At 41.8% G+C, this 65,927-nt stretch overlaps 4 protein-coding genes across 4 annotated transcripts; all 4 read right to left on the bottom strand.

Annotated features, from left to right (window-relative positions):
• Positions 1–6,518: 6,518 nt before the first annotated feature.
• Positions 6,519–12,963, bottom strand: LOC111217603 (protein Wnt-9b-like). Its single transcript, XM_022739550.1, has 4 exons — positions 12,796–12,963; positions 11,911–12,164; positions 9,936–10,201; positions 6,519–8,493 (listed from the first exon to the last, which is right to left on the bottom strand). Exons 1-4 carry the CDS (start codon positions 12,879–12,881, stop codon positions 8,032–8,034), a joined length of 1,068 nt encoding a protein of 355 aa, XP_022595271.1. The 5' UTR covers positions 12,882–12,963; the 3' UTR covers positions 6,519–8,031.
• A 2,271-nt stretch (positions 12,964–15,234) lies between these two features.
• LOC111217682 (myosin light chain kinase, smooth muscle-like) lies at positions 15,235–26,176 on the bottom strand. The gene is made up of 17 exons (XM_022739660.1): positions 25,879–26,176; positions 23,855–24,004; positions 23,264–23,416; positions 22,909–23,091; positions 22,398–22,433; positions 21,101–21,228; positions 20,860–21,013; positions 20,466–20,777; positions 20,269–20,377; positions 19,691–19,894; positions 19,357–19,574; positions 19,136–19,259; positions 17,386–17,538; positions 17,173–17,302; positions 16,989–17,076; positions 16,734–16,874; positions 15,235–16,555 (listed from the first exon to the last, which is right to left on the bottom strand). The coding sequence occupies exons 1-17, from the start codon at positions 26,006–26,008 to the stop codon at positions 16,350–16,352; spliced, it is 2,619 nt and encodes an 872-aa protein (XP_022595381.1). The 5' UTR covers positions 26,009–26,176; the 3' UTR covers positions 15,235–16,349.
• An 8,572-nt stretch (positions 26,177–34,748) lies between these two features.
• Positions 34,749–38,268, bottom strand: fzd2 (frizzled class receptor 2). The gene has a single exon (XM_022739732.1). The coding sequence runs from the start codon at positions 38,095–38,097 to the stop codon at positions 36,460–36,462; it is 1,638 nt and encodes a 545-aa protein (XP_022595453.1). The 5' UTR covers positions 38,098–38,268; the 3' UTR covers positions 34,749–36,459.
• An 8,141-nt stretch (positions 38,269–46,409) lies between these two features.
• On the bottom strand, positions 46,410–50,325 carry ccdc43 (coiled-coil domain containing 43). The gene is made up of 5 exons (XM_022739574.1): positions 50,146–50,325; positions 49,458–49,551; positions 48,561–48,696; positions 48,301–48,356; positions 46,410–47,319 (listed from the first exon to the last, which is right to left on the bottom strand). The coding sequence occupies exons 1-5, from the start codon at positions 50,317–50,319 to the stop codon at positions 47,132–47,134; spliced, it is 648 nt and encodes a 215-aa protein (XP_022595295.1). The 5' UTR covers positions 50,320–50,325; the 3' UTR covers positions 46,410–47,131.
• Between the last annotated feature and the right edge of the window lie 15,602 nt (positions 50,326–65,927).

Raw genomic sequence — 65,927 nt, 5'->3', positions numbered from 1 at the left:
CTCCATTACAGATAAAAGATCTTATCTTAAATAAAAATACAAAAGTATCACTTACTTATCAATAGATAAAAAAAGTACTTAGTACTTATTTAGCAAAACAGCCCTATTGAAATTGTTTTAATTATCTTATATGCTTATTATGAATATAATATGAGAATATTATTACTGATTCATTGACATGTATGCAATATTTTAATTTCAAGGGAGAACAAGGTTTAATGACTTTATATAGTGTTGTATATTTTACAAACTGACCACAAGTAACTAAAGCTTTCAAATAAATGTAGTGGAGTAAAAATTTCCCCCTGGGATGTACTGGAGTTGAAGTATAAAGTATCATGAAATTGAAATACTCAAATATAGTTTTATATGAATTCAAAAAAGACACATGTGACACACGTTTCCCATAATTGTCTATCTTTATTTTAACACACACCTGGATTCAGATGCAGAAATTTATAGGTATTTTCTAAAGCTAAGGTTTTAAAAAATATAGCGTATTGTATTGTATAGTGTGTGTGTGTGTGTGTGTGTGTGTGTGTGTGTGTGTGTGGCCGCCTCACTGGATCGTCAAAGGAAGGTTATTTCCTGATGCCAGGCTTTGCTGCTTTGGGTGCTCCAGCTGGAACCAAACAAAATTTAGCGCTGGATCAGCCTCCCTGTCCTGCTTAGACAACATGGCAGCAGAGTTATTGTTCAGTAGAGGAAGAAAGCACTCTGTGTACTCTGTGATTACCCCCCCCCCCCCCCCCCCCCGCCCCCCATAACACTGTTTTGTTCATCAAGGGAAAATGATATGTTATTGAATCACTTTTACACAACATACTTAATGATGTTTTCCAGGCAATATAATACATCATAACTCTACAGTGATTGCCCAAGACAGACAGAGTGGAGAAGCCAATTATGAGGAGCAAAATTGCCTTAGGTCAACAATTTTTGGATACCAGTCATTTTTTTGAAGGCACACTGATGTTCTCACTCCCCCCCGAGGCAGATGATCCACTCGTCTTTGAAGCCATAATGAGACGCTGAATGAAAGCAAATGAGGGCCTGTCAGAGATGACAGGAGAAACTCATAAGCTCCCAGTGTCTCGGTTGGTTCTGGTGGGAAAAGTGGGACCAGAGGGGTGGCCCCCTGGAGGCTTCATATCAAAACCTCTGTGTGAGGTTACTGTTGACGTTTCTTGTTGGACAGCCAATCAAAAGACCCGAAAGAGACACTTGAAATGCCCACAGAATGATTCAAAACAATCGCAAATAGACTGCAAAATGTTAGAAGTCCGGTGGCCTAATGGTTAAGGCGCATACCACAAAATTGCAATGTCCACAGTCGATTCCCGTCATTCTTTTGTTTCCCTTGTTTCCTGTCTCTCTCCAGACCGTCAAATAAAGACAAAAATGCCTAAAATATAATCTAAAGAAAATTGTCACAAATTATGCAAAACAGACAGAGACAGAAAAATGAGGTGGTGGTGATGGGTAATCTACCCATGGCTGTAGCCTATTTGAAGCTATTTGTATTTACTGATATTATTTGATATTATTATGATCTTATTATTGCCCCAGGCTTTTGCCTTTGTCTCTCTCTGGAGTTCAGAGAGGAGTGCGTTCCCCAGTGACAGAAAGTGATCGGTCTCATTGCTGCGCCCTCTTGCTCTTCATCCCAGCTTCACTTCGTCTGACCTCAAAGAGCCCACACAGCTGTCAGAGACTCACACAGACAGACACACACACACACACACACACACACACACAGCCCTGTGGCCATACCACCTGTGACACCCAGACCTCTGAGGATGAGAGATGCTGTCCACCCCTGTGGTGGGTGGATGACGGCTTAGCCAGGATGGAAACACAAACAGCAACATGGCACGGAGTACTGCACCGGGTTTCCCCTGCCTGACAGCCTCCTTCCCACAGTCATGCACCAGCTCTCAACCACTCTCTCATGATTAAGTCGTATGTGTCGGTTAGCCCGAGTGTGTGGTTCACGGGGCTCAAAAGATAATAAATTCTGACGGCACATTATTGTGTGTTTGAATCCTTTAATGACAGTGATGATTTAATAAGTGTGAGCACTCAGGGAAATAAGGCCATAATTGTGTAGCTGTAGAAATTACAAATAATCATAGACGACATTCCAGACTTATTTTTCAGATTTGTTGCTGGTTGACAGAACACATAGCTCTGGCCTTTATCTGTGTTTTTCTCTCTTGGACGATGTTGACCTGGGAAAGTTTTGTTTCGCTTAATGGAGGTCAGTGTGTGTGTGTGTGTGCGCGTGCTTGTGTGTGTGTGCGCTTGTGTGTTTGTGAGAGAAAAGCAGAGGAGTACCATACATTGAGCAGGGGGGAGTCAGTTATGAAGGTGCGTGAGGTCTTATCGCGTCCTATCACAGCGGCTGCAATGTAAACCCTGCTGTTAGCACTGCAGGTGTTTCTGAGGAGCAGCATGGGAACAAACTCCCCCAGAAGTTTCCCATTTGGAGGGGGAGGGAGGTAGGGGGTGGGGGGGGGTTCACAGTCAACTGGTCAAGGGGAGGGGTACCAGTAAACATTTGCAGGGCATCTTTGCAGCTTGAAATCAGTTCTCAAGCGCTATACTGCCCTAGCTGCTGCTGCTTTTGTTTTTGCCTCACCTGGCAAGTTTGTCACTTGAATATGTCCTTCAAATACATTAATTTAACACACTATTGTTTAACAAAGCGTGCAAGCACAGGTCATTGGTGTGGATAGTAAATCAGAAGAAGGTTCAGCACCAGTTTTTTGTCTCTTTGTGAACACATAGGGCTGCAACTATGGGAAGGTCATTCGTTTTGCAGGTATTTGGTGAAAACCAAACCGGACAAACTTTCCCTTTGATCTGATGATTGCCCTGGATTAAATGGGGTCATCGAAGCCATTATGATTCACCCTCTGGGCACCATGAATGTCTATGCAATGTGTTAATCCATGCGATAGTTGTTAACATATTTCAATCTTGCTGGAAGTGTTGGAATGACCGACCGACACACAGACTGAACGATAATGCTGTCCCCAGAGCCAAACCACTTGCATGGCTATAAACGGCCATCACAACAACAGTACTAGAAGCACTAGTTGACATATTCAGATTGCTTGTTTTGTCCAAACCTCAAAGATAATCTCATGGATATCATAGAAGACAAAGAAAACAGGCAAACATTCATATTTTCTGTGAAGGTGGAAAGTTTTTGGCTTTTTCCTCATATCCTCTGTTATCCTGTTAGAGGCTAAACTTTGGTTGTTTGGTTTGGTTGTTTATCATGCAGGCAGTTGGCTTACTCAATTTCTAGAGAGATGATTTTTAATCCATCTTTCTATGTCTGCTCTAATATTCGTGGATTTAATCTTATTACGTTGAGAGTTCGTACTGTAACACAGTTTGTTTGTTTTTCTCCGTCCTCAGGTGAAAATCCATCATTTCAACCCTGTTGCCTGCTCAATTGACCATCACGCATGTTTACACCGCCGCTACACCCGTGCGTCTCATCACCCACTGCGAGGAGCTCAGTCACCATCCCCTGTCCACCCCAGCCTCTGAGCTAGGCCCCCCCATAGAGGTATGCACTCAGCCTTGTCATAGCTCTAGGCAGTGCGTGTTCTTGTTGTGGGTTGAGCAATTGCATTAGTCATTTCACATTCCAAATTCCTACCCCATGCCGTATTTACAACTCTGTCTGTCTCTCTCTCTCTCTCTCTCTCTCTCTCTCTCTCTCTTTTCCTCTATTTTTTCTGCACCAAACCCATCTTTCCAGATTCTCTTCATCATTTCATTTTCTCTCTGTGCGATGTCAGGGTGTGGGGATTCGGCCCAGCGCTGCTGCTATCTAAGTGCCTTCTCTCCAGAGGCGGAAGTCGTGTAGGGTTTAGGCGTTTGACTTGGGGCTCAGAGGTTCTGATTACAGGACGCGACTGCGCTTTGTGTCCTTGAGCAAAGTATCTACCAAGCCTTCTACGCTTCAGTTAACATCTACTGTTCTTACACAAATGAGTGATGTATAAACCTGAGAGCTATGTAAGTCGCTATGGATAATATCTTTTTTGCTAAGCAACACAAATATAATACATATCTCAAAAAATGCCCCAGCCTCAGTTTGTCCATTCATCTTCATCTATCAGAGCACAGTGGTGCTGCAGCCCAGCCCGGCATAGTAACCTTTACCTGAACCAGACCAGTGCAGACACACCAGATAGTGTTACCGCCAGCATCGTCCTACATTATATATGTCATTCAGTGTCCCAGGGTTACAGAGAAACTCCAGCATACAGCAGGCTGACTGTGCCCCCTACCCCAACCCCCCACCCGCACTGAAAACCTCACTACAAACACACACTCGCATATCACTCCCATTGAAGTGACCACAGGTGTGTGCACACGGCAAGTATGCGCACACACATATGCAAAAACCTTTCTGCCCTCACCTGTCTCCTGTCAGGACTGTTTCAAACACATACACAGACAACACAGGAGCTTGCATATTGCACCCCTGCTCCGTCCAACCCCCCCACCCTGCTCAAAGCAGCCACCCTCGGGGCTTGTGCGTGCGAATCCGGCTGTGGACTCAGCAGCCCCCATCGCCGCACCCCCTCCACTCAGGGTAGTGAGGGAAATGAAGGCTTTAGGAGTTCATTATAAAACAACAACAGCAGCAGCAGGGGATAGGCCTCCTGGGGCCACAAGCTATCCCATCTCATCCCTCCATCCTCATCTTTTTCCTTTATGTACTTCAATATCTCAACCCCGGTCCACCCTGCTGCCCGCGACACACTCCTCCGTCTCACTCTTTATCCCACTGCTCTGCTGAGAAGAAGGTGGCTTTTTTAATACATAGCATTCATGTTGAATAAAGTTAAATATTGATCCGCAATATGATAATATGGGAAGTTAATATGAGTGAGTCAGTAGTCTCACCACATGAACTCGTTTGACCTCAGTCATCAGCTGACGCGTGTATGGATCGCTGGACTGAAGTTTTCAACTTTATTGTCTGAGAGGGGAAATTAATATTGGAGCAAAGGATACATGCAGAGATTTATACTGGTAATACAATGCTGTTATTAGATGGACAAAAGCATATCGTTGCTGTCCAGTGAAAACCATGTATCTCCAAAATCTGAGCCGCGAAAATCAGCCCTGTTTTCGGCTTTGTGACAATACGTTTTCCAGCCGGTCCAGTGGGCTTTAAATGTTTTTATTTAACTTTAGAAATAGAACAATTTTCTCAATCCATAACGAAACTCTTGAAGCCACACTATGAAAGTTTTGATGAACAGTATCCACTGAAGAGTCATTAAGTCAACAAACTCAAACTGATTTAGTAATCTCCATTACAGAACAATATTATCCAAAGTTTGCTATCACTACCTAGCATTTAGCAACTGTAAGCTCTCGGTCATACCAGATCAAGTAAGGCTGCAGCAGCAGAACCCCTGAGTGTGTTGCATTGAGAAGTAAAGCATTAAAGAGGTTTCAAGAAGCACGTGTTTTCTGCAATTACAGTGATTCATTCTCTCTTTTACATGAGGAAACATTTTACCCTTTATTTCCCCCTCTTTTTATATGGTTAATCTCAAAGTGCTGTCATGAATGTCCTCCCTAAAAGGTACATTACAAAATGGCTGAGAATTCCCCCCCCCCAAGACAGTCAGTATACTCATCATTTGCACTAACAATACAGATTTCTAACGTAATCAGACTTGTGAGAAAAACCTAGTAATTTTAAAATTATTTGACAATTCTCTGCAAGAATCTGGGTCTCAAGTTGATGTTCTAATAAGGAATAATAATGTGTAATCATAGTAATTAGAGAGCAACATCAAAAGCACCCAGGCGCACACTAAACATAAATGCCTCATACAATAGCCCAGTGTGTGCTGTAGCTTCACTGATGCCTTGCAAATGAGTGGAAAATTATGATTCACGGATAATAGCACGTAAAGTGCTCTCATCATCATCACACTGGGGCGGCCGATTGTAACTTTCTAATGGTGAGTCGGGGGTCAAATGCTCTGTAAAAAGACAGCATTCCTCTGAGTCATCATCGCCATTATGATTGTCGTCGCGGTTGGTGCGATGGCCAGAGGCACAACACCTGTAAGCGTGCCCGCCACCCACCCACTCCGCGCCTGTTACCGGGCGGTTGAGGGTGATGCAGCGAGACCACAGTGGTTTGAGATGAAAAGGAGGGCAGGGCAGTGTCAGCAGGAAGTGGTTTTTTACTCGCTGGACGCAGGGTGCAGGGTTTCAGGCAGGTGTATTGCACTCGTTTCCCTGTTGTGTGTGGGGTGTGTGTGCATGTGTGCGTGAGAGAGCACAGTTGAGGGTGACCGCCGCCAGCAACTGAACAAGACACAACAAACACATAGCTCTTACAAATGTATGTCCATTTATTAATCTTATTTGTTTTAAATAAGAATGTAAAGCAACAAGATTAAAGAAAAACATTTACTTTTGAATATATATATATATATATATATATATATATAAGACCAAATTCAAAAGAACTGTACAAAAATCTAAAATATGATCAAAGGAACAGGACAGGTATCTACAGAGAGAATAACTCTGCATAACTCATAAATCTTACTGATATTTGCCAAAAGATGAAGTGAGGTAGTAAATTACGATTCCACATTGTCATGCGCCTGGAGCCCTGGCATGAGTTATATTCATATCATATATACAGTTCAGAATCGCTCACACATAACAACATAAACTGGCCAGTAAAAATAAACCTTTCCGGGTCTAACGTGCACTATTGACCTGCGCACATGGACACTTTGTTTTGGATGTGAGTATCAGGGAGTAAACATGGTGATTTCCTTTGATTAGCAATTTACAAAAATAAGGAGCATAATTGGCCCAGTTCAAAGGCATCGAGAACAAAGATGTGGCTAAATTAGACTTTGAAGACTGAATGGTTCAATCAGGCAATTTTGAACTTGAAAGTATTGTAAAGTGTGCACCTCTATAAATAGAATTTTAAAAAAAAAAGAAAAGAGCTGGTATGTTTACAATTTAAGTGTTTTTCATTCTTGTTTGCAGGAGTGTTTGGTGTTTCCCCTCACTATTACTCAGAGTATTTTCCCTTTGTTCTGCTGAGCACACATTAGGCTGCATGTAGAGATTTCCATAGACATTTCCATAAGAGCAACTGAAACCCAGCATGTTTCTTTACACAATAACCCAGTTAATGCATGTAGCTACAATGTATATCAGTGGTATCAACCACACCTCAAAGCTTCCAGTGGTTCTATTTATACATATATTCTGTGATTAACTACACACTTTGTATCATCATAGCACGAGCAACTTAAGTGCTTTTTACTCAGAAAAGAACCCTCAAAAGTTCTCCACAGCAGAGAATAGAACACAGCAGACAGAATAGGACAGACAGGTAGATTCCTTTTCAGGCTGTTTTAGCCTTAGTGGCAACTCTCGATTATAAGAAGGTTAAAGTATAAAGCAGCAGTACAACAGACACGATGAGTGATACAATAAATAGTCAAATGAAATGGGATAATTACAATACAGCAAAGTCAGTGTCGGAGCTCCCCTGCAGGCAGGGTTTGACGTCGTACTGCTGGTGGCAATCCAATCCAGTCCAGTACCTGCTTTTTAAGAGCTTGATTCCCTCCATCTCAGAAGAGCGGGATTTTCAGTGCATCCAGTGAGAGGAAAGAAGAGTGGTTTGAAAACATCCTCACCTACTGTAAGCGGCTGCATATCAAATCGCTGATGATTAGCAAATAACCGGCAATTTTATAATGCTTTATAAGTGTATATTCCTCCCAAAAAATAACATGCAACTCAGAATGGAGATCTGCAAAGACATGATCTGATGTGATGTGATCAGAGCAGCGGACTGTCTATAGGAGATTATAGTTCAGTCATGTCAATGTGTGAGATCAGTGAAGAACTCTTTGTCTCTCTCACATTTTTCCACTGACTCTTTTTGTTTTGCAAGTCTTCACATACTCCCTACATTTCTTCTATCTCATTATTTGTTTATGCAGTTTTGCAGGTGTACACCTCCTCCTCTCTCACACATGTCTGACACTCCACGTGGCAGCACCAGCGTACCTGGCAGTGGCAGGACAGGCTGGTGAGGCGCATGGCTGTGTTGTAACCCCGTCCACAGCACAGACTCTGACAGCTGGTGTCTTTGGCACACGACCGGCCGCCTGTGCCCGGGGAGTAGCGGGAGGGCCTGCAGAAGCTGGGGGAGTCTTCCAGGTAGACCAGGTCAGTAGTGCGGAGGCTCTGGCCGTGGCGACGGGGCCCTGCCAGCTCGGTCTCCCCTGTGGCTACGTTGGTGACACTCAGCACTCGCACTGCAGTGTCATATCTATACTTCAGCAGCCGCCCGGTGTCGTGGAAAGGCGACAGCTGCTTCCAGCAAGTCCGTACGGCGCAAGAGCCGGAGACACCGTGACACTTGCAGGTTGTTTTCAGCCCGCTCTTCACTGCCTGAGATGGGAGGGAGAAAAAAAAAAGCATGGGAGGGGGAGAGATGTCAGTCCCTTCAGTTTGATTCATTACCTGGCCTCTTATCTGGGAAGTCTATCTGGACAGAGTGAGACAGTTTCCTGCAGGTTGGGTAGAGGGTTAGGGGTGGTGGTCTGCAGCAAGTGTGCCTTTAGCTCACCTCAGTCAAAAATTTTGATATAATGGATTGAGGGGGACTGTTCAGGATGCTGTATTTCATTTACCTCCCATTTCTCACTTGGACAGCTCTTGCACTTCTTTTTTTTTTTCCTCAATGTGTCGAAACTAGCTCTGTCTGCCTCTCTCCTGTCTCTCTTTGCTAAAGCCCGAGGCAGAGGTGACAAACAGCGCAGACGGTGGAATCTCTCCACCCTGTTTTTAGTACATGCCTGCTCATGGAAAACATTGATAAGAATTTCTGTGCAAGAAGTGCCAAAAAATGTTTGTAATGGTGCCCCCTCGATATAGGTTAATAGTTCACTGAGTTTGATGGTCAGTGATGAGAGCGCGATCACTCAGCCTGCTGTCTTGGCAGGGGCCAGAGACAGGTCATACAGAGAGAGCCAGAGGGTACTTCTGGGTTGAAAAGTTCTGCTCAGTTCCTCCCTTTGCAGGTATGATCGCCTCAGGGGCTTCAGAGCACCATTACTGAGGCATGGGAGAGGTGTGGGGAGGGGGGTGCCACTTCATGTTTTTGTTATCACAGCTCCTCTAAGCCACATTGGTGAAAAGTGAGGAAAACTTTTAACTCAGTAAAGATGAGATAAGATAGTCGCCCTCAGTTCTTCCTGTTGTGTTGTTTTTTCCTTTTTGTCTCCACCGGCTCTAACTTAGGTGTGAGCTGCAGGGAGTAGGACCCTGGGGCCTGCTATTTCAGAGCTGGTGGTTATGAACATTAGGTGGATTTATGAAGAGCACAGTGATCCAGTAAGTGGAAAAAAATGCTCGCTCGTATATTAAAAAGAGGCCACGGATATAATCGTTCTCTCCGACATGAGACCTTTAATTTTCTGTAGGTCTGTACAGCAAGCTTTATCATGCCTGAAAACACCTGGCTCTGACGATCACCCAGCCGTCTTGTCTCCCTGCTGCACCGCCTCACCCTCTGCCTCCTGTACTATCCACCAAGGCCGACGACGGCAGCAAATAAAGGGGGGCGTTTGTCTTGGCTGGCACGGAGAAAAATTATGCAGGTGAGGATTACAATTCTGTATCCTCTGATGATGCGGGAGTGTGCCAGAGCTATAATTGTTATGTAAAATTGCAGCCCAGCTAATTGAGCAAAGTGTGGCTCCGGTATAGGCGACGTTTTTGATGCCTTGGGCTTGGGTGGCAACATCATAAAAGATAGAGAGGAGAGCAGGTGGGTTATTTTGCTGTGTTATTCTCTACTCTACTCTTTGCGTTTATTTGTTCACACTCACCCGAATTCCGACGTTGATGTTGTGGGCGTCGACCTGAGCCCTCAGGTCCTTGCTGACCCTCTTCTGTCCGAGGAACTTCTTTAGAAACTTGGTGCTGTATTTCAGGTTGTCGCCGCAGACCCCCCACTGCCACGCCTCTCGATGCTGGATGCCGGGGGAGTCGTCACACGTGCACCTCTCCATTCGGCCCGAGCTGCACGCTTTGGCGAGTGCATGAGTCAGCGCCGCAGAGGACACTGCCAGGAGGAAGGCAGTCTCCTTGAATGCTGCGATAAATGGATAAGGCGTCAGAGGAGAGAGAATAACTGTGTGTCAAGAAAATAAAAATATTAAAAGCACATCAATTAAGTTTTATCTGGACACATTTGAAGAGGTGAATTTGCTGAGATAACAACACAAGAGCTATTCCTGGCATCAAAAACTGCTCTGAGTGCAAACTGATTATAGCTGTAGGGATTATTTGATAGTTTACACTCATCACAATGTCTTTTGTGCCACTGGATAAACCTTTAAGTCGAAATGTTTACAAAGCGCTCACTACGTTGTCATGGTTTAAAACAACGTCAGCATTATACTGCAAATTTTCATGTGTCATAATTCCTGCTCTGACCTTTCCTTTTGGTTTCGCACTGTTATTTGCTTCACCCAGAGCCGTCACCAGGGTATATTTTGATCCAATTAATTATTATTTTGACTAGGAAGGATTTTCCCAGATGAAAGTGGGTAATCACGCCACCCTTTTCCTCTGGGAATGGGCGCTTTCCCGAGATAAAAATAACCACAGGGCTTGAGCGCTCTCCACCACACCACATTTCTTGGCTTTCTACTCCCTCATTACCTCTATGCTGACCTGTTCATGTTCTCCCACACACTGATATCCATATGCATAGAGCCTGGGAGATCCTAAAGCATTTTCTGTGCACAGCAGACATGCAGGGGATGTGAGCTACAGGCAATATGGCGATTCAGTATGGACACATCTCATTTTTGAGGTTTGTCAATGGTTGTACCAAGCAAAAAAATATTCAAGTAGACAACTTCTGGAAAACTTTTTTTCAGGGGTTGTATCAAATCACGTGACGTAGCAGAACATCTTAAGTACCATAAAAATAAAAGAGAAAGCCTTCAGAAGTGTGGCTGTAAGAATGGCTGTGACTTTGAATAACATGCACCACAGTGACTTCAGACAGTGTACTGTGATTTGAGTATCTGACGCTCATTTCTGTGTTGTAAAATCAGTGATGCAAAAAGGAAACTGTCGGTAAATTTGCATCATAAGGCGACAACAGCCACTTTTTTGTTTTTGTTTTATATGTTTCAGACGTTTTATTGTTTTATTTTGAAATTGACATAATAAATCAATTGATATCCATTTGATGCTGACCAATAACATGAATAAAAAAATAATTCATATAAATAAAGGCCTATGAAAATGTATCTTTGAAAATGCTTGAGGTAAGTTTGAGTGTTTACACACCATTACACCCCAGTGTGAGAACAGCTTTACATGTGGTTTATGAGTCAAACCATGAATATAAATGTTCATTATTAAGACAAGTTACAGAAACTTGTCTAATTACTGTCTCACACCTTTATAACTGGTCATGATCCGTTTACTCATCCTATTTCTCCCTCTCAATTGTAATTGCTTCATTTAATCACTTGCTGTTACGATAAACTGATGTTTCCCTCAGCATCAGGAGCGTGCAGGCAGATGTGGCGCAGCACATCCTTCTCACAGACACTGATACTTTTCCATAAAATATACTTCATGTCATCTAGGTGAGTGATGGAGATAAGAAAAACGTGCAGCTGTGCACCTGCTTCACTTCAAAGAAAATACAGATAGAGACAAATAAACGACAAGGTCGTCTGTTCGGTCCCAACAAGAACTCATGAACTACCGTTCACTGATCACTTTGGTAAGTGCTAAAACTAACGCGTGTCGATAGTACAGACTGAATGAAAGGCTCACCTCTCTTCAGGAGGCTTCCCCGGCCATCCAGGCTGCAGTTCCAGCGCTCGTTCCTGAACTGGTACCGACACTCCAGGAGGCTGAGGCGCACCGACTCCCGCAGCGTCTCGGCCAAGCCAGGCTCCCTGCGGCACAGTCTCTTCTGCCGCCTGGTCAGAGTCATCTGCTCGCACTGCTTCAGGTGTGCCTTTCCCGTAGGGGGTTCATTGGAAAACGGTCCGGGTAAAAACACCAAGGGTTCCCGACCTGTCAGCCTTGGAGAGGACAGAAAGAAACCAGTTAGAAATTGTAAGTCTTCGATAAAATGCAAAACATTTTCCGACGTTTAAAATCAACTACAGGCCAATAGCATGATACTGAAATATTCTCCAATAATTAAACCACTCTGTCACCGCCGTTATTTCCTGATAGAAAAATGTGACTATGACAAAATTGTGCGTTGGAGCGTTGCTGAATTGTTTTACGCTCTTGCCACTTGAAAATGTTAATTTCTCTGATAATAAATTAAATGAAAAAGAGGAACTAATTTAATTTCCCCACTATATGTCCAAACTGCAAACAGTATGAACCCGTATACATTAATAAAATAAAGGATAATCCAACAAATCCAAGAGAATCGCTCAAAATAGCCAAAAATTCATCTTAATTTGATCGAGATGCGTCTTAAATTACCACTATAGTTATGATTATGGTTAACTGCAATAACTTCGCATAATAATTTGCAAAGCTCTAGAAGTTTTGAACAACACTATAAATAAAATATAGCTCAATAGTTTGTGCGCAATTGACGCGTGCGTAAACTGGTTAAAGCGTGTAAAGCATTACAATAACAAAGATAATCAATAAATGTGATGGGCGTAGGTAAGAAAAAAGACGTTATCTGACCCAAAATAAGCTGCAGTGTGCGAGAGGAGGATGCAGAGTGCAATGAGTCGCAATAGGCAGGCGGTCCGTGGGAGCCTGGAGCGCATGGTGCCGGGTTGGCGCTGCTCTTCATCTCGCTGATTCTTCAACGGAGAAAGTCTGAGCCGTCTGCTCGACGCACCTCTTTAAGGGCCCCCACATGCACACAGACTTTCAACCCGGTGCGCCTGGCCCAGTGCTCCGCTTGGAGGCAGGGCTCTTAGGAGTGGGGGGGGCGGGGGGGGGCGCACATCATATTACCGTACCCTCATTGGACTCTCTGAATATTACTGTGTTCCCTCCCACTGTAACGCCACCCAGGTGGACGGAGCTGCAGAATGATTGTGTTTACCTGCATTGATACAGAAATCTCAACACACCTTGATGCACACCATTAGGACGTTCGCACAAGAATCCAAACCTAATCAAACACATTGTTATGGGCAGAGGGACTTCATTTCAACTCTCAACTCCAAACACTTTAATTATGCGTCAAAAAAAAAATTTGCCACTCAGATTGAATTTTTTGCATAAATTGCTATTTGGTTGATCAGTAAATGAAAATCAGCATGGTGGTTTCATGTTCTCCCCTTAAATGCAGCAAACACACACCCTGAAGTGTCCTTGAGCAACAGGTTCAATCCCTTAACATCGAGAAGAAAAAGTAAAGAGGGGATTTCCCTGTTTTTGTCATATAAGTTATTACATTATAATCATTGCCATCTGCAAACAAATCAAAGGCCAGCAGTCAGGACTCAAGAGAACCCTGTGTATGAGAAGTAAATGATCCGTGAGGTCTGAAATTAAAGGACACAAACATATAGCATGTTATTAAAGACCCTATAGCCTGTTCTTCCAATCAAACTACATGCTATTCCAAAATGCTTTAGTATGCCTGGGGGAAAAACACAACCATGGTGGGAGCCCCATCTAGTGGATACAATATAGAAGTTCAATCTGGGATAAACTGACCAAAGCAAGCAAACCAAATCTGTGGTGATGTAAAATGAAGAATACACCATATAGTTGTCACAAGAGCTGGAAAAAATGATCATCATTATTCATTAACTGTATTTTTTCAAACTATTGTTCAGGCTGTAAAATGTGAGAAAATAGTGAAATAGTGAAACGTCCATGACAGTTTCCTGAGGTCATGTCTTCTCATAATTGTGAAATTGGAACACTTCACAAATGATTTCAATGATTAATCAATGATAGAACAAACGACAAATTGATTAATCAGGTAACTAGGCATAATTGTTGCAGCTTTAGCTGTTAAATCCCAATGACAGGTGGTCTGTATTCTCAGAAGTATTAAGTCTCAAGTGACAATTTTGTGTTTCACGCAAATGCTTCTGTAGCCTCGTGATGACATTAGAAGTCAGAAGACACTTGTATCTACGTGCTAGAAATAACAATGGTACAAGGTAAGGGAGGCAATGAGCAGGCCACAAATTTATGTTTAGAGTCCTGACTTAGAAATACATTACATAGTGAATATTAAGCACATATTAAATAATTACAGGGTAATTACAACTTATTGGTAGAGCAGTCTTAATATATATTTTTTTCACTTGGGTGCCCTGGTAGATCACCTGGTAGTTTACCTGATAGATTACCTGGGTTGAAAACCAGCCTGACCTTTTGCTGCATTTCTCTTTCACTCTCTACTATCACTATCAAATAAAGCAGAAAAATTGGATTAAAAACATTTGGAAAAAAATCTTCATTCAATGAAACTGTGTCTGAAAAGAATAAAGAATATACAGCAAATCCTTCTCCGTGTGGGACAGCCTTATGATTTACACAGTGCCACCCGGAAATTCATTAGAAGGAGACAAACTTCCGCTGCTGTGGTCACGTGATTTCCTTTCAATTGTGGATGTCTGCCATATTGTTAGCAGCTGCCATCCAACTATTTTAAATGGATTGCTATGGAGGTAGATTTGTCTCAATATTATTTGTGTGAAAAGATTGACAATCAACATTTTCCTGCTGTCTGCATCATTTTCCAAGCATATTGTCACCATGAGGCTCTGAACAAATTTCCCTGCTGTTGTAATTATGGACATTCACAGAAACAAACATCAAACTGCAGGGTGAGTTTTATGAACAACTGGGATCCGGTAAGGGATGTTATAACAAAAGCATTGCAAAGAATAACAACTAATTCTTGGACTTTTGCCACTCATGTTTGATGTATCCCAGGAAGCAACTCTTCAAAGTCTGTTCAAAAGTTACGCCGTTGAAACGAGTGGATCTTGTACAGATCTGGTAATTCAGCTGAGGGAGAAACTGAAGAACCAACAGACCTATACAGATGTGTATCGGTCTAATTGGGGTCCCTCTGGGGAGTATGAATTAAATATGACTATGAAAATCTTGAGTAAAAGCCAGAAAATGGACAAGATTTTCTTCTTTTCATTTTCATTAGCATTGTTTACAGTCTGAAATTGAACCTGCAGACAGAAAGTCCAAGCAATTTCGCTGACCTTCTTTTGTCATGACAGCATTTCCCAAATATCTGTCTGTATGACTGTGCGCACAGTTTGGCAACACACACAAATGCACGAGTTCCTGACACCCCCCCCCCATTTCTCCCACATGAAGGAAAACCAGACAAAGGAGAACTTGGCCAAAGCTACTAAGTCAAAGACTGAAGGTGCCCCTGTAGTGGCTCAGACAGCAGACAACCGGATCAAGCGACCATTATGCACTTCATGACAAACTCCATCAGACCCACATGATGTGTTACGACAGGGTTGATCTAGTACCTGAACTCCAGGGCTGTATAAAAAGTCAGGCGGTAAAATATATTTGCTTACATGAGAAAAAATAATTACTCTCTCAACAGCATGGCACCGTCCACACACGTGTTCCTGATGAGAAACCTGATCGAGCACAGATCAATACACAACCTCTGGAAATCTAATTAATGCTATGGTGTGATTTTGATGCATCACTAAAAACTGTGGTGTTAATATCTTATGTCAATAACATGGAAACATAATAACATGAAGCCTATATATGTATACAGACAATATGATGGTTTGAGTGTATCCTCTCCTATCGTTAAAAGGTAATGTACTTCTAAGTTAACAGCACTTAAATTTGGACCCCAGGCTTATAATTAACTGTTCACTAAGAGATTCAAACAGGATCATTTAAGGCCTGTTTTCTTTTCAAAAGGAATATCTTCATTTATTCATATTGCCAGGGGACAGGTTTGAAAGGGAGTCTTAAACTTATTCACCCATGAGCCAAAGGAAGAAATACATTTGTGGTTTAAGACAGTGTAAAACCACATCCTAGTCCCATGAAGAAATAATGCTTATAGCTCTGTAACAATATTCATCTGTTCATACATTTTGTACAGTAATACATACGTTATATATTTTCAGCCACAGATAGTTTGGCCCCCATTTGTATCAAAGCAAGAATGTATAGTACAACTGTTCATGGCAGTCAAGAACATTAATAATACATTTACTATATATCTCTGTCATGTATAGTATGCCTACAGAGATATAATGAATCTACTGTTGAACAGTGAGGTTGGCTGAGCAGAATGTCTCCCCGTGGTCATTGGTGGCTCTGCAGGTGTAAACATTGGTGTCCACAGTGCCAACTTTGGCGATGACCAGGGTACAGTGGCCGTCTTCCTCGTACTCTATCTGCACCGTGGATGACTCCACTACAGGCTCCTCCCCACACAGCCACACCACCTCTGGATCGGGGTATCCTGTCAGGACAGATGGGAGGGGAGAGGACAGTGGAAAGAGGCAGAAATCAAGGTTCAGGTCAAGTCACAAGTCTATATAAAGTAATTGCAAGATGCAAGACTTTAAGGACTGAATGTGGACCATTTATAATCACAGTATTCTTTCAAAATAATAGGCTTAATAATGGTATTTGTGTACCTGTGAGGTGACATGAGAGACGGACACTGGATCCCTGAGCTACCGTCTGGTCCTCCAGGCTCTGGGTGAACTGGGGTGGCCCCTGCATCTTCTGCTCCAGAGACTGTAGGGCATGCTCTGCTTCTGGGCTTAGGGGTGAGTCTGGGACGGGAAGGGGGAGGAAAGAGGAAGTGGATGAATGCTTATATAGCCAGGTTAGACCAGGAAACTAAAATGGTTCTGATAAGAGGAAGATAATAAAAGACTGTGTGTTACCTCCTCCAGGGCTGGTAGGAGATCCAGAGCTGTCACCCTTGGAGAGTAAAGCCATTCTCTTCAGGGCAAGCATGGCCTTACCTGCTTTCTGTGAGACAAACATCGGAAAGGTTTGTAGCTGAAAGCAAAACCAACACTTCAAACTCCAGAAGCTGGATGAAAGTCAAGTGGTTTGATGTGTTACCTTCCACTTCTGCCTGGCTAGAAACCTCTTCATCTTTTCCTTAGACAGACACTTTGTGGCGGCAAGATCTCCAGAGTCAAATGCTGCCATCCAAGGGTGGGCAAGGGCCTCTTCACAGGACATCCTCCGCCTGTGAGGCAAAATGGAGGGTTATTGGTGGGTAAGTGAAGCTGGTATCTGTCGGCTGTGCAGTAGCTACATTTATAAATTCACCTGGTGTCCTTGTTGAGCAGGGAGCTGATGAAATTCTTGGCCTCGTCTGTTATCTCATCAAAGCTGTCCTCATCAAACTCCCACTGGGCAGCTGTGACCAAGGCCAGGGTCTCTGCATCGCTGTTTCCCTGGAATGGAGACTCGCCGCTCAGTCTGAAAACCAAAGAAAGACACAGAGGTAGTAGTGTTGTTATATTGACTTTTGCAACCTACATCCACTAGGTGGCATTAAAAGTCTAAAATTCAAGACGTTTATCCATCATGACTATTATTACCAGCAGAATCCAATCGGTATATTATGTTCTAGTACATTTCTCAGGGTCTTTTTCTGGAATTGCAATTGATTAAGGACCTTTTGACTAAGAAGTAAAGTAAATTAGATCAGTTTGATGGGGGCCAACCGACTGGTTTCTAGTTTGATGTGATAGATTTCTTAGTATCAGAAAATGCTCTCACCAAATTCAGATATGGGAATGTGCACGGCAATGGTTAAAAGATAGACACGCTGACTTGAGTTCTTGCAGCGAGTTAGAGACAGGTGACAAAGGAAAAACCTGAAAAATGAGTGGAGAAACAGGATGACAGTGCTCTCATCCATAGGGTGGGGGCACTGTCATCCTATGGCCTTTGAAGTCACCAGATCTCGACCCAATTGAGCACCTATGGGAGATTTTGGCCCATCACCATCATCATAATACCAAATGTGGGAATATCTTTTGGTGAATGGTTTTCATCCCTCCAGGTGAGTTCAAAGACTTGTAGAGTCAATGCCAAGGAGCATTGAAGCTGTTTTGGCAGCACGTTGTGGCAAAATACCTTACTAAGACACTTTATGCTGGTTTTTCCTTTAATCTGTCACCTGTCTGTGTATGAGAAGTTTGATACCACTTTTATGTCTTTATGGTAAATATGAAGAAACAACTAGTGGCTGGTTAGCTTAGCTTAGCACCAAACAGGAAGACAGAACTAGCCTGGCTCAGCTCAAAAATCCACCTGCCTGCACCTCTGCAGCTCAGTGCAACAACCCAGAATCTTTTGAGTTGATGTTGAGCACTTGTTAGCAACATTAGAATTGATTTGGAGTCATGCTTCTGAACAGATGAATGTCCAATATTACAACTCTGTTTTTTTTTTCTTCTGAGGGAAATATCTGGCTCTTTAGTTCAATCTTAAATGCTCCACTTTGTCCAGCAGCTACTGCCTAACTCTGACTGTCTGTCTAGTGCTGAGCAGGCAGTGAGTTTTTGAAGCTTTTTGCAGATAACAGCTTCCTGCTATGGCCGAAAACGGCAATATGAAAATGAAAGTGAACCATAACTGTTAAGTTGTGGCCAAAATAATTTAACAATGCGCTGATAATCACCCGAAACCTGTGAAAAGCTGAGCGGAGGAGTGGATTAAGGTGATAATTGCCTGTAGGATGACCACCAGAAGGGATGTCTTTCACAATATAACATTGTCATTTGATATTGTGATTTTAAATATACAGGTTATAGCTGCTTTAAGGTTTCATGTGGGGGTTACGTACTTGACTATTTCTTGGCTGGGTATTTAGGAGAGACTCCAAGAGCTGAAGGTAGGTGGATGCTGTTTCCCCTTGTCTCCAGTCTTTGTGCTAAGCTAACAGGCTACTGCCTGTATAGCTTCATATTTTTTGTACAGACTTTAGAGTGGTATTGATCTTTCCATTTCACTCTCAGCAAGAGAGTGAATAAATGTGATTGCTGTAATGTCAAACAATGTGACTCACAGTATGTAGCAGATGACCCCAATGCTCCACATGTCAGTGGCCAAACACACAGGTTCATAGTTGATCACTTCAGGCGCCACAAACTCTGGAGTCCCATGCATCACCTTCAGAGGCGTGTTGCCATCTGTTGAACATAATTCATATTCATATAATTTGATATCTAAACATTCCATAACATACATATATATATATAAATACTGAGAGATGTTAATTTCACACACCAAGCCTGCTGGCTAATCCGAAATCAATGATTTTTATGGAGGTGCCGGTGGTGTCAACACACACAATGTTTTCAGGTTTGAGGTCCAGATGGAGAATGTTTTGCTGATGCATGTAGTCAATCCCCTGCAGGATCTGCTGCATGTAGCGCACACTGGCAGGCTCTGTGTGCTCAAAGCTGTCATCCACAATACGTTCAAACAGTTCCCCACCTGCGATACTGCAGACAGACGAACCACAGTGACAGCAAACAGTTATTATATTTCTTCGTATACACCCGGAGTTTGCAGCTCCCATAAGAATTTAACCACTTCTGGGTGTCATCATGATACTCACAACTCCATGACCATGACCATCTCAGGCTTGTGATCATAGGCCGCCAGACACTGGACCAGTTTGGGGTGGTGGAGATAGTTCATCAGCTCTATCTCTTTACGAGCAGCCTCCCGCTCCTTAGCACGTCGGCCTTTGTAGAACTTCCCAGCGCACACACGTCCTGTCTCTTTGTGTGTTAGCTTGAACACCAGGCCAAACTTTCCCCTGATGAAGAGATGAACTTAATAATTTTTTTTAAATCTCTGAACCTTAAGAAAGACGTCTTAATGTCATGTCATCATAGATCTTGAAATATGTGGTCACGTAGTGGGAGTGAGACCACCACAGTGTCCATTTCCTGACTTACACATTTCTTTCCATTATTAACTGCAACCACCAAACTTACATTGGGGTACATTTGCTGGCTTACTAGAGTAGAACCATGTCTCTACATGCTTGCCTTTTAATCTCCCTCTGCCATACTTGGCACGACTTACCCTCTTCAAGACAAGTCACACTATTTAAAGGGAGACTTCTCCTTGAAATGTTTTAGCTGTACTTGAAAAACTTGCTTGGGGTTGGACGTGACGGATACTCACATTCCCAGTTTCTCCTGCAGATTGTAGTGATCTGTGACTTTGTGGGAAGAATCGATGGTGACAGAGTTATAGGCTTGAGAGGCCTCCTCTTCTTGTGGTTTGTCTAAATCTATGCACAGACACAGTAGATGTCATATAAGCCTCATTACATTTGCCTATATGTTGAAATGTGGTCTCAATAACCCATACCACCTCACCTTTCTGCTCCATCCTAACCACTGGCGACACTGGTCCTGGTTCACTTGCTCCCACGGTGTTGTAGGCCCTCACTCTGAAACGGTATTCCTTGTGAGGCTGCAGCCCAGAACTCACTCTGTATGAAGTACTCTTACACTGGGAGGTTAGCTCGCTCCACTCCCCAGGCTCAGCATGTCCTTGTTTCTTCGCCTCAATCACATAACCCAGGACGGCACTGCCACCGTCGTAGCAGGGGCCCGACCAGGACAGCACAAGGCTGGAGGCAGAGACACGGGAGATCACAGGGGAAGAGGCAGGAGGCTGTGGCCTCTCTGGTGGGAGGATGATTAATAAAGCGTTCAAGTAACTGCTTCACATGGTGTTGAAACTGCAGAGAACTGTGCGTTGTCTTACCTATTACAGAAAGAGTGAGCGTGTGTTGTGCTGAACTCTTGCGGTCTCTCACTGCAATAGTGTAGCTGCCTGTGTGCTGTGGTTTCGTCTCTGCTATAACCAGTGTACTGCTCCGATCTGTGTTTTCTGTCCGCAGCTCTGGACCATCCACTATCTGCAGGTGTAAAATGTGTGAGGAAATGTCTGAGAAACAATGGAGACAAAAACAAAATTGGAATGGCAGACAGAGGATATACAACACCTGCTCTTTGTTTCTGATCCAACAGGACACCACAGGAGGGCTGCCGGTGAAAAAGCACGTCACACGGGCCGTCTGTCCCACCTTCACCTCGAGGTGCTGTGGAGGGTTTTCAAAGTGTAATGCTGGACCTGCATAGCCAAAACATAGAGAGTGTTTTGACTCAAAGTCTTCCTGTTCATTGTAGTGTCTGGTGAAGTTCATCTTCTAAATTCCCAAAACATGACACTGGAAGGAAATTATCCAGTGTGGTGTGTGAGTTTAAGATAAAGACAGAGGTTTGTACTGTACTGTAAAACTGGGAGTGTATTACTGTACTTCCCCCGAGACCCTTATTATTGTACCATACAGCAGACCAAGTGTCTCAAGTAGAAACAAAATACAAAATACAAAACACAAGTGACCTACACCATACACAAGTACAACCAGTCCTTGTGTAATCAAGTGTGTTAAACAATGCTAAACTAGATCAACTGTTCTTTGAAGACACCTATACATCCCGGGTCTATAATATCTTTCACACACTTTAAAACTGTTTACTTAGACAAATATCCTTCAAGGACGCAGACTGAACACATATTTGAAGTCTTACCACTGTGGTGTAACCTATAGTTATATAATGTTCACATGTTTTTGCATTAGACTACAAATTTCCATATATGAGCTGAGGTTCATATCATCTGTGACACTGTCAATATTCAAATATTATGGGATCAGGATGGTGAATTTGACTGGACAATCTGATTCAACTGTGTCATGTTTAAATGTCTTTAGTGTCTACAGTCCACCTTCTTTACACAGCCGATTATTGCACCTCCCTGCCAAGCCATCACTTCTATCTAATTTAAACCATAAAAAAACACATTCCTCTTAGCTGTAAGAGGACAACATAACTTGCGCACTAAACAAACATGCAGACCTTATTGTATGAGCTTTTCATGCTTTTATTGTTGCAGCCTACACCCTAAGGTAAAGTATATGGGGGCAGAATAGATCACAGCCTGGCAACATTATAACAAGAACAAATGCTAAAAAAGAAGGTGTAGCTACAGGGCAAACAACAACAACACACACACACACACACACACACACACACACACACACACACACACACACACACACACACACACAAAACAGTCTCTAATGAATCAGTTACATTAACACGAACAAACGAAATCAGTCGGTGAATGAGGAAGAGACAGGTGAGTGGAGATGATGGAAAGACAGGTGCATTGCTCTGACATTTGGCAGAGATAGCAAATGAGGAGGAAAAAAAAGGATGAGTGTATGTGTTGCTCACCTTTCCCTGAGTTGGCTCTCTTCTTTGGGATGACTTCTGCAGAGACGGATGGAGTGCAGGTAGGTTTTTAGTCGGTGACTTTAGAGGTGTGGCCCTCTTCTGTCTATGGCTATCAGTTTACAGACTCAGCAAGTTTTACTGTACTGTGCACTGTCCACTTCCCTACATGGTGCTCACTTGGGACTGAGAACTTTCAGTGGGTGTATCAGAAAGCTGCATTGTTGTTGTTGAAGTCCTGCATAATTCCTGTTCGGTACACACTAAATGTTGCCTGACAGCCAATCCCACAAGGACTGGAAATGATGTGTTTCCTCCTTATTTATAAATATACCATGGAAATCCGGAAGAAGTTAAAACAATGGTAAAGAGGCCAATATATTTTCCTGCTGTAAGGAAGGTAAGTTGCACACATAAGCTGCAACCTATGTGTTGTTATTATTAGCAAAAGTTTGACTTCTAAATTGTCTAAAAATCCTCTGTCTATATGTGAAATGAGTCATTATCTGATTACCTCTTGGAGAAGAGACTGGACTCTGCTTATCAGACCCTGTATCGGAGGTACAAAGAGACCGTCTGAACTCTTGTCGCTCATCTTTGGGAGACTGTGGTGACATTCCGTTTTCCGTAATGCTCTTGGATGCAGAAGTGGGGATCTTTGAGACGTGACTGTGCATACCACAGATAGTTTCAAAGTCTGGATTGGTTGTGAGTGAGAGGAAAAGGAGATTAGGTTGTATCAGAAATGAAACTCAGACTTGTTTGCACTTATTGTGATGAGAGTCTCACTGAATGAGGCACAACTCATTAGACAAATATCATGAGAATTGATCTTCTTAGAATTTGAAAGTTCCCAGCGTCTCCCTCACCTCTGACGAACACGGCAGCGCAGCAGGATGTCTTCCCTGCACTGTTTTCTGCCAAACAGGTGTAGGCACCAGCATCTTCCGGCAGGCACTCCGTCACCACAAAGCTCGCGTCCCTGCCATCGAAAGAATGTTTCCCAAAGCGGGCCACTTCACCTGCCCATAGGAGCAAACAAACGAACTAGAAACACACTCTTCTACTGGCGTAATGCCCAAGAAGAATGATGAGAAGGAAAGTGAGAGAGGAAGGGCCGACAATGATGCCGGATACAGGAGTGAAAATGCTGTTAACTTCTTGAACCCTGATGTGGAGCCATCATTATCAATGTTGTTTGCATTGCCGGGCATTGTTCAAACTTACACTTTGGTACAAAATGAGGCAAAAGACATTTAAAATCTTTAATGGTGCAGTCAGGGAAACATGGCATGAACCTCACAAGTCATTAATCCTTTTACCATTCTATAAATACTGTTTTGAACAAACCAAATAAACAGGGATTGATGAACTCAGCAGTGTTTATTTTCACTCACTGTATCTGGTTCACTTTGGGTCAGCATTTGACCCCGAGCAAACATCAAGATGTCTCTGCTCACCATTGTGCAACCATGACACTTTGATAGGCTGACTTCCCTTGAGAACTCCACATAGTGTGATGTCACTTCCTTCATCCACGCTGCAGTCCTGCAGAGGCTCTATGAAGACGGGTGGGTCCAGACGTTTACATGACGAGAGGCTGAGAGACCCTGGATATGGAGAGGAAGAGGGGGGTGGAAGGAGGTGAGGCACAAAAGAAAAGAGCAACACAAGCAGGAGGCTTTATAGTGTTATTGGTGACCAGCCCCTGATTTTATAGAAGAGCAAACACAAAACTTCACACAAATCCTATTTTTACAAAAATTAATCATTAAGCCTTTTAAATTTCCTGCCTTTATTTCAGTCTTCGGTGTGTAATTTTGGCTAAGAATGTTATTTTTTGTTTGTGTGTTGCATTCATTCACATGCTGTATTATCACACTGTTCCTCTGTGGCTACAGGTATGAAATGCTTTGTAAGTGTGATGTTCCATCCTCTCATCTGCTGTAACCGTTCACACCACTTCATCTCTTTTATTCTTCCTCTTCTCTCTTGTTAAATGTGTCACATGAATTCAGGTCAGCTCTGACCAGAAAACCACAGCACTGACATCTATGTTATGCCTTAATATAAAATACATATACAGTCATTCTGATTGAGTTGAGGTTTTTAATTTGTTTTTTGTCTGTGTGTGTGTGTGTGTGTGTGTGTGTGTGTGTTTTCTTTTTTTAAGTCTCACATGGCCACATCTTGGATTATATGAAATGCAGTTGTTTATTTTCACTTGAGTGATGCTAAATAGTTGCTTGAAGTTTGGATCTTAGCCAGAAGGAGGATCTGCACTCCCCCAGTTTGGTAAATAAGAAGCACCACTGGGTGACATTACATGGTGTCGCCAGTATAATTGGTTATTATTACAGAGGACTATCAGAAGTAGTGCAATACTTTACCTAAACACTGTGTAAAAATTGACCAAATCTGATTTTATCTCGTAACGTTAGGTCATCCGCAATAAACTGGTTATGATTTAACAAAATGGGTATTTTAGCATCAACCTTTAGCCATAGTTTACAATGAACAAATTATTTACTGAACAGCCTGACGTGTGAGGACAGGCACTGAAACAATCGAGCCAAATACTTTGAGCTGCACCTCTGCACACACTTAAGACCTTGTTCGCATCAAGACTATTTAACCTTTTTTTTTGCCTACATTTACAGAACTCAAAGCTTTTATTAGCAAGTTTGAAATGTCAGTAAGACGTTGCTAAAAAAAAACTTTCAAAACACTTTGGGCTACTTCAGATTGACACTGTGGCCAAGTTGACATATTAAGTCCATTTTTGTCAGTTCCTGAAAGTTTGACTTGTAAGACATGCTGTACAAGGTTGTCACCTAACAGATAATAATAACTGCCAGATGATGTTTAATTTAAATGAGAAGATATTCTTGAACTGTGGGCAGAATTATACTATGAGAACATTACATCTATCTGTCCAAATATGTTGTCACATTTTTCTGGGCAAAAGGCACGAGTCCAGTTTATATTGGTGACTGAAAAAGAAACAGATGATGAAATAGATGAGAAATGGCATGTTATTCAAATGTTCATCGGGCATGAAATCATTTAAAAAGTAATTAAGCCTTGAAAGCACAGGAAATTCGAGTTTCAATAGGGGCTGACATGGAAGTGAAAGGTCCCCCAATAGAATAAACAATCAGATAACTGGACATTTTAACTCAGGGCCAATATAACACCGGATATTAAGTTTAGAAGCAACAAATTTGGAGTGTGTCATGTTTCTCTGGAAAATAATTTGTTTCGACACCAGGAGAAAATAAAAACAAATTTACTGTCCTCTGTTTTTGCGGCACACCAAACAGTCATCAAGAGGTATCACCATGTTCAGACTTGTCTATTCAAACAATTGCATCAACAGCATGGTAAATGTCACCAGGTAGAAGTCTTTCCAACACAAACACACAACCTTAAATTATTCATCTCCTCTCCCTCTCCCACTCTCTCTCTCTCATGCAGCCCTTACCTGTATCAGTACATTTGACTGCGGTGTCAATAGTTCCCGGCCCATTCTCTGGTGCAGATGATGCACGTGGTGGTTTGATCTGTATCCTGAAGGTTGACACATAACGCTGTTTGCTGCCATCACCATTCATGTCTGTTTAAGAGCAGCCCCGGTCTCTGAGCACAACAACTTTACAGAGTCATTTCCCAAGCTGATTATCACACTTCCTTTCTCTGTCACTGCTGTGTGGGCCTCTGCGACTTGATTCTGTGTAAAACCAATAAGCCTCTCTCTTTCTCTCTCTTTCTCTCTCTTTCTCTCTCTTTCTCTCTCTATCTCTCTCTTTCTCTCTCTCTCTCTCTCTCTCTTTCTCTCTCTCTCAAAGCCAGTGCTGTTCTGCCCCCACTCTTCACACTTCTCCGCACATGTTTGAGTCCTCTTTTCTCACCCTCCCACGATCTACACTAACTCCACCTACATCAGTAATCTTTCTCTTTTACTTTGGCCATTTCAGAATGGGCAGGTCTCTCCTTATCTCTCCAAAAGTCACTCTAACGCAGGATCCCCCCACCCACTACTCAGACCCCTCTCTTTATTATCATGGCTAATAGACACACACTACACATAAACAAGAAAAGACAGAAAGCAGAAGAGCGGGAGGAAGGGGAGTGGGGGACTTATCTACCCACCCAGCCAAAGGTCATATTGTGTGCTGTTTGTGAATGCACAGTGCTTTATCGATTTCCCTGTTTGCCTTCTCACTTATCAATGCCGCAACTGAACTTTGTGATGCCAGTGACGCTGGCAATGTGCATTTCACGCCCATGGACTGTAAAGCTGTGATTGTGAACAACAGGCTCGTAAATTCTATGTGGCTTTAAGTGCGAGCACCTGGACAGGGAGGCTGTTTCTGGGGTAAAAGCGTCACTTCAACAGATCCACCTGCTGCTATGGTAACACGGAGATGTGTCAAGAGGGGCCTGCTCTTGTTCTCGTGATGAACATATGTTGTTGAGACGATCAACCCAGCAGAGCAGTGCTGTGAAATCACACACTCTACGTCTTTCATCATGGGATGCAATCATGGGAGAGCAAAAGACTGTGACCTGACTGTATTTAACATGTCTGAATCTTGGTACATCAGTGTTAATGAGGCGAGTAAACTGCATTGAGAGTGGTAAATGTCAGTGAACACACCAGAAGCCCACTGAGGTGGTTATAACATCGCTTTTCGCTCTGCTTCCAATCCCGGTTTCCCAAATTCCACATCAGTGATCACACAGAAAAGCACTGTGAGGGGATTGTTTTAGTTTCTGTGAGGGAAAAGTTCCCAAATCAAACATTTACCAAAACGCTGCAGACAGACAGACACTATTGGAAGGACTTTTTCACATTGTAGATTCTTACATAGAATTGCATGCATTTATAGTATGGACCAAATTTGTGAAATGTATCACTTTTATAAAGTAGCAGAAGTTATAAAGCATTTTTTTTAAATAAATAAAAACTAAATACCACATTATTCTCATAATTCTGAGGGGAATAAAATGAACAGAGAGATGGGGTGAAACCACTGGTAATTCCTAAAACTTCACAATCAAAATGAAAAATAATTATATATTTCTCGGCAAATTCTCAAACTCATATAAAACTGCAAATAAGACTGTAGCCTTTTTTCCTTCTCATGTTGCATTTGCGAGATCATCCTCCGTGACTTGTTTGGGTTCATAGCACAGCCACATGCTCCAGCTTGTTAAGGTAGGATTGACTGATGAATGTACAAGATAATCTGCTCTTGATATTTTATATTGCATCTGCTCAGGAAACTGCTATAACACATATTCAATGTCACTGCATAAGTGATTCAATTAAGGCCTCCACTCTAATTGTATTGGTGTTAATGGGCCCTTCAAGTACAGCTAGTAATTACTGTTAGAGGCTTTCATAATACAAAGATAAATGATCTCTTCATTTATGTTTCATGTTATGATAAACACAGTATGTGATAAGGTATGACTCAAAGCTTTAAATAAGATGTGACAGCCCCCAGGGGGAAAAGCAAACACATGCAGAGAAAGCTGGCAGAAACTCTGAAACTGCTCATTAAGAAGAAACAAAGTGATAATGCTGAATTCCTCCCACAGAGCCTTGGCCTGTAGGAGCATAATTAATGTAATTTAGGCACAGGGCCACTTACTACGCACAATAGAGTCTAGAGCAGGAGGGGAGACATGCTGGCTGACCCATTAATTTGCCCCCCCCACCCACCACCCCACTCTACATGCTGCGTATTTTACCAGCTGATGGTATCCATGCAGGTAGTGTGGTCAGCTGTCTGTGATTGAACAACCGCTGTGATAAAACTAAAAGTTTGCTGCCTATCCACCATGACTCCTCAATCTGAGCATGAGGGAACAGATGTAGACTGAAGATAGTCACAGCAGAGCGGGGGGAAAAATTCAGCCTGTGAGTAGAAATCTTTGTTGTGCTTCAGAAGTGGAAGTGATGCAATGTGAGTGTACTTAAATCTAAAAACATGTGGTAATACTTAAGATTTTTTTTTTTTTTTTTTTTTACAGCAAAAGGTAAATGATTCATGAAGGAAAAACTTGACTATGACAGGAAACTGTAACACTGTAACACATGTATATCACATGTGTTACAAATGTTGAAACAGCTAGCTGTAAATACATAGGAAGCAAGATATAATGGTACGACCTGACATTTGTTTCTGACTGGTGGACAACTTGTCGCCATGTTCTGTGACATCCGTTTGAGGAAGTTGTTACAGATACAAAACACTGACCTCGTTATAAAGATGTTACTAAAAAAAATGTTTAAAAGTTGATGAAGTAATGAAAAAATGCTGTATCAAACAAGTTAAAACTTTACATAATTTTACAGTATACGACCTTCTCATTTATGTGTTTTTTGCAACATCATATCTCTCTTTAATACTCATAGTGACCAAAAGAGTCACACAAATTAGTCAGTGAACATGTATTAGGTGAAATAATGTTAATATTTATGATATTATACATGTAAAATGTCTCTTATAGTGTCATGTATGTCTCTAATATTATCACATATACGGACAGCATGCATTAACTGCTGCATGAACAGGCTTGCACAACTGAACTGCAGTGCCCTCTGGTGTCACATTTCTTTGTTTGCTTTCTGCAAAGCCTGCTGCCACAAGTGAGGGTGACGTGCACCGGGGCTGAGTCAGGTTGGGTTTTCCAGTGAGATGCATAGGGGGTAAAAAAAAAGTGTGGTCAACCATTTAGCTGGAAAAGCAGAGTCAGAGTCAAACACACAACGCCAATGACCACTTGACAATAATGACCTAAAACATGCATGTTCAACTAATTACACCCCTTCAGTGTGGCTCAGTTGGTCAGACGTGAGTCCCTCACACCATCACTAAGAAGAGACTGGCACCATCTACAGGCCAATTATGCACATGCTGCAATGTGTGTGATACAGTGTACAATCCAAGGTAATATAGTCTCGATTCTGGTAAAGCGGTCATGTTCTTGCAATTCTTAAATTCTGCATTGTAAAGGTATCATGAAACAACATCTAAATCCATTATTGATTGTATTGCGTTTGTTCCCTTTATCTGCAGCAATAAAAAAGACATGATGGTGCTTCATTACAGTTTCAAACGTCTCTAATAAAAATGAATGCTCTGCCCCACATAAACTTTCTAGTATGATGATTCCACTCTCTCCCCACGCTCCATCCCATACACAAACTATCGGTAAGATCTAAAAATCCAGGTGAGCTTTCTTTCTTGTAATCTTGTGTACTTAAGGTGAAACACAGTAGTTGCCAATCATGGGAGAGAAAACCTTGAGGAGGAACCTAAAACGGCACTATAACATCCCCCTTGTGACATAGCATGAATATATGCACTGTATTGCCACTGGAATTCTAAACATGGGCCTCTATCGACAGAGGGTTAGTGATTTATACAATAAAAAATGGACAGGAATTGTTCCATCTCTTTGACCTATGTTGGTGCTTGGATTGCATCTGAGTTTTCCACTCACTGCCTTCACAACAAGCAAAGTTGTGGCTTGAAGAACCTATTGACATTTCCGTCTTTGTGCTCACTTCATAAAGCAGCGGAAAAAAAACAACATATAGCCTACAACTTTTCAGCACAAATATCGTGAAGCTTCCTCAGCGGCATGAAAAATGTAACACTTAAGTTGACCACTGACCCTGTGACTTCTCCCACAGCAGCTCTAAGGCTTGCAGGACAAACAGTCATACATTGCCTCTGGCTATAGTAGATTACTGAGAGGCCAAAGCTGCCCTGTGGCCTGCTGGCTGTTACACCACTCACTATTCTCACAACATTCCCTCACTTGTTTCTGCAAAGGGTCCTCCTGTTGGGAAAAAAAATGTACTTATTTTATTCATGAGGGATCATTTCATTAGGTTTTTTCTTTATGTTTAATTTGTGTTGAGGCAGTAGAGGTGCCAAAACAGCAGGGGGTGTTGTACACTGTTGTAACAATAGTAACTTAAGCTTCAGATCTTTGAAACACTGCATGTACATTTTAAAATTTAGTTTCAGGTCAGATCATGTTACACAGCCCATGTCTCACACACACACACTATATATATATATATATATGAATATATATACTGTATATATGTGCTGTATACTGTATATATGTCTTAAAATACCATCTTTCCTGTCAAGATTTTTTTTTGTTGTTGTGCCGTATTATTTGTCTTCCTGCAGCTGAACTAGCAAATGAGCTCAGTTAGAGGTGTCTTTAAATGCTGACCCTGTTGTGCAAAAGGTCCTGTTGTTTTTCGCTCTGTTGGTTTCACACATTGACCGTGACTGTCTGGCCCAGCAGTCCTGGGGGCATTCGAGCCGACAGCTCAACGGTGAAAGTGAGTGAGCGGTGAGTGTGCAGTGAGAGCTACCACAAATTACAAAAAAACAAAAAAACACTGGATGCAAAAAGGAAAACCGCAAAAGTTCAGAGTATTTCTAAAGGAAATTACCAATGAGGATAAATTAGGCATATTGGACTTCCTGCTATTTCAGATGATTGAGAGATTGTAATAACAAGATTTTATCTGGGTCGCACGCAAGATATTACACATTTGTGGTTTGATGTGCCAATGGCAAAACAGTTATGTGCAGTATTGTCTGTTTTTAAATGTGTTAACTCTAAAAAAAAAACCTTATCATTGAGGCTTAAAGTAACTCTCAACGTCAAATAAAAAAAAATTCTTTTCAAATAACTTCAACAAATGTAAAAAATCTTGCAGTCTAGTAATCTAGTGAAAAGCCTTGGCAATCCTGTTTCATGAGAGAGAGCATTTGTGAGCCTGTATGTGCGTCTGTGTTTAACTCCCACCTTTGCAATGAGGCCCCTCCACCCCTCTGTTGTTGGTGAGGGCCCACATGGAAGCGATTATGCTGTGCAGAGAGTGAAATTACAGAGGGAACCTACAGAACTGGAGCCCTCCTATTTCCACTCACTCATTCACTTAGATTTACACACATGAACACAAGCTCAGAAGCACATACAGCCGAGTGAACACACACATACACAGATAGAGAGAGACAGACGGGCACACGCACACACACACACACACACACACACACCCACAAACACTCAAACAGAAGCTCTGCTGCCACCTTGCCTGAAGCTGTACATTTCCACTGCTGGCTCTGTTGAGACAAGGCTGCAGTGTGCTTCCCTCCCCGCCTTCCCTCTCCTGGACTGGAGTGGGACGGGGCCGGGGCTGTAAATTCCTCAAAAAGAGCTGTTAAGAGGGCCTCCATTAAAACAGGGGGGTCGGCCCTCGCCAGAGAGGAGCCTGCTCAATAAGTCATCATCCAAGCCTGAGGCCTCACTGGGGCCCACGGGAGAGCAACAGACTGGATTAGAGCAGTACTACCTCATTCTGTTTAATACACCTAGTTTATCTGGAGATCAGAGTACTGCAATATTGTATTAATAGGCCAATAAGAATGATTCTACTGCCTTATAGTGTATCTGAAGGAGATTGATGGACTTATCAATTAAAAACTCCTTGATTACTTCTACAGCTGTCGAGTGGTGTGGCTTTCTAGACTCACTTTTTAGCTCCTGCTGCATTGGAACAAAACTCCCGGTGGCCCCATTGTTATAATCTCTGACTTCCACCTACGGACTGTTTGGATCAGAAAAGACTTCCCTCACAAGTCAAAATAGTATCCAACAACTCAAAATGACTATTTCAGAACAACTGATCAGATTGCAGGTCCATCAGGTTCAGTTTCAGCTCAAAATCTGCAACTCAATAAACCGTGACTGCAACTGAACAATGACACAACACAGTAGGTTAAAACCCCAGACACCTCATCCCTGCTTGTGTTATCATTTGCTACTTGCACCATCACCCCCGAACGTTTACGAGAGTGGCACAGTTGTGTATACACTGTGGTGTCTGGATGCACATTAACCATTCCCTCCCCTCCACACACACTCCTCCCAGTCAAGCCCATTATTATCCCAGGCGTGCTGCAGGCTCCCAAAATATCTGTCACGCAGCTGTCGGCACCTCTCTGCTCAGCAGCTGGAGAGGCTGTGAGGCACTCCCTCACTTTCTACCCAGATACCGTATACACCCTTGCCCTGAAGGACCTGGGGGGGGGGGGGTCAGGAAAAACCTGACGGGGTCAGTCTCTTCCCAACTGTTGTGTTTGTTTTCTTGTCAAAGCCACCCCTGAGTGGTCAGTGCACTTATGAGCAATAAAATCCCAGACAAATGGGGTTGCATGAGGCATGAAAATGAGCCACCAAGAATATAAAGTTAGGAAGCTTGGTGGGCTAAACCCCTTTCCACAGTTTCTGCTATATTTGCCACTGCTATTCAGGCAATGTGATGTGAGAGTTCATGGTTTAGTGATATACTTGTAAGGCATAACGCCAGCCTAAAAGAGACCAGGAGGACAAATCATCATAGTAATATTAAAACAAATAAAATCATTAGCAGCAAAAAACAACCATAGTCTCTGAGAAAAAGTACCTTTATGTACCATAAATGAATATGCACCATGTTAACCAGTCAAATGTTTTCAGGCATTTATCGTATATTTTTCAGTGAAAAATACGCCTCTGAATTCAATAAGAGTAGGGCAGCATTAGAAAAAAAAAAAAAAAAGAAAGAGATTTTAGTGGACACAAGATAAATGGAAAAAAGCAGGACACCTCCTGATGGTGACTGTCAGGCCCAGTATTTATGGCTGTAGGCCCTGAATCAAAGTCAGAAACTGAAATGTACATTTAAACCTTCAGTCTCCTGCCAACTTGTTACGCTCCATCCCACTCACAGCGGCCACCTCTGAAAGCGATGATAGGAGGAGAGAGAACATATTGCACTTCCTGTAGACTTTTTCAAGGCAGAGCAAGACAGATAGATGTAGTGTGTGCTCTGGAAAGTCTCAGCAGCTCTCCTATGGTTAAGGATAATGTATGACTGCAACTAATCCAGCGTTAGCCTTCAGAGCATGAGTTCTTCTTGAGTTTGTGCCAAGATTTGATTAGAAACAGGCTTACTACATGTCTGAGTAGTTTTTTTTTTCTTTTCTCTCCCCCATTGTCCATTAAAGCCCTTCATAGGCCTGATACTGTCTAATTCTTATACAGTAAAAGAAAAAGAAATAGTTCATGCTACATTGGCACAAACTTGAACAATGGCTCCACAGTAACACGGAGAACACTGCTGCTTCTGACGAACAACGTGATCCTTTTCTGACATGCCAAGGCCTTCTTCCAATAAGAGCAACATCATAATATCAGCTCAGAGAGCATTCTTCCTGTCTTACCCCCGATCCTCGGCTTGTCCCTTCTTGCCCTCGAGCAAGCAGGAAACGGCTGCATGCAAGATTAAAGATCTGAGATCAACAACATGGAAGACGGCTGCCACTGAAAAACTGGGCACCAGCAGTAAAGAGGAAAGGAATCTAGTCTAGATAGATACCACCTCTAACAGTTCTGTACAGTAGGTTTGTTTAATCATAAACCTGCATGTCTTACGTTTCCAAATCTGCATGGCAGGTAAAGTCTGTGTAAAAATTCCCCAGATGGGTCATGCAACATGTACATCAAGATTTACTCAGAGAAAATTACTTTGTGAAAAGCTTTTTTTTTTCTTCTTTTTTTTTCCTGGCATGACTTAAATGCGGAGCATCTGACTCCATTTAGTTCTGACGGTTTGAGATCCAAAGTTTTACTTCAAATATTCACAAAATCACAGTCACGTCTCTCCTCATTTGGATCCTCCTTTTCTTCTTTTCTTTGTTGTTTTCCCCTGGAGAAAGACAAAGGCAACCAAATAACACTGAATTTTCCATCATGCTCTCCAAACCCCTCCACCCCCCAAAAAAAAAAAACCCTAAAACAATCTCACTCTCTTTACCACCAGCACCCCACCCACATGCCGCTTCTCTTCATTCTCTCACTCTTCATTCGTTTCTCTGCTTCAGTGCAAAGCCAAACAAGCCAGCCATTAAGTTGAGTTAAGCGCAGGAAGTGGGCCTTCGGGCCAGACGGCACTGTTTACAAGGAGCTAGTCAGGTTTCAGCAGCGCTTTGAAGTGAGCAGCACACAGGAGACTGTCTGTCACTAAGCAAAGGCCCAGCACCGCTCCACTGACTCACTCGCATTCCCCCCATTCATCTGAGCGCAGAGAGGGAGGGAGGGTGAGGGCAGAGGGGGTGTAAGATGGCAGAATAGAAGAAGCACAGGTAGATTTATGGTTTTTCCGCCCTCAGAGTATTTGCTCCTTCCTTTAATCAGTCTTACTTGTCTGTTATTACAAGCCATCTTTATTTAACCCCAGATAAGGATACAGGAAAGACAAACATCAACTTGTCCAACAGGTCAAGACATTTATGAGAGGTCCATTGCTCTGCTAAAGCTCATGTCATTATAAGCTCATGTCACTAATTATACTGTAGTTTATAGAGGAACAGTCTAATATATGGATTATGTGCAACCTTATTTGCCCCTCTAAACTTTTGCAGTAACAATATGAATACACACACAATACTGTATGTGCGTGCAATTCTCAAATGCCCAGAGCCTCTGCTCTGAGGCAAGAGGATCAACTTTCTCCAACACACCCATCTACTTCATGACATCACCGCAGACAAGGTTCAGTTTCAGCCGTGGATGGCTTGGGGGATTCCAGCTTGGCACAGAGCAGAGTGGCTCCAGAGAAGTAACACTACAGCAAATCTGAACACCCTTGTTTTCCCTTCACCAAACGGGCAGGCAGGAACATTTTCACACCTATGCAACAGCACAGACTTCTCTCTTGCCAGATGATTCCTTGTTGACTTAACTGAGCCCCCTCTAACAACAGGCAGAAAAAGGTCTCCTGTTTTGTTTAGCACTTGAAGGCGATGTTCGTGTACACGTGTGAGGAAGTCCTCCACCACATTCTTACAGGTTGGCACCTGTTTCTCAGACACAAAACACGTTGATGCCAAATATTTCAGAATATACTGATAGGGTGGGTGATAAGTTCAGTCAAAGATCTCACTATAAACTCGTTCCTTGCATTTCCCAGAGGACCACTGTCTTGTGTAAGGAGCTAATTTCCATTAAGAATTCCAATAATCTCTTTTACTGTCGCCTGCCAGTCTGAGGCAACAGATGTTCAGGTGTGACACAACCCTCAGCTCCTTGAGAAAACAACATGGCTGTACTTTTATCAAAGAAAATAACTCGTTATCAAGATGGTATTTAATCATTGAAGAATACTGAACATATGGAAGGGCAAAAAAAAAAAAAAATGAAAGAAAAACATTAAATGCTGTTTTTCCTTTTTAACTAGGAATTCAAAATGAAGCATTTGATATAGTTATTTGATGATATCTGAGACCCAGCACATGTTTTTGGTTAAAGAGGAGTGAAAATACAATGGGCTAAACCAAAGAGCTTTTTGGATATCATCCAACAGACTGAAATGTAGACATTCTTTTAATCCATAAAAAAAACAAAAAAAAAACATGATTTCTAACCAGCGATTAATAAAGAAAAAGGAGCATGTCTACATCTACACTATGTGGCATTTTTACAGTGCAAAAGTAAAGCAGGTACACTGGCAGATCAGGAAAAGTATTTACTTTCTTTAAATACAAATATATAATTTCGTGTTTTTACAAATACTATTTACAGTTTCATTAAATCACATGAAATGCTCAGGGATGAGAATAAACAGTCATTCTTCCACAGCTCATTTCCCCGCTCTCCGTGGTGGATCATCACTCCCCTTGCGTTTATGGTGGCTTTAAGAAAAGAGCCAGAGAGGGGGGAGGTGAGTATTTCAGCACATGGCATCCATAGCCATGCTTGTTATTTGTTCAGACAGTGAGGTTCAGTCCTTGTTTATCCAGCTTGTCCTTTTGTCAAACCCGAACCCTCAGTTTGGCATGCATGTGTGGCTATTAAGCTGAGAATACAAATGCTGTAAGAACTAATGGCTACTCAGTGTGCTACTTACCTATCATATGAGAAACAGGTAATAACACACAAGTTAGTCCCAGCAACATATAGATATAGTCCCTTTAATCTACACAGTGGTCTCTCCATGTTTGCCATTTGTCAGCCTTGTGTAGAACTTATGCCAGGAGTGCAGAGTCTTCCCAGACCAGATCCAGAAACCGGAGGTGATGCCTACTATCAGTGTCATCAGGTATTTGATCATGTAGACAGTGAAGTCTGGGGTCATGCGGGGCCCGGTCTGCAGAGGGCAAGGGATGGCCAGGCCCCTGCAGTTATGGTTGACCCAGCTGCGCTCCCAGTGGGGGCGGAAGGCCTGCTCATAGAAGAAGCAGGCAATAACAATGGTTGCCGGGACGGTGTAGAGCACGCTGAACACCCCGATCCGCACCATGAGCCGCTCCAGCTTCTCTGTCTTGGTGCCGTCGTGTTTCATGATGGTGCGGATTCTGAACAGTGACACAAAGCCAGCCAGCAAGAAAGAGGTCCCGATGAAGAGATAAATGAAGAGAGGGGCCAACACGAAGCCCCGCAGAGGGTCCAGGTTGCTGAGGCTGACGAAGCATACGCCGCTGAGCACATCACCTTCAATCTGCCCGATGGCCAGGATGCTGATGGTCTTGACGGCTGGAACTGCCCAGGCTGCCAGGTGAAAATACTGAGAGTTGGCCTCAATAGCCTCGTGACCCCACTTCATACCTGCTGCCAGGAACCAGGTGAGGGACAGGATGACCCACCAGATGGAACTGGCCATGCTGAAGAAATAGAGCATCATGAAGAGGATGGTGCAGCCTTCCTTTTTGGTGCCTTGGACGATGGTTTTATAGCCATCAGGGCTAAAGCTGTCATTGCACACTACCTTGTCCCCTAGGAAGTAGCCAGCTATGTAGGCTATGGAGACCATAGTGTAGCAACCAGACAGGAAGATGATAGGTCGCTCAGGGTATCTGAAGCGCTGCATATCAACTAAATAGGTGGTTACTGTGAATAAGGTGGATGCACAACAAAGCACAGACCAGATCAGGATCCATATGCGGGAGAAATGAATCTCTTTGTCACTGAAAAACATGTACCCACCGCTTCTTGATGGCTCACAGGGAGCTGCACAATCCTTCTCTTCTAAAAACTTATAATTCAAATATGGGGGCACTTTGAGAACAGATGGGCATCGGAAAGGCCTCTCATACGGGGGGACCACTGAGATGTCCTGGGTCCCCGGCACAGGCATGATGGGTGGGACGGTGGCGGCGGAGGAATCGTTTTGGCCCACACAGATTTGCCCGTCTCCCAGCACGGGGAAGTTCTCACAGCGCAGCCGGTCAGGCCACTGAAAGCCAAACTTGTTCATGAGAGCCTCGCAGCCCTGCTTGGCTCTCTCGCAGATTGACCTACAAGGAGGAATGGCCTTCTCCAAAACTGTGCATACAGGCGCATACATGGAGCAAAGGAAGAATTTCAACTCCGGCGAGCACTGTACCTTTACAAGGGGGTAAAACTGGTGCACCTCGAGCCCCGCGTCCTCCTGATTGTAATGACCGACTAAATTGGGCATGATGGTTTGGTTGTAGGCTATGTCCGTGCACAAAGGTATTGTAATCGGCTGACAAAATCCATGGTCCGGAACGACTATTCCGTTGTCCCCCTGATACTGGGCTGATATCAGCAGAGGCAGCAGGAGTGCAACACACCAGGTCTTGCAAAAAGTCATCTTCCCAATTTTAAGACACGGACTTTATCCCGATTAACTTGCTGTAAATTTGTTTAGTGTATACCATCAGTTCTGCGAGTAGTTCTTTAGCAGGAGTAACTTCCTACAGGGGAAAAGTCTGATGGTCTTGATCTTTCTGCTTGGTCTCTGCTTTGAACGCTGCTGGCTGACTTTTTTCTTTTCCACAACTCCGTCCCTCACCACGGTCAAGGCAACCATAGTAAGGAATTCGACATCCGGTAATGACTTTCAATATAAAATCCTAACAGCTGAATATGAGTTCTTTGTAGATTGTTATGCCAAGGTACGAGCATAGCACTAAATATTCGATACATGAAATACTTTATATTAATGTTTTCATCGAATGTCTGACCAACAGGCAAAGGGTTTTTGAAGGCTACCAAAATAAAAACTTATGTTAACTTAAAAATATTATAAGAAATTAAATTTGACAGTTAATAACAATAATAATAATAATAATAATAATAATAATAATAAAATACTATTAATAATAACGACAACAATACTAATGCTCATGATGTTTTTTATACACCAGCACTATGACTAAATGTATGCTTTTATTTTGAAGGTAAAGTCGATTGTTTACTGGTAGTATTTTTGCTAATAGTCGTAAATAGTAAAACTTGACTCCACAGCTGGATTGCGTGGCCCAACCAGACTTTCAAGTTCTCTGTTTGAACTAATATGGCCATGGAAGGAGGCAGACTATGCCATTGCCAACTAATGTACTTTTATGTCTTATGACTTTTATGTCAATGAATCAGTCTCTATGTAAACATGTCTGATAATAGATACTAAGTAATTCAAGAAAATGTACGCATAACTCTAGATTAACTGGATTCAATTGAACTGGAATCCCTTTGTTTTGAACTGAATCTGCTTCAATTAAACTGAATTGAATAAATAAACAAACAAATATAAATATCCTGCAAATAATGCAATCATTTTACACTGCCGTGGAAAGTCAATTTTGTGAATAAAAATGACATGACAAAATAAAAAGTAAAGTATGATGATGATGATGATAATAATAATAATAATAATAATAATAGTAATAATAATAAAATCCTCCTCCAGCATGACACTTTGCCAGTAATTAAATTTATTAGAAAGACCCCTCTAAGCGATCAAGTCTTCAGTTAGATATGTTTTTAACAATTCATGAAGGGATCAATAATAATCTATGGGAATCTATCTATCAAAAAGTTTGGTCTCCGGACAACAGTCACTTGGCAAAAACAGGATTTATGTGTATTGCCAGAGGATGTATGTTGATTAATAATAATAATAATAATAATAATAATAATAATAATAATAATGATGATAATAATAATAATAATAATAATAATAATAATAATAATAATAATAATAATGATAATACGTTTTGTTATGGTTAATATGGTATTTAATGTATATATGAATTTATTTTATCTATACTAAAATGGATAAACTCCAGCACTATCTGTACCATAATGCTGCCACACCATGGCCTGTGACACCAGGTGTTGCTATGCGCTGAATCATCTGCTTAACGTTAATTGGACCAAAAATCAGAATCCTCAGGCTCAGCCAATGTGCGATCAGGTCGCGAGGGGTGTATGAGACGTGTCTGGGATCGAGTAAGGGGGGAGGGGGGCATAAGAGCACTTGAGGATAATGTACTGATTGACAAGAAAACTGTTGAACTCCATAAGTTACCGTTACTTTACTAAAAGCAGGTAGGCTAGTCTCGTTTTTAACGGGTAAATTTGATTCAGATAACTTGCGTTGTTTGCGGAGTTAGCCAAATTTGACTGGCAGGGAATGAGTTTTAACAGAAGCTAAAGTTAACCCGTAATTAGCCAAGTTAGCGTAGACAACTTGCTAGCTTAATCCACTAACGGCTAAATTGGCGAGCTAGTTGATTCGCTTTCTTTGAAAAAGCAGTCAGCTAATAACTTCTACGATTCCATACCTCGGTCATATTTGTTATATAAGATTATATCAACTATTAACAACGAGTACTTTTTTTTGTTGCAAGGCCAGAAATGGAGTAAAGAATCAGTTCAAGTTCAAGGGAGTTCAGAATGGCATTTGAGGGGCATCAGAACACATTCGCAAATTCACTCTTTCCGACATACCAGCGTCAGGTAAGCTATATTTTTGGGTCGTAACTTTTATATATTTTTTTTTACAGGACATGACATATTTGTGGCAATTACCTGCGTTAGTAGATTATGGTAAGGCAATTGTAGGGTATTTTCAGGTCCTGAAAAGTCATAAAGATCATTGAATTCAGTTCCAGCAAAAAAGGCCTTAAACGCCTTGAATTTCATTTGCAGAGGTCTATAGTAGTTTTTGTCGGTCATAAACATTAACACTAGTTTTACATTTTTGTGTATGTAATTGCTGGCAGTCAGGAGCCATTATAGATTTATAAACTACACGTGAGATTGAGTGTTAGTACAATCAGACCTATAGCAAACTGTCACTACAGCTACATCTTGGTGTTCTTAAAGTTATTCAAAATTAGAAATAGACTAGAAATATTTGTTAGATACTGGGAAAATACGGGGAAGGACTGACAAAAAATGAGATATGAATGTAAATAAACTTTTGTTTATATAATAAATAATTTTAGGACTTATAGTCCCTTCTTTTTTGGCATTCTTTGACCAGTTTGACAGTAGAGGAATTCAATTGCATTCTGTGTACATAAACATTTTTGAACACTTCAGAAACCCTCAATTAATGGTGAAAAACGATTGATTCATCTATCATTTAGGTTAGCCCTGTGTTTACTGTGCTGTATGACCTTTTTTGACATATTTTTATCCCAAGTCATAGCAGAAATGTAGTTAAGGATTCTTTATTATTATTTCGTCTGAAGCTGGAAGAAACAATTATTTCATTATTGATTAACCTGCCATGATATGGTATGTAAAATGAATGAAAATCACTTTTTTTTGTAACTCCCATGGTGATGTCTTACAAAGTTGCTTGTTTTATAACCCAATTTCTCACCCTATTTAAAATGAAATTGAACAGTAAAAAGCTGTAAGTCCTTATATTTGAATTGATTGTCATTATCAAAATAGTTGCTGATTTATTATCTACCAACTGACTAATCAATTAATGAACTAACTAATCACTAATCTTTAATTTTCTCATTTGTCTTTTTACATTCTGTCTCAGCAGTATTCTTAAATAGTTTGAAGTCTCTGTGGCAGCTACAACAGTTTCAACAAGTTTTGTAATTAGCATCAATTTGCCTTGATGGGAAGAAAAACAGTAGCAATTTTTTGTCAGATGAGCTTCAGTTTGATTTGAACTTTTGATTCTCTCTTTCAGGCCAGTGTAAATGTAGCTGGTGGAAACAACGGAAACGCGACATTGCCCTTCTTTTCCATCCCTAGTGTCTCACTGCAGGAACAGGACACAGTATCCTACATGCCTTGGTCTCACAATGCTCATGATGATCCCTATGAACTTATCAATTGTGTCCAGAGCAGCATTAAAAGCAGGTATTCAATTTAATATATATATTCAGGATAAGTGTGTGGTATTCACTTGTGCACTATACTAAATGTACTTCAATACTGTTGGGGAATCACACTCCTGTTCTGTCCAGTATGTTTTGGATTTTATTCTGTTATTGAGAGATAGTTTAATATACTGTGTGCTAGTGTTATTATGGAAGAAAAACAAATAAAGTTGTCAGTCATACTGTTAAATTAATGTTTTCAAAGAAAAAGGGAAAATCATAGTGTAATTCTGACATGTTTTCTTTTCTTGAAGGAATCCTACTGATAATACTGATTATGATGTAGAGACTGATCTGCAGGGTCTAGTGTCAAGTATTTTGGATGAAGCAGATTCACAGGGCAGCTACTACAGTGAAGGGTATGTCAAGGTTTAAAATTTTCACCCTCTAGGGTAAGGTATATAATTTAGAGTATATATTAAATAATTTATGGCATGGCAGAGTTAGAAATATGTGATATTAAATATATGATAATTGTAGTTTTTATCTTCATTTTTCAAAAATTGATTTATTTCATTTATGTTGTATCAGTAATATAAACACAAACATTAAAAGAAATCCTGAATTCTTCTTTTAGGGGCCTACCTACATGTAATCCTGTCTGGTCTCCTAAGACATTGAGAGAGGAACTGCTACAGTATTTTCAATCAGAGGCTAAAACACAACATAACCCTACCTTTTCTCCAAACTATGTATCCCGTGAGGCTTTCAACAAAGCACAGGGACAGTCAATGGACAAAGATGTTGAAGAGTTTTGTCAACAGTCCAATTGCCTTGCTACCAATCAACAATGGCTTTTAAATTTGTCTAATGGAGACAAGGACAGCTACACCCTCCGTCCTCAGAAACTGCCACCAGGCCTACCAATGCACAACACAGTAAACGCATACCCACACACACAGAACACAGTAAACGCATACCCACATACACAGAACACAGTAAATGCATACCCACATACACAGATACAACAAAGCAAATATGACAACACGTCAGCTGATAAAGACAGAGGATCTAATCGGCCTGTGAATAATTTCCCTGACCTCAGTGATGTTTTAAGACCTCAAAACGAAATGAACAACCCGTGCTTTGATCCTTACTATGAAGACCACTACATCCAGAGCAGTGCCAAGTCCATTAGTAATGAGCAGTATGTGCCACAAGACATTAACCAACTGGTCAGCAGTTTTCAGTCGTTCATGGCTGGTGAGCATGATAGCCTTTGTCGTAGAGACTTTCCAAACATGCACAAGCAGACATTTGGCATGCTCCATGAAGACGGCATGGTTGAACAATGGAAAATCACCAGTCCTGCAGTGTCAACACAAAGTACCCCTGCAATACAGACACAAAAACAGCTGTTGGGAGAATATGGGTTAGTGCAGAGAGAAAGAAATGGAGGAGTCAGGAAAAAAACATTTAAACATGATGCCCTTCAAGATCTACCTGGTTTCAGCTCTCAAAACACAGAGTACTTCCAACAACCAGAGACATTCTCTGCATCTGTGAAACTCCCAAACCAATACCAAAACAAGATGAGCATGCAAAGAGAGAACATTAACATGAGCATGAACCAGTATTCAAAGCATCACAGCCAGCAGGGTCAGATGCAGAACAAGCCACAGATGCAGAAAGAAAAGAAGATGGTGCAAATGTCTGGCATTCTGGGAGAAGGTTTCTCTACCAGACCCCTAACCAACACTCGCATGAGAGATGGAGATAAGAAACAGGTTTTCTCACATAACCCATACTATGACCTTCAGGGAGGCATGCAGTCTCAGAGATTTGATGGAGAAATCAGCATCATCAGTGCAGGGAATACACAGCAAGGCATGCCTCTCACATATCCTGTAAGTGACTTTAGAGGGCGTCCCAGCATTCCCATCAACTCTTACTTCAGCTCCAGATCCATGCTCCCCTATGGAAGTGTTGCTCCTGGCATGGATGTGTGTGATATGTCAGGCAGTGAGTCTGCAGCTTTCAAGTCCTATGTCAGTGACATGATGACCCGCGGAGGAGAGAGCACTTATCATGGCATGGCCTCAGCTATGATAACTTCAATGGTGATGAATCAAGGAGGACCCATGATCCAGCTTTACTTCTACCTTGACGAGTGTTACGAGCAGTGGAGGTGTTTGGAGAAGGAGAGAAAGAGGGTATGCTTTCAAAACATGATTTTGTGTCTAGTTAGAAAATGTCCAGGGGTGTTTTTGAAGATTGGTATCACAGCCGAGTTTGTTTTATTTAGTCAATTTTTATCAAAACATTACGTTCTTAACATGGAGCAATTTAGCCAACCCAATTTAGTCAAACATCAGATCACATTAAAGTCTTTTATTTTTAGTGTATGTCAGTGTGCACTATACAGTTTCACTAAAAATATATAACTTTTGCCACATTTATGTTCAAATCAGCACTGCAGTGTTAGGTTGTCATGTTCTCACTTGTTTTCTAATTTAGACAGAGGCGATCCTCACCAAGACATTTCATGGGAAACGGACTGCAGCAGTGACCAACACTACTCTACCCAAAACTCCACCAAACCCCACGAGAATTGACCACCTCATTGTTAAACAGAACAGAGAGCAGGCAAAGGTGAGACCCCTTAATACATTGCTTCCATACTGACATCTGCAGGTGAGTTTTGTCACAGCAACTCTTATGTTCTGAAGGTGTGCAGCTTCATTTGGTACACTTAAATTTTTATCGAGAGAACCACAGGGAAACGCTGTCCCTCTTACCATGCAACCCTATGAAACTTGCTTTAGTTTTCCTTAGTTTGGACCTTGTTTAGAGAAAATGATCTTTTGGAATGTTTTGGTGATATATTAACAATTGTTGTCCAGTTTTGTATTTGAGTTTTTGGCTGTACATTTTGTGACTTGAGTTAAAAGGCAAAATATTTTATCCAAAGATTTATTATTTTAAATGTGATAACGTTAATCGCCTTTGTTTTTGAATATCAGTGAATCTGCTGATATTCATCAGTCATGTAATATTTGATTATGTTGGTGTGCTGTAGGTGGCAAGCCTTCTGGATAGGATGGAGTGTCTGTGCAACATTCCTCTCCATATCAACATCCACACAGCACTAAACAGGCATCATATGGCTATTCGCATCACCCAGGCGAGACGCAAGGAGGAGATAGCCAACATGTCCAAACACCAGCAGCAGAGAGCTCATTTCACAGAGGACAGAGGTAACTCATATTGCATTGTTACACATACATTCATCTCTCTGATATGCAGCCAGTCCTAATTTGCTCCGGTTTCATAGACATCCTGCTACTGGTCGTCGCACTGAAGGACCTAGCTGCTACCACGAGGAAGCTCTGCACAGCCATGTGGTGTGCTCTCCAGATGACACTGCCAAAACCTGTCAAAAGGCAGGATCACTACGTTGACAAGGAGGCCACACATAGAGAGGGGTACTCCTCTCCAATTGAGGGATACTCTTTTAAGTTATGATTTAACAGGCAACAAACATGAGTTAAAGGCCTTGATTCAATTAAATCCACATCAGAATTCCCAATTTCCCAAGTTTCCCATAGACAACAGGATGAAATAAAAACAAATGTTTTTATAGTATTACTCACCTGACAGTCTATAGTGACATTTTACCTGCAACACATCAATCACCTCAAAATATGAGATGAATGAGATTTGAAGTTTGATGATGGCTGTGCTTTTTGGCACCAAGAACCTTCAGGTTGCTAACTTTGGTCAAGTAGGAATTGCATGTCATCGTCATTTATGCTGCTGCATGTTAACTTCATTTATCATTTAATTAGTGTCAGTTCCAAATTCATGTGAATCTTGCTCCATCACCGTTGTATTTAAAGACACTATTTATGTGGAGGATTTCAGTGAATTCTTCATTGTTTAACTTATTTATTGAAATGTAATGGAACCTCAGTTCTGGGTATTCCCAAGCAATAATTGAATCATAAGGGCAGTAGTTTAAAATTAACATGCTAAATATTAAAATCTTTTCTGAAATGTTCCAATTCATTTCAGCATTTTCAGGTTGTCTTATGTAACTTTAACATGCTTTAATCAGAAAAAGTTCTATTCATATGCAATTTGGTGAAGTTTGAACTGTGAAGGTACTGAAACTTCTGAAGAAAAAGTTCAGTGTTTTAAATGTAAACATATTAATCACATTCTTCAAAAACATTTAGTATTAAATAAGATTCTTATCAGTGATATGTAACATAGCTGAGTTAAAAATTCTCTGGATACAGGTTATCCAAGTCTTCAAAGTTTAGTCTTTGAAGACTTGCTCTATATCAGTTGTTTAAAATGCATGTGATAACTTTTACAATGTTTTCTGAAATGTTTCAGTTAGTTTCTGAAACTTTAATTTGTCTTCTAATAATTCATCTCTGTAATAATCAGAAAGCCTTTATTTATCTGCTATTTAGTCAAAAGCTTGAACTATAACAAAAGATACTGAAACTTTAAAAGTTCTGTTTTAAATGTATTAATCACACTTTCCATCAGATTATTTTCATTTAGTATTATCAAATATCTTTAATTCTTCATTGAAATATAACTGTTTGTCCACTAGGGACCAAAGCTTGTATCCATTACAAAGCAAGTCAAGCCACAGGCATTAGTCTGTAGACTTATTCTGTATCAACACTCCTCTGACTATGCTTTGTGACTATGAACAGGGTCGTTCTATTCCCTGTAATTTTAATGTTCATGTTTGTTTTTTTCCTTGTTTCTTGCCATGTAAACTGAAAAATTAAAAATAAAGCAAATCAAATGGCTGAAAGTGTTTTTTATTACTTTAAAAAGATGATGAACCTCATTATAAACATTCAAATCATGGTACATGATATATTTGAGGTATAATTTAGCAACCGGTCCTTTGTTCTTGATCTCACACAAAATGCATAGACTGTAAAACTGAAACCTAAAGCAATGAAAATTAAGTAAAAACATTTGACATGAAAATTGCCTTTACTTAGAAGTTGTGCAGAAATTAAAGGTATTTGCAAGATATCGGCATAGAGGATAATAACAGAAACTCTGGATTGAGTTACTCTTTAAGTGTGTCTCAATTTTTACCACAATCGATCCAATTTATGTTTTAGGTGAATACTTTGTTCATGTCAGTGGTAACTGTCAAAGCTTAGCTGAAGCATGTTTCACAGTTGCTGGAACGACATCATATTGGCAGAGACTTAAATAAGTACTTTTTTTTGTCATCGACAAGACTTGACTATTGCAATCATCATCATATAAAGATCTGCAACTTTATTCTTAGACCACATACTTCCCATATCAGTATCCAGATCTGCACAACATCCAGCACATTGCTCTTTACACAGAAAGTAATTAACAAGGAGGGTCTGATGAAGTCATTCACATACTGAAGGTGCCAATGAGGTTTGAACTAAAAGGAGGCAATGACTTGTTTTTTTTTTTTTTGTGTTTGTCTGGTTACAAAACCTTTGCCTATACAAAGTGTCCTTTCCCTTGGTTTTATCTTTTGCGTTCACCTTTTTGTGTCCTCTTCTTCTCCTTCTCTTTTCTGTCTTGTTTGGCGAGTTTGTCCTTCTCCCGCTGCATCTTGTCCGTTTCCTTCTTCTTCTGAGCGTCTTCACGAGCCTGGTCGCGCTTTTGCTTTTGTCTGTTCAGCACCTCCTCCACGTTGGTGTTCTTAAACAGGGCTGACACTTTCAGTAAAGGACAGCTGGATAAAAGCAAATGTATTTTTACTACATACTCTAGTGGTGAAAAGCTTTAGAACACCTCAATTTTTCCAGTTGTTGCTGAAATGTACATAGTGTAATTTCTCAGTGTAAATTAAAAAAGGTAATCATGGAATCCTATTATATTGATAAATATAATCTAAATTTTTGAGAAATTCAGCAGCCGAACATTCTTTCTGTAACAATATAATAAAATATAATAAAATATAATATGTAATATGCTTGAAAAAGTTTGTCCTAACACTTGCAGAAGCTCCCATTAATGTGTGTCAGGGTGCTTTACTTTCACCTTCTGTCCAGTTCATCTCAAACCAGCTCCATGCGACTGTGCTGTTCTCTTTCACAAGAAGCCACCGTCTAGTTCTTCTCTTCTAATGTTTTGGGGTATTATCCTGCTGTATCCTTTGTTACTTGTCTTTTTCTTACCATTCTGACAGCAGTATACAGTACTAATTCCTTCCACAGTGTTGTCCTAATAATGCATCAGAGCGTTTAGTAACAGTTTGTTTCAACGCTGCATTTGTACAGACAGAGGGTTTGTAAGTCATCAACAAAAGTTGAGGCATGTGTAGGAATTGTTTGCATTAACTAACATTAACATTATTCTAAATATCTTCCCTCAAAAAACCCAGAAAAAGGCCTGTTTTCTATTAAATTTACATGACTTTTTCAGTTTTTGGTGACCTAAACTTTTTTTCTCTGAGCAGTATACCACTGGACTTGAATTGCTTAAATTCCCATAAAAACTGGAAAAATGGGGGCGTTCTAAAACTCCTGACCAGTAGTGTATTACCACCAGGGAGGTGTAAATGACTGGAAGTATGTTGTGTAGTCAGGTTTATGCAATTATTGCACTATCAATTCATATTGCAACGAGTAACACTGAACTCCAAGTGATTTTAAACTGTCTCTGATCATAAACAGCTTCAGAAAGGATACATTTATCATTCCCTGGGACGATATTTCCACTTGTTGGCTCCTCTTCTTCAGCTTCAGTGCTTTCGTCAAGGAATTAACTGAATGTTTGTGATGGGAACATTAACTGGATGAGAAAACATAAAATATTTGCTTTCTTTTTTTCCTTAAATAGTTACTGAACATTCTTGCTGCACAGTCAATGAAACATTGGTAATTGAATGTTTAGCTCTACCAAGTGTGACTGGCCTCCCTGTCCTTACAAATAGCACAATCAAGGATATTCCTCTTCATCTGTTATGTTGGCGTATTGAGCAAGGAGGGCTTCTTTCCTTTTCTTTGACTCCTCTGACACCTCCTTCTGTTTCACCACAATCTGAGCTTGTTTTTCTATCATACTGGCGATGGCCTGGACCTCAGCTATAGAAAAAGAATGACAGAACACAGTCAAACTGTATATAAACCACAATGACATTAAGTACTTTCTCTCACAATGAAAGTACCTGCTCTTTCAGTCAATATGAAGGTACATTAACAGAAGGAACCATGAGGTCAAGCATCCAAAACTGGAGGCTCCACAGTAAACAGTCACTTTCCAGTAATAACACTGATAAAACAAACTCAGTGGAAATTACTTTTTAGCATAAACACTTCCTTAGAGCACAAAAACTTTTTGTAATCTCAGAAACTGTTTTTGTTTAGTTTTTTTTTCTTTCAGGAAAAGTTAATCTCTTTCTGAGACAAAGTGTCCTCGCACACTCTCCTCCATAACTCCAAGCAAACAATTTAAAGCTCAAAGAGCTAATCCCTCTGTATGTTTATCTGGTATTCAAGACTTGACTCAGTAGCAAGCTGTCTTTGCTGTTTAGTCAAGATTTAAATGGCTGATGAGCCTGCTGGCTTGATTTCAGGCTGCTTCCTTCTGAAATAAGTATATAAATTCTTATATGACTATATAGCTTTTAGTGCAAGTTTGGACTGCATTATTGCTTTTGTTGTTATCAATGCATTATAAACGCAGAGTACTTTATGCACTGTTCTGCAAGATGCTGCCAACCTTGATAACTTATTCCCTAAGAGAAGCTGAATTTTTTATTCTAACCAACAAGGTATCTTAAGGGAAAAAAATCTAACTTTCCAATGAGTTTGAGAATGCAGATGAATCAAAGTTACATGGTTACCATCATCAGCATCTCTTCTGGCTGCTGATCGGCTGCAACACTCTGTCCACTGCTTGATGATCTGTTTGCAAACATCTTCCACAGTGTCCTCATCCTGCACAGAAAGGACAAGCAACAGTTAAGTACAACTAACAGTTAATCAACTTAATATTCTCAGTACATGATGTATACAGTGGTAATGTGACCCCAATGTCTCGCTTGTCTGATACGGAGGTAGCGTTTTTCAGCTTATTCTAAATGAACAGAAGGTTAGATACCCAATATTTTAGAACATTTCAATACATTAAGCAAAACTCAAGACAGCCGTGCAAACATGCCTCTCTAACAAATTGCACCATGGATTCTGGAGTATGTTTTCTAAACCGAATCCGTCAAACCACCTTTATTAAATGTAACGAGTCGTACGTCGCTTAGTGAGTTCCTTTATTTCTCAAGACTACTAATACAGAAAAAATCCAGATTTTTGAATGGGGTTTGGCGTAGGAGAGGAGAAGAGCTCACATCACTAGCTGCAGTGTGTGTACCTTAACTGAAGAAACACTGCTGTGTCTAATCTGGACATCTTACTCCATAAATGACAGCTGACATCAGCGATGTCACTTAGTACCGCCCGGCAGACAAGACAGACAGCAACAAATGAGCATACAGTCTCGAAGACTGAGCGGGGCATGCCGCTTTGGATATTCACCAGAAATGCGGATAAAATCCCTTGAAGTGTATCCTCTCTCTCCTCGTCACTCTCCTCTTCTTGTAGGACCCCTAAAATATACGCCCCATACACCTCACGATCCACTTCTAACGCGTCCAGGCGATCATTTAGCCACCTTTCAAACTCTCCGGCGTCTGTCCCGGGCGCCGCCATCTTGGCCCTTTGGGGTCTTTCGGCGACACACGGCTGTCCTTTGTCACTGCCTGTGAAAAAAGGTGGAAAAAGCCTGCACGTGTTTAATATTTCTTATTTTTTCGTGTAAACGACGAGGTAACGTCCAACTCCAGGTAACTAAATCATGTTGACAGTATTTTTATAATAAGCTAAGATACAAATTGAACAGCGTATGTATAGACGCTGTTAACAAGGTGTTTGTAGATGTCAAGTGTCAACACCAAACAATTCAACGAGGCGTTTTGTCATCCCTCATAAATCTTCTGTAAATCATGTTTTGTGGTATGTCCATGCGACATGTCCACTTACAATTTTTCCTTAATTGTTAGCATTTCTGATACATCAATTTCTACAGTCACTACAACTGTTTATAAATCATTTTTACACACACTTTATTTTTCTTGTACAATGTTCTTTACTCACTCAAAAACATTAGGGACTACAGTCACTCAATTGAGTTAAATTTCCTCTAGAATTTTCGTCAATTTCTACCATAAAGTTTGAAGCTTATTCTCACTGTCAAGTCCACTGTGACTCTTTGTGCATCTATAAAGGTAAATACTGCAACACAACGAATTAATCTAAACTAGAACTATTGTGTGTATAATGTTATCCATCTAAATGGTCCAGTGTACCTTGCCACAGCATTTTATCCACCTCACATCTAATATTTGCACTCCCCATGATGTCCTCACAGACTGCTTGCATATTTTTCTCCCTATGTCTCCTCCTTGGCCTTTATAACAGTCCTTACTTTTTTTTCTAACCAAATTGCCCCCTTTTGCCCCTTTCTAATGTCAGCCTGTTTCACATTAAGGAATTGTGGAACCCATTTCGCCGCCTGTAGAGTAAATCTGAGAGCTGAAGTTCATGAGTACCACGCATAACATAAATTACAGCTTGTACTCTATGAGCATACGTCTTGTTAACTGTCTATTTGAATGAAAATGTCAGTGTGCAACTTTTGTCACACTGCTAGCCTGGCTTGTTGAATTAATTTCACCAGCCAAAATTTCAATCAGTGTTAAATGCCCAGCGTTGGCAGGCACATAAGTGCCCGGGGATACTGCCATGAATCCCAAAGTTCTTGATTGAAAATTAATGTTCGATTGTCCCACAGTTTACAGAAGTACTTGTGCACTCACTCGTAGGCTTTGAGCACGAGGCTTGCCAGTACTAGTCTAATTGAAATGCTGATTTCAAAATAATCAGCTATTCTTTTGTAATTCAGTGGGCAGCTGGCAGTCAAACAGCCTTTGGCAGAACATATTCATTATCACAACATACCAAAATACTGAAAAACAGTTTGTTTCCACTAAGTAAGAGGAAGACTTCTTTGACGATTAACTTTGATGATTGTAAACTATTCCTTACACTCCACCTCACAGCCAATGAAGCACTGCAACAACCTTCTCAAAGGCTGAGACTTGCGTATGACAAGTTTCTCAAGGTTACATACATTTGTAGCATTCACAACTAACTTTTGCATTACCTACATCCTTGCCTATTCAATGAAATACAGATGTGTTGCTGTTAAGAATAGCATAAACAAGTGTGATGTTCTGCTTTTGGCCACTGGGTGGAAGTAGAGGACACAGATTTGTTTACTCCTGTCATATGATCGAGACAGAGGATATAGATGAGTCTCGGATTTAGTTGCATGACAGTAGTTTGGAGCTTATTTAGCATGCGATTCATTGCAAATTGCTCCATGCATGTGCATCAGACTCAGTTTGTTAAAGTATTGTTGTAAGCAGAGCGGTGGAGCAAGAAAATGCCCTGCCAGCTGTTTGTTCGTCCTCCTTCATTTGACACAGGGACAACAGACAACACCTCCCAGCTGTTTGAATATATTAAACAATGTTTCCATGTGAATAGCTTGATCCTGCTTCCAGAAAGCACTTTGTGCAATGGGGGTTATTAGTTTCCCCCCTCCCTTCCCTACTCACACACACACACACACACACACACACACACCCTACATATACCCCCAACACACACACTCCCCTTGCCACTGCTTCTACATAATGGCTTCACACATTGCTGGCCTTGCAGTAATGAAGTGTGAAGCTTGTGACGCCACAGGGAACCTACCATGTGGAACTGTACTCTCTATTTTTGTGCACCACCTTTAATTCCTTACAGCCCAAATACATTTGCTCAGATATTTGGCTCACTTTGTACTTTCTGCAGGCAACATTCAAACTAACTTTCATCAAACACCCTTAAACAGTTGTGAAACCAGACTGATAAGTTGGTGCACCAGCTTCTTACTTTTGTGCTTTTGTGCTAATAGCGTTCTGCTGATGTTTCAAGTTGGACCAAGACAAACAGAATGTGCTTCCCAGCTGTATATTAGATAATTAAATTCATTTTAACCATGCTTTTTTAAAGCCTGCATGCATCGCTTGATGTTTGTGTACAGTGTTGATGGACATACAATTGTATGCAGTGTGTGACAGTTCCAGCAACAGCAAAGGAAACCAAAAAACAAAAAAGGAATAAACCCTAAATTTTCAAATTTAAAACAGATTCATTCATGTCTGTTTGTGCTCACTTGTCTTGTATTACTGTAGCTAGTACGAAGTGGTCCATACATTTTTATGTATACTGGCTGCCAAAATAGTGCTCTATTAAGTGAGAAGGAAACTACCATTATAACAGGCTGGCATAGTCCTATCTCAGGCTGAGGGGCCCAGGGTCGATGCATAATGCCATTGCCTCTCTTAGTATTGCGTAGCTTTAGGATGCCTGTCCTATTTATATTGAGGGGCTGTGGATTGATGCGAAATGACGACGGCCGCGAGGTGGCTGAGTGGGTGGGCATCCACATGCTCCACTCCACAGGCAACCCTCTACTTCTATACACGCACACACACACACACACACACACACAGATATGCACTTGTCTTCATGTCCCAATGCCACCAGCCTTAGAAAAGCCCTACAGTCTCAATGTGCAGTGTCCTCTCTCTGTCAACATATCCTCTATCCCAACGTTAATGTGACAGAATATAACCAGAGCCCAGAACATCCAGGCAGTGCAGAGCAATGAAAAACAGCATGTGTAACAGGCATGTCTCCTCATCTTCTCCAGCAGTTTGCTTCCCCATCACATGCTAACTCGACTGCAGCAGAGCTGAAAGTCAAAAATTTTGCTAATTCTATTAAATAAACCTTTTAATCAGCTGTAACTGATTTCTTTGAAATGCAGTGACCTGGTTTCATACTTAAAACATCTCAGTGAACTCTGTTACAATCGAGATAATGATGACTGAAATCAAATGAATGGCAGTGTTACAGCAATCTAATATTTTATAACAGAATTGATTGTGCTATTAAAGTCTCTGATTAATTCATAATAATTAATTGTCATAATTTCAGAGTGCACAGTGTCAGTGATTTAACCCGTGAAAAATGATGAGTGGAAGGAAGCCAAACGAGGGACAAGTTGCTGGTGCTGTTTAAAAAGTTCATCAACAGTAAGTGCAGCAAGAACACAACATAATAATTCTAATGATTTTAATATCTAATGTTGCATTATTGATCATTGGTAAGGCATCGTACTTCTTTTTTATTTCCTTTCGCTTCTCCCAACACATACACATGCACACACACACAAACACAATAATACATACACACACTCCTAATCTCACTCACTTTTCCTCTGAAGTTTCAGAGACAGTTTCCATGTTACCATTACAGTAGCCTTTAATGTCAGTCATCTTAAGAACAGAAGTAATGTTGGGCTACTGCTGTCTATCCATCAATGTCAGGTTATTATAATTAAATAATGCCGATTTCTTATTGTTTTTGAAAGACAACAAGACGCTAAAGATTATGAAATCGTGGTCGCCAAGAATGCCTCACTGCATTTATTGTTTGAAGGACTCAGTGATTTCCTGGTAGAAAAGTTAGTTAGTAGTTAGCTTTAAACCGTTTGATCTTAGTGGTATCAGAACTAAGCCCCTGTAGCTTAAAGCAATAGTTGGACATTATGGGAAATACACTTATTCACTTTGTGGGGAAGAGTTCCCTCATATCTGTACAGTGAGTATAGGGCTATAGCAACCACTCAGATAGCACGGCACAAAGACTAGGAACCAGGGGGACACAGCTATCCTGGCTCTGTCCAAAATCCACCTACCAGCACCTCTGAAGCTCACTAATTAACATATTAAATCTCATTTGTTTAATTCATACAAAAGTCAAAGTGTAAAAACTGTAGTTTGAATTTTAACAGGGGTTTATATTCTGATGTATTTCTTTCTTGGCTGGGGGCAGTTGCTTGGCAACCAGCAGAGACTCCACAAAGTTCCTACTGTTCCCAGCCAAGAAATAGTCCTGTACAGATAGGAAATGGCAAATTGTCAATTTTCCACAACAAGTGAGATATAATGTGTTAATTAATGATCTTTAGATGTGCTGTTGGGTGGATGTTGCTACTGTTGCATACAGCCAGGCTAATTGTTTCTCCCTGTTTACACTTTTTGTGCTAAGCTTAGCTAACCAGCTACTGGCTGTGGACTCTCTAACTCTCTGCCAGCCCGTGAATAGTATTTCCCAAAATCTTGAGCTATTCCTTTTAGAGGTGTATGTTAAAAGTTCTTACTGTCCTGCTTCAGAGAACAACAGCTGTGGTCATCTTGACTTCATCTACAGTGTACACTATGAGTACTAACACGGCTTCTCTCGTGTCAATCCACACGTGTGTTTAAAACAGTACAAACACAGTTTCGCCTATAGTGTCATTAAATACAAAGCTTCTGTTTGTTGCTTTCTCAACAGCTACAAAGGTAAGCATAATTGTTAATAGCGTTTTGTTAATCTTTTGTTTCATGGATGGTGTCAAGTTACTTCGGTTTAAAAGTTTTAGCCCAAGTAAAGATATGAGTCAGTGGTGTTAAAGTCAAAGCATGGGTCCTTGTTGATTTGTCTAGTGCAGTCTTAAATTATCAGATTAGTGACCCAAATCTGACTCGAGTCCACACATCTGATAGATAAAGAGGAGACCAGTCATTAAATGAAAGATGTTTTGTTTGACTTGTTTAATGATCTGTATGGGGCTACTTGGACTTCAGCTTAAGTGGCTACACAGCAGTGATGCACACTGGTTCATCAGTCTGTTGGGGACCCAGTGACTGCAAGTCTCTTTGGAGGGGAAAAATTAACTTGAGCTGATGGCTCAGGGAATAATCTGGTTATGTGTAATGAGGGCTCTTATTATGCGTCTATCAGGTTGAGTGTGCTGGTGGTGGACTTCCCACATCTCCCTCTCAGGAGGCATGACGCTTTCACTCCGCTCTTCTTGCCTTTTAGTCTGAATTGTAGGCAATTAAAACCCCACCATGTGAGTGAGGAAAAAAGGTAATGAATATGGAACACTAACTCAGAGAAGTCCAGAGAGACTGCTCGTCGAGTTCTGAGGGTTCCTTTCTCCAAGTCACTGAAAAGCACAAAGACCATTTGACAGTGTTTTTTTTCCTCCTGTCCCTCGCTTGGTGTGCATGTGGCTCCCCAAATGGTGGCCCAGAGGTTTTAAAAATGCGAAGCCCATCCTTTTCAGGTTGGCGAACTTCCGTGACCTATGACAGTGAGGAGAAACTTTTTTGTCGCTGGTTTGGCTCCCTGCCTGGGTGACCGTGCCAGCTCTTGCTGCTTCTGAGCAGAACAGAGGAGTGATGGGAAGGGGGCTGAGTGGATGCGTCTAGACAGCCAAGTGGAGGAGGGCAAATATTTAGCCATGCCACTAGGGGAGGGGATCCAGGCCTCCTCCTCCCCCACTAAGGCATGCCTCTTAGCCACGGAATCAGGCCATGTCTCCATCCTGCTCCCGGTGCTGCTTCGCACTCTGTATTCAGGGTCACGGATCTCATTTCTTGGGTAATATTTCAAGCTGGCCACAGATGGGGAATTAAATTGAAGACCCGGCTTGGTATGGGGCATAAAGGATGGATTTTGGGGGCTCTCAGAGAGATGATATGAAAAAGGAAATGGATACTGTAGATTTTATTTAGATGTACTTGGGCTACTTTTAAGGGTCTCTGTAAATGAATGCATGAAACGCTGACTGAGATGTATGCTTGCTGAAAACGGAACAACCCCCACAGTCATCACTTATTATCCACTGTGACACACGAGTCACCTCATCTTAAAATGAATTGTTATTTTGCTGTTGATAGCTGAATGCAATTTTTTCCCCCTCTCCCTTACAAAACAGTGTCAGGCTGATATTTGACGGTACTATAGGTGTTTACATGCAAGCTCCAATATTTCCCCCAAATGGACTGCCAATCCAAGTAAATTCCCATGGATTTCCTCCCTGCCTATGCCACATTTGAATAAGTCCTTAATCAGATGAATTGCTGTCAGATGACTGCCTAACAAGGCTACTCAAATCAGGGTAAATATTGACTCAAGCGAATCAGCACATGACAGTTTGTGGCGACACCACGTTGCCACAATGACAACAATACACATCTGTCCGTTACGGTTCTGGCAGGATGGTGACACGGAGGGGAAAGTAAAAAGTTGGAGAGAGAGAGAGGAGGAAAGCAGTCCGACGAGGCTTATGCTCAATAGTTCATGCTGAATGCTGGTTGGTTGCTGCAGACTGCCGCTGGTGTCGCATCTGCTGATGGGCTAAGTCAACCCTGCTCTACTGGTAGCCGTCACTCACCCGCACATCAGACAGCGCGCTGCAGTCTCACGCCACCTGTGTTCTCACAGTGTCTTTACGGTGATCTGTCTCTCTGGCCTCTTAGTCTTCATCTGGTCCCTTTGCTCAGAGCCAATAATAGCCCTTTTCCACTGCATGGTATCATGGCTCAACTCGACTTAAAGCCTTCAACTCTACTTGATCCTACTCGTCTTTTTCGGTTTTCCATCAGGCAGAGGTTGTGGCTAGTACCTGGTAGCTGGTACTTTTTTTTGCTATCACCTCTGTGAGCTACCAAAAGGTGGCGTGAAAACACAGCGTCTACTGATTGGCCAGAGAGAATCGTCACTACTGCGTCATTGTTGTATGAGATAGGTTGTTCTGAAGAAACCTGCCATTTTAAAACAGCCAAGCAACTGTACACCTACACAGCTCACTGTAGCCTGTTACATTCCCGTCAGTTATTGTACCATAGTTTCAATATGGCAACCGACAAAACCACGTTGTGATCAGTTGAGGTGGTGCAGACGTTTCTCTGTTTGGTATCCCTCCCATATCCTCCACTGATCGTGTGTGTGTGTGTGTAGCGTTGAAGATGACCTGATGATAGCTTTGACGCTGCACTGAGGGTTACTATCTGCAGTAGAAAAAGAATTACCTGCATGGTATCAAAAGCAAGTAGAGTCAAATCAAGTTGAGTTGGTATCATATCATCATCCTTTTTTTGTTCTGATGGGACAGGGCTTAACACACACGCATGCATGTTGAAGAGGAAAGCCATCAAAAGATTTTTTTCTCTAACCATCAGTATCCATCAACCTGTGCTGAAATTATAATGAATAATTTGATTGGCAGAAAAGTTCACCTGTGACAGTTTTGAAAGTGCCATACAAGAGCTGGTTAGAGCTTCTTAGATGTGAGGATTTGCTTTACAAGTTTTTGGACTATTTTCAGTGTTGATGACTTGGGATAGATGTTTGTCATTCAGCCATTTTGGGCATTATTTGTGAGAACTGCAGTTTTGTCAACTACCTCTAATACTTCTATTAAGTATGGTCAAATCATAACAAAGCTCGCTAATATTTCCACTCACCGCTCTTTGCCATGTAGAATAATTGAGTTCCACACACTGTTACAAGTTGAGGTCAAAGAAAATTAACCCGCAGCCACAATATAGTTATAGTCACAATAAAACTACTGGTGGGACTGGATAGTGAAATTTGTCTTCTTATCTCTCTCCCTCTCCCTCTCCCTCTCCTAAAGCACATTACTGCACATTTGGTGAATGTTCAGCGTGTCACACGGGCCTAATCTCATCAACACTGGATACATATTTGTGGATCTCACTCTTCTGAGTTAATGAAAGCATTTGTGTCACTTTAATGTAAAGCCTTGCAGGGCTCACCCATCTGTCTACAGTTGTGCCGTTACAGTGTGTGTCATCAGAGTCTGCAACGGCAAATTACAGCTTATTAGTACCAATACCAGCAGTGACAACATTTATCAAGGAAAACATCTCCTACTCTCCCTAATTGTCCCCCCTCAGGGCGCACTGTTATGTGGACCGGTATCGACGGCCAGGCAGTCATTAGGACATCACACTTGAGCTGACGAGCAGAGAATTCAGGGGACATGTCCACCCTGATTGGTTAATTTGATGTGAGTAGAATGACACTGCGTCTGGAGCTGATGAGGTATTTATAGTCTGGGAGAGGATATCCAGACACCCACCGTTGGTTTCGTGTGCTTCTATTCGTGAACTCCTGATAGAGCGCTGCCCACGGGGGCTGGTGGTGCGAGTGAGGGCGGGCTGGGATATGAATAGCTGGCAGGGAACAGGGTGCCAGAGGTGGAAAGGGCAGTGAAGTTTATGTGTCAAAGAACAAGAAGCGAGAAGCTGATATTGAAGTATATCTGTCAGTCTCTCCTGGCCAGTGAGAGCGAGTGACAAAGGGATCAGGTCAGCACGGCCTGTCTGAGCGTTTTTGTCTCTCCTCAACAATAGGGTCTTGTCTGATACAGATACGCTACCTGTCTGTCACTTTTGCTTACTGATATTTTGTCACTTTTGTCTGTGCGGTCAGTTCTGCGTTAGGCCGGCTTGTGCACATCCACATGAACGCCTGTGTCTGTGTGTGTGTGTGTGTGTGTGTGTGTGTGTGTGTGTGTGTTAGTGTGTGTGTGTGTGTTTCTGTCGTCAGATTGTGATCTCCAGTCAGGTGGAATTGTCCCTGCTGCTGCCCTCTTGTTCAGAGCGATACCTCCCTCCTGCCACTTTCCACTTCACACTGCTAACATCCTCTGCGAGTGACAGATAGAAATCAGAGTCTGAGCTCAGCACCAGCTCAATGCCCGTTCCCAAATGGTGTGATCTTTTAAAAAGGCTTTACCTGTAAACTCTGACACACCTCCCAGCCTACATCTCCCACTGTCAGGTTCCCACTACGATCTACTGCTGCAGAATTGCACACTAAAGCAATTTCCCTCAAGTGTCCACAGTCTTGTCTCTTTCACCCTCGCACCAGGAGCATACATCCCCTCATTTTTCACACTGAGGACCATGCACGTAAATCATTCTTTTCCCCCATTTGTTCCAGTGATCAAGCCCCACTTTTCTTTTCCTGCCAATTAAAAGGCTTTGATGTCTATCTGTGGAATGGGTGAGGCTAGAAACGCATCTCTCAGCCTGCTGCCTCTTGGCTACCAAAGGCCAGACTTGTGCTGGCAGAAGATAATCAGCAGTTCTCACACAAACAAGATAAAAAAAGAAAAAGTGAGAGAAGGATTTACTCCCATCCTGCCTGTCAGGCAACCCACTGAACAGACAGGGGAATTATTTTGGCAGCAACACTAATGTGGTGACGGTTGTTGTTTCCTAAACTGATTTCCTTAATCCTCCACTTGTTCCACGCTTTGTAAACATGGGGGCTTGATTTTATAATCTGGGAGGTCCCATTGACGCAAAGACACACGTACACACACACACACCAACAACTTGTCCCTCTAACCCCCTCCTCGTCAGCCACTGCCCTAATTAGTCAGAATTAAGACGAATGCCTGGGCCTCCCACAATCAATTGGTATCGAGCGGACCTTCGCTCGGCCCTGCCTGGGGGCCTCTCTCGGCCGGCAGATCATTTATATCAATCGCTTTTGTTTTTCTTTCCTTCCCCCTTTCCATTCTTCCGTCCACCAAGTGCAGGGCTCGGTCTATTGGTTGGCAAAATGGCAAAAGTCTAGCACGTTAACTGCTACACTTGTATTGACGTCACAGGGACACGATCCACTCAGGGACACGTTTGCCTGTCACATGAATACATGCAATCTTCTATCATAAGCAATTGTGTCCGTTTGTGGGTGAGAATTTGAGCATGTGTTCAGTGCTTTTTTAAAAAAAAATTTTATGCCGTCTCCTTTCACTAACAAGCTCACCCTTCATAAGCAGGAGTCCCTCTTCTCTGCTCTCTGCCCCTCTTGTTGCCCTTTTCTCAAATAACTCTCTCTTCTCTCTCTCTGCCTTTATTACTTGTTATTCTGGTCGAGGGGAGGCTTTGTGTTCCATGCTTTGATTGACTTAGCCCATTTGGACAAAGTTAATAATTGTTGCAAAGGGATGTATATCAGCCTCTCCCTTACCTTATCCATGTTGGCGCCTTTTTCTTTTCACACATTCTCTCTTTGTCAAAGGCAAGACACTTGAGATATTAGATGTCTCACCCTGCATTTACACAATGGCAGCTAAAAGCTCTGAAAATGTCTCTTTTAAAATCAAAAGAGTAAAGAAGAAGATGCTTGATGTGTAGCTTTGCCTTGCAAAGATCAGCCACTTTGACCTGCATCGCTGCTTGAGTCTGGAGCTATGTCCTATTTCTTATGTAGTCTGTGGTGCGTTGCAGTGATGCGGCTGGCCATTCATGCGCCACACTGGGAAAAAAAAAAAGTTTTTCTAAAAGACTCAAATAAAATTCAATGACTTAAACATTTAAACTTGCAGCACATTTCATGTGCAAATGTCTGCACAAAGGGTCAGGACAATGCAAGACAGAGCCCTCATCTCCTTAGTGTTGTTCTCACAACCACTTCTCTATGAAAATGTAGTTTTATGTGATTCCAAACCATTTTTACTGGCAGGCATGTTTTTTTTTTTTTTGTTTCTTCTGTAACCTGCTTTTTTTATTTCCTAGAATCTGCTCCTGCAAATGTTACACACAATACCAATGAAATTCCTGCATTATCCTCAGCTCTGCTCAGACACAGCGCCCCATTGAAAATCATTTATAGGACAAATTAAACAGAGTAAAGGAAAGGGGGACACTTTTATTAGTTCCTTTCTCCAAGGTTAATGGCACAGTAGTGAACTGCCACTTACAACAGACATAGATCCAGTTTGTCCTCTGTGTGCGTCTCTATGGGTCACTGAGTGTGTACTTTGATGTACTATATGCTAGTGGTACATGAGACTGTTAGATACTGACTGCTTTTACCCTGGAGGCGAGCTCAAACCTCTCAGGTCGGCTGCCTCTTCATGTCGCATTCTTTGTTTGCAAGCCTGGCACATTTCTGATGGTGCAGAGACCGGCGTTGTCAGTCGTGTGTGTGTGTGGTGCCAAGCTTGGATGCTACACCACAGCACTTTAGCCATCCATGAGTTGGCAGCTGGCTCCTTTGGTTAGTGGCCTACTATTCCGCATGCGGTGTGGCGGTATGCCTTTGGTGTGATCCACTTGGTGCTCAGTCCAGAGGAGCAAACCTTGGCTAACTGACTTAAGCTATGTGTCCGAGCTAAGATGGACCTCAGGCTGCAGTTTAAGCTCATGTGCACCAAGTGTGGCAGTGCCAGATGAGCTCTCTGTATCTGCTCGAGTGTCCGCCTGTGCTGTGTACGTGTACATGCATGTTGCCTTTCAAGGGGATGAGTGAATGTTTTTATTTGAGTCCTCATCTCCCTGACTAATCGACCTCACAAGCCTCTGTCTCCTCCCCACATACTCTGCTGTTCTCTCTGTTTCTTTGCCACCTGTTACTTAGAGACAAGGGCTGACAAACTTCAACTGCGCCTTCTCATTTCCTTCAGATTCTGCAGGAGAGAGCCCTCATCTGTACAAACACAAACTCCGCTCTGTATTCCTGCTTTGAACTCGAGGTCATTGGGGATATAAAAGAGAGAAAGAAAAACACGGAGGAGGAGGAGGAGAGTTGTTCTATAGTGTCTTTATGGATTAATGGGAGGAAAAGTGGACCTATTAATCCTCCTCTCTCTCTTTCTGCACTGTGGAGTATAGATGATGGAGACAAAGTGCCAGATAAATATTAACCAGTGTATCCTTTTACAGTTTTGCCCATTCACCTACATTTTCTGCTTATTATCAGGACTATAATGAGTCACAGAGGAAAAACACTCTCTCCCTCTATGTGTGTGCATATGCTTGATTGGGTGGGATGGTTGGCAACCACTTCTGTATTTCTGCCTAATTTGCCATTGTGAATGCGATTAAGTTAAGTGGCCTAAGTTTGTTTTGCTCCCCAGCTCCCTGCTGTGCTAGCATTACTACACCGCTCGGACTGTGAGCAATAAGAGCAGAGATACAGGGATTTAAAGGAACAGGGACTGCAGTACCAAGTTTTAAGTGAGGAGCACACCAAGTGATGCTGATGAAGAAGAATGTGGTGAAGGGAGACGAACGCTCGGGCCCAGAAGTGTTGTACCAGTGTGAGAGATGGTCCCCGTGAGGGCCCCTGTGGTGGAGAGTCAACTGTGGCTAGCTTGAACTCCTGCCAGGCTCACTGGCTGTTTGAGTAGTTGCAGATGGCACAGACAGTAGCACTGCTGTGGCTGAGTGCATATTATAGAAGTGGAGAGAAAATAATACACACTAATATTTATCCCTCATGTGTCCTCTATGTCATTTTTTGGGAGACTCTGCCTCTGATCAGCTGACCCTTCAAGGGATGAATACACATACCAGAATCATCCATGTGCACTGGGTAGATTTTTGCTCTGGTGGCCCATGCTGGCACTTCAGCATGCATTACATTAACTGATCTCTGGCCACAGGCATTAAAAAGAAAAGTTTGTAAAACAGATAAATGGAATTGCCATGATATTCTGCTAAGTCTGGAAATTTGGTGGATAACATAATAATGATAACATATATATATATATATATATATATATATATATAAATAAATATATAGGGACTGTTTTCGCTGTTTCACAATGATTGTTATATGAGATGCGGGTGCGGCTGCCCACGAAAACAAACTTGATTACATCCAGTGTTGCGTTAATGATTATATATATTTGTATATACTGGATATTTCTTTAATACTGTGCCACTAGGTCTTTTTGGCCTTTAATTAACAGGCGGTCTGAGGATGCCTGTATTTTACTGTATATTACTGTGATACTTCCATGTTCTGCTCTTTACAATATACGCCTTTGTTATTTGGACCCAGTTGCTACAGTCAAGCGTTTGGTTCCAATCCTCCTACCCAATGCTGCTCCTCCTGAATCTGCTCAGTGAGTGAAAGTGCAGCACATCCAGAGAGAGAGAGAGAGAGAGAGAGAGAGAGAAGCAGAAGACAGCCTGTTCCCCCTGTGCTTCATGACGTATTCACAACCAGAACATGTTGTTTTGAGATCCACATGGCAGATCCTTGTTAGCCTAGATCCTGAATAATCAGTCGATGCCGGGGCTCCCAGTGGCAGCCTGTGGGGCCACAGAGACATGCCCAGGGAACCTTGTGGGCCTTGGTCGGGGGGGATGAGGGTGCTGTTTGACTGCTGCGTCTGTCTATCAGGAGATTTGTGTGGATGCTCGGGGCACAGAGTGGAGACAGTGTCAGGGCGATACCCTTGACGGTGATGTGATTGAGTAGACAGCTGCGACCCGCTCCTTTCTTTACCCGCCACCCATCTCTTTCCCCCTACATCTCCACCCACTCCCCCTTACACAACAGCTCCCCGAGAGTGAGCGATCACTTAAAACAGCGCTGGTTATTATACCTAAGCACGTCTTAGTAATTTATGCATGATTGCCTGGCAATCTGAGGCAATTCATCATCCTCTTTCCTATCTTTCTTTTTTTAATCTGTTGGTGTCTTGTTCCTCTGGACTTTAATCTATAGGGCTATTAAGAATGCCTGTGTAATAATGGCTCAGCTCAGGTGACAGCATGACATTGGCGCCATCATTGCCATGCAGGTTTTGGAGAACTGCGGGCAGTGAAAGAGGCCAGATTTGGCTTTTATAGCTGAGAAGCTGTTAAGACCATCCGTTGTTTTGTTGGTGCAGGACCTGCACTCCTGTCAGACAGATGGGAAGAGCTTTGTATTTTACACCATGTTGTTTTTCCCTGTGTTTCTTTTTTTCTTTTTATTTCTCTCGACTGGAATAATTACTGAATGTGGTGGAAATAAATTGAGCGTTTCAATTTGGATTCTTTGTTTGGTGATTGTGTTTTGAAGGAGAGTATCTCAATAGTTTGTTGTAGGATTTTCACAATTGCTTTGGCTGGGCCAGTCAGAAATGAGGTGCTTATTTATAAGTGATTATCAGTGAAAATGACTACACATAGTCTGCAGAGGACAACGTGTTTACCTATATGTATGTTTTGTGAAATTTGCTTCAGTACAGGGAACTAGGCCAGCTGGTGTCTGATGCACAGAGGTGTTCGTCATATGTCTACATGCTTCTGTACATGTGTGTGTTTTCATGTACGCTGTTACATACCATGAAATATCCAGTGTGAGACAAAGGTGTTAACAGCAACAGCACAGGCTGACCCTTCTGTTGTGGAGTTATCCATCTGTGACTTCAAGGCATGGTTAATGGATGCCGACCTTGCTCCATGTTCTCTATCCGTTCCATTCAGCATCTATCAACCGAGGAATGTATCTTGATTTACCCCCCTGCCCCCACCCCCTCTCGTCCGTTTTCCACTTCCTGCTTGTAGAGTGGGAGTGCTCCTTGGCCCCGTTGCAGGCCATTGTAATCTTCCTGGGCTCAGTGGATGCTAAATTAAGAACTAAACAGCACGAGCAAGAATGAGACAACAGAGCGCAGCAGCTCGACAGACAATCAGAGAAGCACACGGGCCACAGATAGTGACCCTGGCTTATCTTTATCATAATCTTTACTTATCTAATTGGTCTGCTGTCAAGCTATTTATTCACAATGGAAGCAGCAATATCTTGCATAGTGAGTAATGTATGACATCAGTAAAATTGTTCCTCCATAGCCTTGAGCTCTTTTCTAAAGAAAACACAGCACTCATGTCTTGTTCAGTTTTTCAGTTCAGTGTGATGTGGAGTTTAGCACCATCTGCAAGGTTAATGGTCATTTTTTGAGAAAAAAAATCAGGAGTCATAAATCAGGAGTTGGAGATAATTATACTGTTTGGATCCGGTATTGACAGTTCATTTTTTAAAGTAGGCTTATTTGTTTTCTGGCGGAGAGTTAAATGAGAAGTTGACCAGTCCAGCATGCAACCCCCCAAATCGTTGCCTTTACACCTTTTTTTTTTTTTTTTGTGGGTATAGATTAAACAAAACAAGAGATAACTTGTTAATTTTTCAGCTTCAGAGGTGCTGCTGTTAGGTAAATTTTGAGCCAGGTTTGCTGTTAACTCCTGTTTCCAGTCTTTATGCCAAGCTAAGCATCTCGGGTGGATATTAAATGGACAGATATGAATGTGGTATCGATTTTCCTCGCATCTAACTCCCCCAAAATGTCAAACTATTACTTTAAAATGAAAATAGTAATGTGTTAAACTCTAGCCAATTACTGTAATGTCTTACTCACTTTACTGTGACACTGCTCTTTCTCCTCTCTTCTCCTCCCCTACTTGTTCATCCCCTGTTCCGCTGTTTACCTCTGCTCTCTTCAGTGCAAATGTGTTTTTGAAGCTAAAATTTACCTCAGTCATATT

Source organism: Seriola dumerili, unplaced genomic scaffold (assembly GCF_002260705.1).
Source record: "Seriola dumerili isolate Sdu_G_001 unplaced genomic scaffold, Sdu_1.0 BDQW01000044.1, whole genome shotgun sequence".
NCBI lineage: Eukaryota > Metazoa > Chordata > Actinopteri > Carangiformes > Carangidae > Seriola > Seriola dumerili.
This window is presented reverse-complemented; position numbering and strand designations above follow the sequence as displayed.

Bases quoted from the DNA above. Each gene is read 5' to 3' on its own strand.
- fzd2 (XM_022739732.1), bottom strand. From the start codon at position 38,097: ATGACTTTTTGCAAGACCTGGTGTGTTGCACTCCTGCTGCCTCTGCTG.
- LOC111217682 (XM_022739660.1), bottom strand. From the start codon at position 26,008: ATGAATGGTGATGGCAGCAAACAGCGTTATGTGTCAACCTTCAGGATA. The intron at 23,092-23,263 runs GTGAGGGAGACG...CAACCAATCCAG, and splicing joins CGCTGCCGTGTTCGTCAGAG to ACTTTGAAACTATCTGTGGT. The intron at 19,260-19,356 runs GTGTGTGAAATT...TATGTTCAACAG, and splicing joins CGGATTAGCCAGCAGGCTTG to ATGGCAACACGCCTCTGAAG.
- ccdc43 (XM_022739574.1), bottom strand. From the start codon at position 50,319: ATGGCGGCGCCCGGGACAGACGCCGGAGAGTTTGAAAGGTGGCTAAAT. The intron at 49,552-50,145 runs GTGAATATCCAA...CTTTCTGTGCAG, and splicing joins GGATTTTATCCGCATTTCTG to GATGAGGACACTGTGGAAGA. The intron at 48,697-49,457 runs GTAACCATGTAA...CTTTTTCTATAG, and splicing joins CAGAAGAGATGCTGATGATG to CTGAGGTCCAGGCCATCGCC.
- LOC111217603 (XM_022739550.1), bottom strand. From the start codon at position 12,881: ATGCGCTCCAGGCTCCCACGGACCGCCTGCCTATTGCGACTCATTGCA. The intron at 10,202-11,910 runs GTGAGCCTTTCA...CATTTATCGCAG, and splicing joins GGGAAGCCTCCTGAAGAGAG to CATTCAAGGAGACTGCCTTC. The intron at 8,494-9,935 runs GTGAGTGTGAAC...CTCCCATCTCAG, and splicing joins ACATCAACGTCGGAATTCGG to GCAGTGAAGAGCGGGCTGAA.